The sequence below is a fragment of the Gossypium hirsutum genome, chromosome D13 (genome assembly GCF_007990345.1).
Source record: "Gossypium hirsutum isolate 1008001.06 chromosome D13, Gossypium_hirsutum_v2.1, whole genome shotgun sequence".
NCBI lineage: Eukaryota > Viridiplantae > Streptophyta > Magnoliopsida > Malvales > Malvaceae > Gossypium > Gossypium hirsutum.
The window spans coordinates 46507843-46575156 of NC_053449.1; the positions used below are offsets into that span (position 1 = coordinate 46507843).

Consider the following 67314-nt stretch of genomic DNA (forward strand, 5'->3'; position numbering starts at 1 on the left):
AAATACCAATTTGATATTATGATTTAATCACTTAAATATGCTTGATTAATTAAATACCATTTTTCTATTACCAAATTGTTTTACAAACACCAGCATTTTGTCATGGATAATTCAATATACATTTAAGGAACTTTTCTTTTTTGTTTTAGAAAAAAATATTCAGATGCGAGGCTTAGATTAGAATAGCAAAGTAAAAAATGCATATATTTAAGTTTTGATTCGCATAGTAAAATCTTAAAATTATAAAAAAAAAATATTAATTTTTATGAAGAATTGGCAAAAATTAGGTTTAACATAACATTTGGTACTTGAATTTGACTCTCATTTTTCTCTAATTTAGTGCCTAAGCCTTTGTTTGTCCAATTCGATTTCTGAACTTAACACTTTTTTTTTAATTTGGTGCCTAAGCTTTTTTGCCCAATTGATACCTAAACTTGTCAAATGTTACATAAATTACCCCAATAAATTATTAGTTTTAGTTTTTTTATGAGGGACATAAATAGCTAATGTATGTTGTCATGTGGCAAATGACATAGAATTTAATGATAGAAATGATTACATTTATTTGGAGTTTCTTCTATTTCACTAAACAATATGTTCAAATTTTTATTTTTCATTAGGATTTTTCTTAAGGTTAATGGAAGAAATGTTTCAAGAGTGACTGCATGCTTAAAGCATGGCTTGGCTTCATAAAACCCTCAATTCCACAAAAATATCATCAATATCAGAAGAAATCCATGTTAAAAAATTGTTCTTTGAATTTATACTTAGGGTTTGTTTGATTGACGGAATTGATTTTTCGGAAAATCATTTCCAACTTTTCTAGCGTTTGATTGGCGGAAAACATTTTCCATTTCGAAAATGAACTCCAAAACAAGGGAAAATGGGTTACATTTTAGGGAAAATGTCTTACCCTTTCAATTTCCGTAAGACATTTTCCGTGCTCTCCTCTCTATCGCCTCCTTCATTCCTTCCTTCATTTCCAGTAGAAAACTTGTTTTTCTAACACAATTACAAATAATTTATTTGATATTAGTTTTTTTCAATTTATAACGATTAATATTGTAGCTTAATAATTGAGTATTATTATAAATAAATCATTGCCATATATGTAAAAATAATTTAAAATATAAAAATTTATTAATATATATTAATATATGTAAAAACAACTTTTCCGAAAAATATTTTCAGGAAATCTGCCAGCAGAAAATATTTTACACAGATTCAATCAAACACCAGAAAATATTTTCCAGTAAATCATTTTACAGAAAAGTAAAACATTTTCCAGAAATCATTTTACGGAAAACATTTTACTGGCAATCAAACAGACCCTTAATGAATAAATATTGAAGAAGAATACCAAAGTTTTAAAGCCCAAAATAAAAGAAATTCATTAAGTTAAATTAAACTAAAAGTAACTGAACACTTAAAATGCAAAAAAAAAACCATGTCATTTGTCACATGTCGATCATACATGGATTATTTTTGTTTCCCCATAAAAAGTAACTATTAGTATATTGGAGTAATATGAATAACGTTGACAAGTTTAGGTACTAAATTTGGCCAAAGAAAACTTAGATACCAAATTAAGAAAAATATGTCAAGTTTAGGTATCAAATTAAATAAATAAAAAAAGTTGAGATACTAAATATTATATTAAGCCTAAAAATTAACATATTAAAAGAAGGCTTAACCATTAACTCGTTTAGGCTAACATTAAAACAAGGAAAAGAAAAGAAATTAACATCTTTTCTCTTATTGGGATAACTTCTTTTATTTAAACAATGCAAAGAAATGAAAATTGAATATCCTTACCTTCCCTTGAATTACTTAATTTTTATTTAAGGTTAATTCAACTTTTAGTTATTGAACTTGACAATTAGATGTATTTTGGTACTTATATTTTTTTGTCCACTTTTGGTACTTGAATTTGATAATTAGATCCATTTCAGTATCTGAATTTAGCAAATATTAAAGTTTGATGACGTGATATTCTAAGATCGCACCACATCTTCACCTAAAAATTAAAAATATTCTCAAAGTATCACATCATCAAATGTCGATAAATTCCAAGTTTAAATATTAAAATAGACCTAGTTGTCAAGTTCAAATACTAAAGTGAACAAAAAAATTTATAAATACCAAAGTGGACCTAATTATCAAATACAGGGACCAAAAGTTATATTAACCCTTTTATTTACCCAATTCGAAGGAAAAGTTAGGGAAAAGAAAGTGAGTTTTTTTATTAATACACGAAATACCGCTTCATCCTCATAATTTTTTACATAAATTATTAGATATAATGAAAAACAAAATCATTTTAATCAATTCCTTTACTTTCTATTGCTTAACCCATATTAATTTTAACTATTTAAATAAAAAGGAAATTATACAATTAGTCACTCAGCTATTAGTGTGTTTTTAATTTGATCACATAATTACAAAAACTTTCAATTTCATCACTAATATTATTGTTCATTTCTGTTTTGGTCACCCTATTAAATTGTTAATAGAAATGGTGAGGTGACTTTTTTTTACTTGGTATAATAATATATTTAGTCCCCAACACTTACACATTTTATCAGATTAACCTTAATTACAAATAATTAAAAAATTTATCGCTCCACATTTACAAATTCTATCAATTTAGTTCTCAAACACGTATTAAAGAAAAAGGCATCTGATAAACCTAACTCTAGTGTCATGGGCCAAGGTGCAAAGCCCATGACCATCGATCAAGATGCATCCCATGGAGGTCTACCGGTTATATGGGGATCATTTGACCCAAGAGAACCGACTCGATTCAAAGAATTGATGGAGAAGCCTGGGTGGCCCAATGATGCAGATATAAGAAGTTAGGCTACCTTGATAAATAGGGAAATTAATCTTAGAAGATTGTGGGGAATCATATCTGATAATATTAGATTTAATTTGATTATGTAATCTTGTAAATCCCTTAATTTTAGGGATAGGCTTAATCTCATCCGTTGATGTAATTCGATCTATACCATCAGTTTGAAGGGAGCTCAAGAGAACCGACTCGATTCAAAGAATTGATGGAGAAGCCTGGGTGGCCCAATGATGCAGATATAGGAAGTTAGGCTACCTTGGTAAATAGGGAAACTAATCTTAGAAGATTGTGGGGAATCATATCTGATAATATTAGATTTAATTTGATTATGTAATCTTGTAAATCCCTTGATTTTAGGGATAGGCTTAATCTCATCCGTTGATGTAGTTCGAGCTATACCGTCAGTTTGAAGGGAGCTCAACTATAAATAGAAAGCATCTCCCTCACTTGTAAATTATTCATTCATCCATTATATCTTGAATTCTTAAAAATAATAGAATTATTTGAGAGCATTTACTCAAACACCTCTCATGAATTGTTTTTTTGTGGCTATTCTGTCTTTTGAGCCTTCTTTTAATTTGTGATGCTTCTACGATATAAATTGGTGACTTAGAGGAATTCTTTGCGAATCCTTAATTGTTTGCTGGTTAGGCTGACTTAGGGATGTTTGAAATGAAAGGATCCCTTAAGGCTGCAGTGATTGTGAGACTAAAGTTCTAGCCTCGTGAGTTGGCATCCGAGCTTGGGTTGCGAAGGCACCGTTTTTTATGTCAAAAGAAGTTGTCGATCAGAGTGAGCCAATGGAGACTCGTGGAAGGGCCAGAAAAGTAAGTCGGTCGCGGGACATGCTATCAGCTTTAGAAGAAAGAGTGGTTAATCTTGAAGAGTCCGTGGGGGACATGAGGGAGACACTCGAGTTAGTCGAAGGATGTACAAATGGGTTGGACTCAATGGAAGAGCAGGTCAAAATTTTTTTGTTAGAGCCTTTCGATTCCAATGTAAAAAAAATGAAAGGGATACTCAAGTCCACTGCGATTAAACTAGTAGAGAGGGATGATGCTCTCGAGGCTATGGTGTCGACCTTCAAGGAAGAGATTGCGGAGCTTAAGAGGGAGCTCACAATTTACAAGGCTGCTTTGAGTAATGGGATGTTGAATTTGAGGCTGAAGCAATAAGCAATGGATGTTCCTAAACCAAAGAAGTTCAAGGGTGCAGGGTCAACAAAGGAAGTGGACAACTTCTTGTGGGAAATGGAGTAATACTTTCAAATGATAAGCATCGAGGATAATATTGTTAGGGTAAATACTGTTTTAGTTTATTTTACTGATGTTGCTCTCTTGTGGTAATGTCATAGGTCCATAGATGAGAAATATGGTGGGAATGCTATTGGGACTTGAGAAGAGTTCCAAAGAAATTTGAAGAAGCAGTTTTACCCACAATATGTCAAGAATGAGGCTCGGGCTAAGTTGTGCCGACTTATGCAACAAGGTACTATTCAAAAGTATGTTCGAGTGTTCAGTGAGCTGATGTTCTAAATCTCTTACTTGAATGGAAAATAAGCATTCTATTGGTTCGAAGATGGGTTGAAGCATTGGGCAAAACATGAGTTGCGTCAGTAAGATATCATCAAACTTACTATAGTCATGGCCAAGGCAAATTCCTTTGTTGAGCTTGGTCCAAGGAAAGACAAGTTCAAGTCTTCCAATCCCAATAAGAAGGGTAATGATAGGGGATACCATGAGGAAAATGAATGACATATCAATGGTGGCAACAATAGTAGTAGCGGCAGTGGCAATGGGGAACCACAAAATGGGAAGCGGTGACCCAAATACCTAAAGGACAATGGGAGAAGGATAAAATGCTTTCTTCGTCGAGGATCACACATGGTGCGAAAGTGCTCAAAGAAATTGGTGTTTTCGGCTATCAAGGAGAATGATAAGTCAGAGGAAGTGCCCATGAAGCTTGGTGCAATCGTGACTAGAGATAATGCCAAGATGGCTAATGAGAGCGAGAAGAAGCCAGTGAAGTGCTTCTCTTGTAGTGGTCTGCCTAGGAGGCTAGTGGAGCACTAAATTGATATGAGGCTGGTAGAGTCATCAGTGAAGCTACCACATTTGAGTAAGGTGGGTTGTGCATCGAACTTCGAGGAAAAAGTAGCGATGCAAACTAGACAGTTGGGACGAGTAAATGTGGCAAGTAAGGTACATTTCTAACACTTTGGTAGTGTTTTGAATTCTGACTTGTTGGCTTGGCAAGATCGTAGGGGCCCTTTCAAAGTTTTTAAGCAAGGAGGCCGAGGGACTGTAGGCATGTCAAATCCTAGTTGTAAAAATTAAGAGGATTCCAATCGAAACAAGTCAAAGTGTGGGCAAGTGAGAGTCATGGCTTCTTGCCAACAAGATGCACCAAGGAATGCAACGGGTCGAGTTAGGAGGTGAAAGAAGTCGAGGTGAAAGTTTCAAGGGACGGGATAATTTGATAGTGAGCCTAGTCAGGAAAGAGCCAAGACGTTGAGATATTTTCAAGGCAATCAAGTCAGTGTCATTCCGAAGGCACAACGGAAGCGTTGTAAGAATGAGTGGGGGATAATGTCATGGGTCAAGGTGCAAAGCCCGTGACCGACACACAAGATGCATCCTATGGAGGTCTATCGATTAGATGGGGATCATTTAACCCACGAAAACTGGACCGATTCAAAAAATTGATGGAGAAGCCTAGGTGGCCCAATGATGCAAATATGGGAAGTTAGGTTACCTTGGTAAACAGGGAAACTAATCTTAGAAGATTGTGGGGAATCATATTTTATAATATTAGATTTAATTTAATTATGTAATATTGTAAATCCCTTGATTTTAGGGATAGGCTTAATCTTATCCGTTGATGTAATTCGATCTATACGTCAGTTTGAATGGAGCTAAACTATAAATAAAGAGTTTCTCCCTCACTTGTAAATTATCCATTCATCCATTGTATCTTGAATTCTTAAGAGTAATAGAATTGTTTGAGAGCATTTACTCAAACACCTCTTATGCATTGTTTTCTATGGCTATTCTGTCTTTTGAGCCTTCTTTTGATTTGTGTTGCTTCCGCTATATAAATTGGTGCCTTAGAGGAATTCTTTATGAATCCTTAATTGTTTGGTGGTTAGGCTGACTTAGGCATATTTGAAATGAAAGGATCGCCTAAGGCCGCACAGATTTCGAGACTAAAGTTCTAGCCCCGTGACACTAGCATGGGTTTGACAGCTTGGGTTACTTGGTGCTTGTTAAAAACATTTTCTTTACCATTCCTCTAAAGGTAAAGACTAATGCAACAAATCTCACAATTCCACTATGAAGAACATAAAAAGCTTCTCTCCTAAGCATTGGGTTGTAAATGAACAGATCAATTTTTGTTCATTTATGTTCGAGTATTAAACTAAATAAATGAACATGAACAAGAATTTGAGGCTCGTTTATTAAGCAACCGAACACAAACAAATCTTGTTCAATTCATTTATATTCATGAACAAACTCGTTTAAGTTCATTTAATAAATCTTTTCAAGCTTGTTTATTATTCCATTAGCATATATTAATAAAATTATCATTGTTTGTATGCTTATTTTTTATTTATAATATAATTATTAATATTTATATTTGACTATTTTATATCTAAAAAATAATATATATTCATGTTTTTATTCTTTGTTAGTTATTCATGAACATTATTCTCAAACATGTTCATCTAATTTTTACGAACATGTTTATTTAACTTAAACGAACAAGCATGAACACAAATGATTTTAAATAAACGAACACGAAAAAACATTTTAAAATTCTTAACGAACACAAACCATACATGAACAAGCTTAAAAATAAACAAACGAACATGAACAAATGTTTGTTCGTTCAAGCTTGATTGATTTACAGCCCTACGACTAAACACAATACACTAAGATTCGAAAGTAAAAAGCATACATCCTCCTTATAAATTACACCTAAAAAGCATACATCCTCCTTATAAATTACACCTAAAAGGATTGTTATCTCAATTCTCAACAAATCTGATACATGCACGGATGGGGTGAAATTTATTAAATTCAATTCACCAAAGCTGCCAATTTCAAGTTTGAGAAATCAGCAGACTTGTGATGACTTTTTGGATGGGATCCAAGCATTTCTAGGTTGAGATGTCTTCATGGCATTTGAATATCTATCCCTTAGCTTCGAAACGCACTTTGAATCTTTTGATTTTGAGTTCGTGAGCTAAAGTTATGGCCGTTTTAGTGAAGATTGTGCGAGCAAAATTCCTGGACGGGATTATGATGGGAATTACGAGTTTTGGGCTTTTAATTCGAGTTTAAATCATATTGGGTTCAGATTTTAGGCTTAATTCTTATTATATATGAGCTTAATATTGTATTTATCAGCTCTTATTATTTTATTATTTTATTATTGCGAATTTTTTATAATTATTAAGTATTTTAAGTTATTTAGGAGTTTTATGTCAATAAGAAAGTTTAGTTTTAAACTACTTCTTGTTTAGGTTAATTAGAGTTCTAGTATACTTAAGAGTTTTTTTTTAAAATTTATTTAGCTAGCCTATAGAAAGGCCTTTGCATTGTACACAATTCAATCAATTTATTATTATTCAACTTCTCTTTTGAGTTTTTATTTTCAAAAATTTCTCTTGAGTTTTTTTAGAAGAGTTTTAACAATCTTTTCAGATTGTGGGGATCATCTTCAAACTTTTTCTTGCCAAAGTTTCTATCTTGGAGGGGAAATTAGAGCCACTTGAAGGGGGTTGTGAATTCTTTGTGTTTTCAAGGCTTCTTAAAACTTCTACATATCACGTTCTATCTTTTCCATCTATCTTTTTTATTTTCTTCTTTATTGTTCCAATATTTAATTTATTGTTCTATTTATCATCTTATTTATTTATTTTATTTGACTTGGATTTGATTGTGTTTTAGGTTATGTCAAAATCCAAGTTTCTTTCTGAACGTTTAGAGCTCTAAGTCAAATCTGTGACTTGAACAAACTTTACAATCTGCTTCCGCATTCATCTGCACTCTTCCGTATCAATCTGACAAAATTCTCAAAATTTATTTTGCAAATATATATAAAGAAAACATATAATAACACTAAAATTAAGAACCTAGAGATGCAACAATAGTGTTGGAGGTGGGTCCAAAAATACCCAATTTGAGAGTGTTGATAGAAAGGTCAGAGTAGGGCTTCTTCTTAGAGTTGTAGAGTTGAGAAGTTAACAGGTTGAAGAAGAAGAACAAGAACAAAAAGCAACAATCATGTTTCCTTTAAGATGAAATTGAAAATGATTTGGGTTTTTGAAAACTACTTTGAAAAACCTAGAGCAGATTCATTTAAGTTTTTTTCCCCTAGTTTAGAGAAGAGAGAAAAAAAATGAATGCAGAATGGAGGTGGGGGTTAGATGCATGATGAACATGTGTTTGAGAATTAAATTGATTGAATTTGTAAATGTGAAAGTTAAATTTGTTAAATTATTTAGAAGATAACATCTAGGGGTGTTCAAACTTCAGTTAAAACTGAATTAACCGACCGAACCAATTTAATTCAGTTAAGCGGTTGACTAACAGATCTAGTTCAATCGGAGGCCGGTTAAATGTTTTTTGAAATTTCGATAAATGGTTAATTCAGTTAATTACCCGATTTCGAACCGAATTAACCGAACTTAATAAATAATAATATATATTATATGTATTAGGCTATTACTAGTTCGGTTAATTCAGTCAAATGAACATTATAAATTTATTTAGCTTATATGTTTTATACTTGTTTAAACAAAATATATATATATAAATTTCGGTTCAGTTAATTTTTTTTGAAAAAATGTTGGTTCGATTAACGATTAAAGGATTAAAAAGTTCGATTAATACTAATTCAATTCGATTAACCGTTTAAATACCTCTAATCACTTTACCACTTTTGTTAACAATTTACAGGTGATCAAAACAAAAATAAAAATAAATCAGTAACAAAATTAAAAGTTTTTATAGTTGAAAACGAATAATTATAATTTACCCTTAAATAAAATAAACAAACATCATTTTCTCTCTTTTAACCATGCTTTCTTTTGCTTTACTTTGATTTCTTTTATTTTCCTAGGAAAAATTTAAAAGTAAATTTTACAAATTTCTATTTCGTTTCTGATAAATAATTTTCAGAGCGTATTGAGCTACGCTGACCTACCGCGCGGCATTACTCTGTTACCGAGGTGCCTTCGAAAATAATAAAAAGGAAAAAAAAAAGAATCTAAAAATGAAGAAAATATAATTTCAGACATCTAATTCAGCAGTGAGTGTACGGCATAGTTAAAATTTTGTGAATTAGGGTTAGTAGCAGTGGCCAAATGGCCAACCAGTTTTACGGTTACTCATCCCCATCACCTTCCGCCTCCACTCTCCACCGTTATCTGGACTCCGACGCCGCGTCTCAGTCTCAGTCTCATTTGCTTCAACAACTCCACCCCTCCGCTGCTGCCGCTGCCGCTGCTGCCGCCTCACTCATCAAACGCCCCTCTCAAGGTAACCAAACTACTGCTGCTTTTATTTCCGGATTGCTTACACAAATCTGATTCTCAGTTTAATTTCTTTCTTTCTTATTAATTGTGTTTGAATGTTTTTCTTGTTATGAAGCTACAATCTTAGATGCCGTAGTTCGTTAAGAATATTGATGGGAAGGGTGATCTTTAGCGGTAACCTTTACTTGTATTTTGAACTTTAGATTAGCTCTTCTTCTGTCTACTAAATGATTTTGATGCCGTTATAATCATACCAACTACTCAACTATGATCCCTGCATGTTTTTGTCGTTCCTTGCTGAAGGAAGCAATTATGACATGATTATTGAGCTTATTCTTATACTAACATTTGTACTTTTCACTCTAATATGGTGTGTAATCTAATGCAATCTGGGAAGGGAACCCACGGGCTTTTGGCCTGAATCAGCTTGTTCAAAAAATTGACTCTATATATGTATTTTTTGTACAATTATTTTAAGTCATCTTGATCCTTATTTAACTGTTAACAACGTTAGGTATCTCCCAGTACCTCTAATTAATTCTAGAGTTTAGTAATATTTTCAAATTAAAGTTTAAAGTATTTGCAATTAACACTGGTATTTGGTATATAATTGCCAAACTATTATATCTTCTTTATATAAAAGCATTTTTTTATGTTAAACTTATATTATTAACGTATATATTTCCTCTTTTTGTTGTATATAACTACTATGTATTATAGTTCTCTACCATCAGAATGTTTTGGATGCCCAAAACACACTTGGGCAGATTGAAGCTTGGTATTCTGCTAGCTCTTTAGTCAAGCGACCTAGATTGGAGAGTGCAAGCAATTTACCTATATATCCTCAAAGGCCAGGAGAAAAGGATTGTGCTCATTATATGCTCACAAGAACCTGTAAGTTTGGAGATAGCTGCAAGTTTGACCATCCTATTTGGGTTCCTGAGGGTGGAATCCCATATTGGAAAGAGGTGACCTTTATTGCCATCTTTTACGCCAATGATAATGAATCTTACTGGAGTTTGCCTATAGAAATTACTTTTCTTTGGGTACAATATAAACATTAATATTTGAATGAAATTTTATTTTCAACTTTTATATAGTACACATTTTTTTATATTAATAAGAAAAGTATTATCATATAAATGTTACTTATCGCCTTTAAAGGATATGATTGCTGCTATTATGCATGGATAAGCATATTTATGAGGCTTGTCTAATTATGTATTTAGTTTTACCAGTATTTAAAAGATTTTGTACTACTATAGCATTATGCTTGCATGTTTTATAAAATTCAATCAGTATACTAAACTATATCTAGTGACCAAGTAATGGAGAAATGGTCCCTTTTTCAAGACTGGTTCCAAAAATTCATCCTCACTTTGAATTTTGCATTCTTGTTATTATTGTAATTGAATAATTATTAATATTATTTATATATAGACTTAATATCATAATTATCTGATTTCTTGTTCTTTCTTTGGAACTCCCAAATCGTTAAACAATCTTCAGGCCTAGATGTATGTTTTTGTTAGATAATGGCCTGGTTTTGTAAGATGCAAATTCAATGCTTATGTATGTATCTTCAAAATGGTTGTTTAGAAACTTTATCTAATAAAATATTTTGAATAGAAAAGAAATTGGGAGTTCCATTGTTTATTTAAAGTTTACAAAATTAAAAGTAAATCTAAATTTTCATCCTTCTATTGCTATGAGACTAATGGGATTCACCCTCTTCTGGAGTCAAAAGATAGACACAACTATCCAAGAGTATTTTCTTTTTCTCTCTCTCAAACTTTGCAAGAATGAGAGTGGAAGAAAACAAGTTACCTTTGGCAGTTCTTCTTGGGCATAAATATAGGAGTTGGAGATTTTGGGGGGGAACTACTAATATGACCAACCTGGAATGATGGTATGTAGAAAGTGGGCTTCTCCTTAAGGTCCTGCCTCAAGATTTTCTGGCAGCTACTTTAAGGAAGCTGAGACATTGTCTGACCTCAGCCCTAGAAAAAACTGTGATAAAAAGGGGCAACCTCCCATCTCACTGATTGGTGCATGTCAATGCATTTCTAGGAATGCCTCTATGGTTGTCAGTCTCTCCTGCTAGGCAGGTTCAATGTAGTGGAGGAACTAGGGAGAGGTTGATACACCCTAGGATTACTAACATGCTTTCTCTGCTGTTTGTCTAAGTTTGATTGGCTCTTTTGGAGTAGCTTGTGGTTCTAAATTCCTGAGCAGATCCCATTAATATATACTTTTGTACTTATTCATTTGTTTTTTTAACTATGTGCATATCTAATAATATGGATCATCGAGTTGTTATTTTAGTTCAACTTGCATGCCTGTCTGGACAAGCAGTATGTGGTTGTTCCAATTAAAGATGCACTGTTATTTGTTGGTCTAACCTTTTTTTTCTCTCATGTGGACACATCAATGAGCTTATTACTCATGTTTGTTTTCTATGTTAGAAATTCTATCCTGGTATTGCCAAAAAGGCAAGTTAGTGTACATTATTGTGATACAGTTTGATTTCCTTCTTTTTTCTCTTTAGGTTCCACCTGTTCCAGCTGGTGAATCCCTCCCTGAGAGACCAGGAGAGCCAGATTGTCCTGTAAGAAGTGATTTTTATAATTTTATGCTTTTGAGTATTTAATGGGTTGAACTTTAGTTCTTAAAATATTCCATCTATTGCCTGTTTGGTTTTGCAGTATTTTTTGAAAACTCAAAGATGCAAGTTTGGTTCGAAGTGCAAGTTCAATCATCCAAAAGATAAATTGGATGCTCCTGTATGTTCCATTCATCCTGGATTCCTTACTTTGCAGTTATTTTCATCTGTCCCTTTATGATAATGTCATGATTCTTTTCTCAGGGTGATTCTGAGAATTTAACGGCATCTGGGTTACCAGAAAGGCCCTCTGAACCCCCTTGTGCTGTAAGATATTTACCTCCTATGGTTTTTTGCTTCTTGTCCCTTGTACCAATTATGATTTTAAATTTTCCATCCTTGATTTTATAACTTTTGCAGTTCTACATGAAGACCGGAACATGTAAATTTGGTTCAACCTGCAAATTTAACCACCCAAAAGATATCCAAATACAGTTATCCCTACAAAACAATGTCAACTGTGAGCAGAGTGATATAGCCATGAAGATTGGGGGAATATCTGGAGATATTAAGCCGGCACTATATCATAATTCCAAAGGACTTCCAGTAAGACCGGTAATGTGTAGATCTGGCATGCATTCATTTTTCCCTTTTGGTAAATAGTAGGTGCATCAGTGATGTAGAATAGGTAGGGAAAAGGAATTAAATATAGGACTTCCAGTAAGACCGGTAATGTGTAGATCTGGCATGCATTCATTTTTCCCTTTTAGTAAATATTTGGTGCATCAGTGATGTAGAATAAGTAGGGAAAAGAAGTTAAATATAGAACAGAAATTTCAGAAATAGACTGAAACAAATCTAGAGTAATAGAGGAAATTTTGGCAGAAACAGAAATATGGAGAAAACAGAATACAATCAACAAGGGAAGAAAATCACAATGACTCAAATATTCTTCATCTGGAACCTAATTGAAACAAAAATAACATATGTATTATAAGCAAACTAAAAACCATAATAAAATGCTAAGTACCATGTATATCCCAAATTAGAAATAACACTAATAAAATATGTCTTAAATAGTGAATGTCATTCTCTCCCGAATTAAAAAACTTGACTGTGGAAAGTTAGAATGCAAATACTGTCTGCTTTAGAAAATCCATAAAAAGAGCAAAACAAATGGAATGTTGATAGTTGTCAAGGCAAGAAGCAGCAAGCACATCAAGAATCCCTGCCACTGGACAATTTTGTTTAGGAATACTAGCAAATAAAACAATTGGTTAGAAGCATTCTAATAATTGGAACTGTCTTGCGGAAGATTAAAATCAAGAGGTTTGTGGTATTGATTTCAAGGAGGCAGGGAAATGAACTCTATCAGGAAATTTATGTTCAAACATAGGATCAGCCCTACCACAACAAACTTCAAATCACAATTTACCAATATATTTTTGATAAATAACACTCTAAAGGGACTTCACTTGTACACTCAGTGGGTAGACCATCTTTGTTGATGATCTCATTCCTGTTACAACCCTCTAAGCTGCCTCTAACATCCAAATCACCTCTTATCATATTAATTTGGTGGGCTATACTATCCTTTCCAAGATCAAGTTTATTCTTAGGTATTCAATAGGATCCAGTAGTTGTACATTTCTATCTAAAGGTTCCTCAAAGTCTTGGTCTGCAATGTTCGTTGTGGTCTTCCTGACATTCAAAGCTCTATGGTCTTGACAATGAACTTTAGAACACTAAATTGAAGAACCACTGTAATCCCTTTTAACCAGCAGTTGGATTAAATGAAGAAAATTCCATATTCATTGTACTGCTATTATTTTTGACTTTTGAGAATAAAGACTCGTCTAGATTGGCCACACCTGTCAAACTGAAATGAAGTCCAATGTTGGGAAACAGTCCTAGTAATTTCTCTGCAACTAAAGCCCTATGGTAAGCTTCATTACTAAATTTAGAGTAGGTAACTGTACAGCCCTAATCTTCTCTTTAAAGCTTCATTTACATAACTGGTTGAAGCTGTGGTGGTTTTTTTGGATGATGGGAAAACTGTAGATCTAGCTTCAAAGTTATGCTTTTTTATATGATTTAGTAACCTGCTAGGTAACCTGAAGTTTTTGGCTGGTGGTAGATTAAACTTTAATTTATGAATTATGCGTGCAGAAATTTAAGATTTTGGCTAGAAAGTCTTTAAGTTGTTAAAGCTCAATCTCAAAATCCATTTGGCTTAATTCTGGTTCAATGGCTTACAATTTCATTGGCTCATCTATTTTTTGATCCATTTTGATGGTTCCATATATGTTGTCAAATCAATAAGCCAGATGGTTCAAGGAGAGTGTGGCTGGTCTGGTCCATATTGATATGAGACTGGTTTATAAAAGAATAGTTTGTGTTGATTTTTCTGTTATAAATTTCAATTTATTCTCAATTTTGATGTTTGCTTAGATTCATTTTATGTCAAATTTCTTTTGATGAGATATGAAATTGAAGAAACACAAAATAGATGTTGGAGGATGTTGTTTCAAGCTTTAGAATGTTTATTCATACATATATTTAGGAAAAAAGGACTTAATCAACATTACAGTTGTTTGCTTTGTCCATTTATTCACTTTTCGTGGTAGTTAGGTACTGTATTTCCTATGAACTTAAGTACATGGTTATGAAGAGCTCATAGATAACGTATGCTTGCTTTTGACAGGATGAAGTAGATTGCCCATTCTACCTTAAAACTGGCAGGTATTTATTAGCCCTATGGCAAATTGTTTTAAAATCTAATAACAATAGAGTATTATCCGAACTTCTAACTTTTCTAACTTACCTTTTCAATTTTAGTTGCAAGTATGGTTCTACTTGCCGGTACAATCATCCTGATAGGAATGGTATGTTAACTTCAATGTTTGTGATGTTGAAGATATAATTAATTTAAGTTTCCAAATGTCATGTTCAGTATTTGTGCCTCACATTATTTGAGCTTTTGTGCAGCATTCGTTCCTCCTGTAGCACTAGGCCATTCCCTTATAGCATCTGCCAGTAATCTGAACATTGGAGTTGTTAATCCAGCTTCTTCTCTATATCAAACAATTGACCCCAGATTAAGTCAGACAACTCTACTTGCTCAGCAAACAATGCCAACGGTAATGAGAGATTTTATGTTTCATGATAGCCATCTCCCCCCCCCCGGGGGCTCTTCCTTTCTCCCTCTTATTATTGGTGTCAAGGGCACCCAACCACTTATTGCCCATTTTTTTGTGAGAGGCCCATCCTGCTCCAGAAACTTTTTCCTTGTAAAATTATGTTAATATGAAGATGATTCCTTGAAAAATTTGTTTAATTTTTATCTTTGAAATCTATTTTCATTTAAAACAGTAAAAGGAATTATCGTTTCTTTCTTTTTGCTTCTCTATTATTCCTGCATTTAGTTCTCTGAGTCCAAAATCAGCCTTATTAGATTGCAGTTTGGCTTGCCATGATGAGATTAAGTCATGGCTAGCTAGATTGGCATTAGTATGATCCAGATATGGTTCTACATTCTAAGGCTATACAATTTAAACAAGGTTGAGTGGCTAGAAAAAAGGTGAAGTGTTTCTTGTTTTAATCTTAATTTGAAATTAAGCATAGTTATTCGATTTGAATTAGAGAGTTTAGTTCTATTACCTTTTATCGATGGGAGGGGTGGGTCTGTATATATAGCAAGGAGTTGTTTGAAGCTGTCTTTCAGCAGAGGATACTTGCATTTACCATTGGGTCAAATGCTGAGGTTAATTATTGTTAAATAACAAAGATGCCAAGTTTAACAGATTTTTTTCCAAATATTTCAAATATAAAAAAAAATGAAAAATAAACTAGTAAAAATTTTATTAATAATAATTTTTGGTAATATTTTCTTGAGGGTCAGGTAATTTTCCCACTACATTGTCACTGGTTTGCAGGTGTTTCCATGGAATAATGGGGCTATTGCTAATTCCAATCTTACTGCAATTCTGCCTGATTTTGCAATCTCACTGTAATACCAATTGGAACTGGGTCACGGTCTCATCCAAGGGCTACTATTTGTTAATGTCACTCATATGCTACATTCTTTTGTTCGAGTTCATAGAGTTGCATTTTCTCTCTCTAGTTTCACTCAGTCTTCTGTGGTTTCAAGTTCCTAACCTTTTTGTGTTGGGCTGCTTTTAGATGCAATTTTCCAAAATCTAGAGTAATCTTTAGCTTCAACCTTTCCTTCTTGGTTTGCCAAAATGTCTTCTGTAGAATAACAATAACTTTTTCTCTTTGGAGATATTTTGCTTGATGATTCTGAATTTTTGTTGTTTGCTTAAGTGCTGATGCATTTTGTTTGTTTACATATTGCAGTTGGTAGGGACTCAACCTGTGTATCCTCAGAGACCTGGACAGACTGAATGTGATGTGCGCATTAATCCATTATGTTTTTTAAATTTCTAGCTGTAATATGTCTGTCTTTTAATTATTATTTTGAATTCCTTGCTGTCACCCAGTATTCTAATGACCAACAAGATAGTTCTCATACAATTGATCTTGGATTAGAGCTGCAGAATTCTTTCATGCTATAAAGCATCCAAATTACCTTCGAAAAACTTTTGACTTACTTTGTAATGTTACCTGCATCATAGGAATCAATATGCTTATTGATGACTTTTTCCCCAATTTATTCTTTACATTGCAGTACTATATGAAGACAGGGGAATGTAAGTTTGGAGATAGATGCAAGTTCCATCACCCCATTGATCGGTTAACAACCAACGAAGCTTCTCAGCAAGCTATTAAGCTCACTCTTGCAGGATTACCTAGGAGAGAGGTGATTTTTCTTTTTCCCTAATGGCTTTGGTACTTGGTTATGATACTTGTGCTTTTCTTTCTCTGTTTGTTGGATTTCCATCCGTCTAGGATTTGTCTTCAAGCATAAAGAGTATAGTTTTAGATAGTAATTTTCTTTTCGTCAATGCTATTGAGATAATCATGGGATACATTGACAGGGATCTGTTCATTGTCCATACTACATGAAAACTGGAACATGCAAGTATGGTGCAACATGCAAATTTGATCACCCGCCCCCTGGGGAGGTCATGTCTGTGACTGGAGTACAAGGAACATCCACAACAATGTCGGGATGAGGAACATGATATGGAAACTCAGCTACGGGAAGCTACTTTGTGATGACGATTTAGCTGGGTTTATAGGGCTTTCTGTATCAAGGTCTGTTAGCATGATGCCTAGAGTGGATGGGCAATATGAATGTACCTAGAGTGGACCATGTGAATTTAATGTATTTGTCAATTAATTTTTGAGAACACAATGCCATGGTAGTAGTTGAATTGTTGCTTGCAGTTGTATTGGTGTTTGGACTAGTAGATATTTGGCAATTTTATGTTCCCGTTTGAAATTGAAGTATTGGATTGGAAGATTGAGTTATTCATCATCCACATGATGTTGGCTCATTTTCGTCGGGTAGAAATCTTTTATGGTTTTCTGGCATCTGAATAATTTTGAATTTCCATTTAGATGTATTTCAGGACCAGTTCTCGAATTTTCAGATTTTCTTATGATCGGATATGGTTTGGTCCTTTAATCAACCTTAGAAGACTAGATTAGGTTGCTGCTAAACAGTTTGATAGTATTGGATTGGTAATGTGGCAGCATTATGTGAAGATTGATACTGCAGTGCACTTGATCCTTAATCCAACTTAAACTTTGGTTAGGTGATATCCCGATTTTGGGGTTTCGAATTTGATGTTAACTTTGCTTGCATATGTTTTCTTATACTAGGGTTCTGGTCGATTTCATCAAATGAAAGTAAAATCTCTTATCTTAGGGTTGCTTTGCTGAAAGAAAAGTTTGATTTCTATGTAATGTTTGGGAACTTGAATTTGAAATTTTGGATTTCCTTCGCTATATACGGTAAGAAAAAAACATGAATTTGTTGAAATTAACTACTATATGGACATGCAACAAGCCTATGAATTTGTTGGTTACTTAAGTTTCGAATTTTATATTTTAGTCACTAGCGTTATTGAACTTTAATACTTTAGTTACTCTTCCATTAAATCACTAACAAAATATTGGCTTGTTCTTTTTTTCTATGGGCATAATAACAAATTTTAGCTCTCCAATGTTTATAAATTTTATCAATTAGGTCCTAATTCTAAACAATTCAACAAATCTAACCCTCAACTTTACACATTCTATTAATTTAGTCTTGATTCTTAAAAATTAAAATTTAAAAAAAAAACTTTAAAATAAAAGATTTTTTAAAAGTTCTTTTTTTGATAAAAATACATACAAAATTATAAAAAAAATATAAATGAATATATATTTTTCTCATTTTCAAATGACATTTATTTATTAAAATAATAATTTTATAATAGAACAATTAAGGGAAAAAATCATTAAGAAGACTCGAGCAAATTTAACTTTTCTCTTTTTTTTTTACAACATTGATGACCACCGTGTTTAGTTTGAAATAAACAATACAATTTGAAGTCAAAAAAGATAAAGAATCAATGTCTTTAGATTATTACATAGAACGAGTTTTATCAAAAAAACATTATAAACACGTGTTTTAAAATCCTTTTTAAAATTTAAGCTTGAATTTATAAAAAGAAAAATACATTATAAACACATGTTTTAAAATCCAAACTCAAATCTAAATTCTCAAGCGCTACCTTAATGAATTTGATACACCAAAAGATTTTAAAAGTCGTCATAATTGCAAGAAGTCAAGCGTACAAAGAATGTTGTTGATGACGACCCGCCGTGTGGCAATTGATATTGTCACCATAAAAATTCGGTGGTCTTTTTTGGAGCCATTAACATCTTCAAGATTTTGTTACTTTGAAGAATGCTAAGGTTGATAAAATAGAGCACATAAATTTGGCATCCATGTATAATCTTTCTCATTATGCACGTTAAATTGCCAGCATTTGCATTACACAGGTGCTTTATGCTAAATCTTAAATAAATAAGAGGTTGATCTTAAACCATTGGCTGAATATAATAAGTTTAAATCATGCATTGGCTGAAAAGAGTAAATACAATATAACTTGCACGTCAATTCCCCTCGGAAATCAGAGTTTGTACAAAAAAACTGAGCTTCTTATCAGAAACAATGGACACACCCTTGAGAACTCCAACGAAAAGAAGAGACTTCTAACAAATTAGGTGCAAAATCTGTTTGCAAAAATTATGACACCTACCACTGTTGCTGCCTGGCAATATTTAGAATAAATATATTTCAAAGGATGGGGATTAAGAGACTCATGCAGTGAACTTCTCCAATTCCTCCACGGCATATTTCAAAGCATGAAGCATCATTTTCTTCACCTGTTTCATATAAAGGGTGTAATATCAAAACACCGTTCACCTGTTTGTAGATGGATAACATGCACATACTAAGCTTCATTTTCGGTATATATATATATGAGAACTATTGTTCTTGGTTTTGAGCATTACTTTGTCATGCGTCTTTTTTTACATTCATTAAGCATTGATGCTGTGACACAGTGAAGGAAAAGTAATATTTCATAATACTTGTTTAGAGCATGAATATGAAGGGAATAACATGCATGCATTAGAAAAGTTAAAACCAGGAGGCTAATGATCTTCAAAGTTGAAACATGATGTATAAGAAAGTTGCATGAAGTGAACGATATAATTCAACAAAATAATGTTATGAAATAATTTACCTCTAGTTTGTCCTCCTTAGACCTATGCTCATGTGGAAGAACTCGAAACTCCTCGGTCAAACGGATGCATTCATGAATATTTTCAGGAGACACAAAGTCAAGAGCAACTTTTGTACATGACTGCAAAGGGGCAAAATATACATAATCAGAATAATAATAACAATATTATGCAGGGATGCAATCAAACTGAAACTCCTATGAAGCGTATAATACATTAGCACACAAAACAATACACTAGAAATCTGAAAGTAAATACAAAACTTATTGGTCGCATGGAAGGATATCAGTTCTAACTCGAAACCATATTGTATACACCCAACATTATATACACTCATCTGAGGCCAAGTAACATAGAAAATTGCATTCATCTCTATCAACAAAAAGTCACTACTCTGAAATGCAATTTCAGATCAAAGTTAGGTTATTGTCAACACTGTATTAAAACGTATCTCCAAGAATTTACATGCCTTGAGATTTCTCACTTGATGAGGACAACCAGCAGGTATAAAGATCGCTTCTCCAAGTTTTTGTATAATGGTCCAAGGCTCGACTCCTGCAAAGAAGCATATAAATTTTCTATGAAAGAAAGGGAAATAATCAAGGCAACCAAGCAACACCAATAAAGTGCTAACCAAACTCCTCCTTGAGCTTTCTCTTATGGTGCATGTTCAGGTAGAAAGTTTGATCATGAATCGGGTGCACAACCTGTCACATAAATTCATTTTCATTCTAGTTCGTACTATCATAAATTACAAACAAAATTCTTAAAGATAAGATCACATAGTAGGTCTATCAGGCTAAAAAGGGAATGATCATTCGCTTACCAATCTTAAAATGCAAGGAAAAACTATTTATGATTCAACTTTAGGATTTAATTAAATTTATAATCAATCATTCCAAAAAAACAATTGTAATACATTTAATAGAAATGACCGGTACATGGCAATCCAAGTGTTTACTATGGGACACTACAAACACGCCAATATGCAGAAGCATATAATTGTGAAAGGGTAGCTACCTGATCCACTGGAGAGCAATAAACATGCCTGAATTCTCTATGATGCTTCCTAAGGTATTCCTCAAGTTTGGGAACATCTTGCCTACGAAAAATATCCCAAAGAGCCCCACCTCCAGATGCTTCATTTGTTAAACACGCATCTATAGCTTTATCTGTTGAACCAGAAGAGAAACAAAATAAGCAAATGTTAGTTTTCATAGGCATTATTGAGAAAGGAGAAATGAAAGAGATAGATCACTGTATCCAGATTTATAGAGCAGTTCAACTCAATGAAAATGATGAAAAGAGAAATCAAAATTCAAGCAGGTATAATTGTATCGAAATGCATATTTCAGAAAGAAGAATCACCAGAATGAGTCTTATATATTTTCCTATTACTTTCACCCACTTCTAATTCCTCTTTATTTTGAACCAACAATGATGTTTGACAAGATTTCACTTTCTTCTTTCTAGTTCTACTTTTTCTCTTTGGCGACTTCACAACTTTAACCATGACATCAGCATCAACTTGCCCTTTCATCAGCAAACAAGAATCTTCGTCCCAGCCATTAGGAAAATGCATATTTGAAAATGAGGTATCACTGGTATGAGCCTCTTTAATTCTCCCGTTGCTTTCTTTATCCAATTTAGAGTTCTCTTCATTTTGAAATCCTAAAGTTCTCATCAGCAATTTAGTTGTTGAATCTGAACATTGACATGGATTCACTTCCTTCTTGCTAGTTATACTTTCCATCTTCAAATGCTTCGGCCAAACGTCCATACCTACTTGCTCTTCCAAAGGCAAATTGGAGTCCTTGTAATTGCCATATAACTCCATTTGATCTTGTCTTACATGCCTCATTTTCAAAATTTCTATATCAGCAAGCTGGTCAGAGGTATGAATCACTTCAGCTGAGTGCACCAAAACATTCACCTGAGTTGTACAAAAGCAACCACATTGTTATGTATTCATATAAGAAGAATGATTTAATTTTCAACAGAGACGATAGGAGCAAGTATTATAGAAAATTCAATCTAAGTAATTGCCTCTCTCTGCAAGATTCATACCTAAGCCTTCAAAGTTGAGAGTTTCAAGTTCTAGCCCATGGGCTGTCCCCTATAGGATTCATTGTTGCATTAGTTTAATTTAAAATGAAGCTGCTAGCTAAAGGCTCATATTCTTTCACATATGAGCAATTCAAACTCAGATATTGCAACATATACCGAAAACTGTGAACAAAATCTTAAATGTAGTTAAAGACTAGGATAGAAAGCTTGATGATTCCAAAAATATGACATAAGCCACCAAATCTCCAATAAAAGCATTTCTCTAACGAACCACTTAGCAAGATATTGCAATATATACTAAATTTTTATACCGCGTCCGACATGTCAAAATGAAGCTTGGTCACTGAGTCTCCACGCCCAAGCTCTTCAACAAATCCATAAGCTATATATGTTTTTGGACCAAGGTCAGGCTTCAAAATGTTTGCAGGCAATTTTGCTGCCATGTTGAGGATGCCTGAGAAAGGATTCGTGTATTCCAAAAACGGCAAGGAACTGACAAATTCTGCACAATGGCGTGGTAGGAGCTCCTCAAAATGATTTGATGGGGGCCAATCTTTTAGTTTCAGAATCTGAGGCCAAGAGTTACTATGTACACAACCCTCTAAATATCCCATGAAAAATTTATGAATGTTTAGTTCAACCTGCATTTTAAAATGTAATTAATATCAATTGACAGAAACATAATGATACTCATTTAGAACACGTATATTTGATAATGATCATTAAAGCAAATAGCAAATCGAACAAAATTACCTCGCACAAGTCAAGACAATCAATTGCTCTCACATTAACGTTTGAAGAACCTTTCTTATTTGATACATCACGGAATGCACGCCACAGTACCATTGGCTCCCAACTTAAGCCAGAGGTTAATTCATGAACATTCCTAACAATCACTGGCTCTCCCTTAATCCAATGCCACTGAAAATGCTCTAGATCCCCCTGTTGTAAATCTTTGGCCAAAGGAGAATACAAGCGTTCCTTACTACCGTGTTCCTGTATTGCGTCATTCACAACACCAATCTCATTATCAAATAGACAAGAACAATGTCCTGTTAAGGTTCCAAGCCCATTGTCAAGTTTATGCAACTTAACCAATCTTTCAGCTTTGATTTTCAACATAGAAACCCAATTGGCTGGCAACATGCATTTCAACTCCAAGCACTTGTGTCCACAACCACCCAGTTTTTCCACTGGGCAGGGGATGTCACCATTTCCCTTTACTTGCCACTCAGATGGTAGCTTGACATATTTCCTGGAGCTTGTCTTGTTCTTTTCCTTATCTAATGATAAAGGTTCCCCTCCATGTAAGTAAGCTTTCCCTCTGTCAAAATATCTTTGGACCATTTTATCTCCACCCCGCAAGCATTTACCCCGAATTTCCCAACAACAAGTGAGGCAAAGCTCATATGAACATTTTGGGCAGACTCTGTGGAGATCAACTATTGATGTTTTGCAATTATTGCTGCCATAAAATGAAACAGATAATACAAAGCTAATTTCAACAGAGACCAAAAATAATTCCAACATTCTTCTTATTATATTAAGAATGAAACCCACCAATACAAACGTTCGTAATCACTAGAAACAGCCCGAAGTAGTTCCATCTCTGATGACCTTAATCCTGCCGCAACATTAATCATTTGATATTAACAATATTTTTGAATTATTGGTGTCTTTGATTCAACTCAAATAATCAGTTAACCCCAACATTTCATACCTTGGATCTTGGCTTGTAGCTCTATTTCCTTCATTTGCTCCTCATTAAATTGTTTCAGGAAAGGATACAACAAGGAGATTAGATACTTGAAGTGTTTAATTCTTTCTTCTTTATTCAATGGCAGTCCAGAGTTTTTGACATCCTATTAGAATGTGTAAGAACCCACTGGTAGTCATTAAAATAAAAATCACAAAATAGAAGCAAGAGTGCATTTGACATATTAGACTTGTGTGACTCAATCCTGTTAGATTCAGCCTGAAAAGTTTGATGTGCACAAGTTGTACTCGTATAGGACTATGCAAGAGTTCATTTGACATGTTAAACTTGTGTGACTCAATCCTATTTGATCCAGCCTGAAAAGTTCAATGTGCACAAGTATTCGTATAGGACTATACTTCTTCTATTAGACGGGTTGTTTAACCCTTTAAAACTGAACATAGCCACAAATCTATTGTATTGTTACTTTTCAATATTAGTGAATTTCTCCCATTTTCCATGTAAAATCTGCATATTTTTTATTTTTCTTCTTTATTAGTTTGAGATCGTTTCTACTGTTATTATAGACTTTTTCCATGCATTTATTTAATAATAAAATATTAAAATTTTCCACTTAATCATTTCAGGTTGATTCTATAGCTTGAAAGAACATAATTAAATAGCAAACTACGAATATTAACCTTCATGAGTTGGTCCGAACGCAAACATGATTTACAGTTGCAAATTTTACGGCAAAATGGGCAGGACCCAGCTATGGCTTTCTCTGGAAACCGCGGGTACCTATATTCGAATCTCTTCATTAGTGACAATAAACACTGAATTAAGACTTTTTTTTTTGTTTGCCATTAAAACGTTGCTTTAAAAAAAAAAGATGGAAGATTTGAGTACCATTTTTTTATGCATGAATCACAGTAGCGTTTACGTTGACACTTGCGGCAGAACTGCACTCGGCTTTTGAGCTGATGGCACTGATGGCAATAACCACCGCCCTACTTTCCAAATGAAAACAATGCCTTTAATCGGAAGGAAAAAAAGAAGAGAGAAACCTTTAATTTCAAAGCCAAACGGGCAAGCTCACCGCAACTTCCATTTTTTCAGCTGAGGAGACATTGCCAGTCCTTGAAAATGACTCCCTTTTGTCACCGTTTCCATCTTTCTTCCCCTGCGTTGTTCACATTAAAAAAGTCATCATTTCAAAACAAAGCTCTTTAAAAACAAAACAGAACAAGTAAAACCCACCTTGGATTTGGGGCCATTCTCTTGTTTCTCCGCTGCAAACTTGGCATTCCTAGTCCTCCGTGACCAAGGCTCAACTTCTCCACCATTCCCATAGTCCTTGTCCAAAACAGAAATACCCTTTTCTTCTTCCACTCGTTCATTTTGATTAGTCCTCTTCCTCTTCTTCTTATGTGGCCTGGTTTTCGCAGGGTTTTGCTTGCAACGGTTCTTTTGGTGGAGAAAATGAAATTCGCAGTATGATTCACCGTGGATCCTCCAGCGGCTACAACGCCATTTACGTCCGTTTCTTGCACACTGAAGCTCTTCCGGAGGTGCTATAAATGGTACCATTTCGCCGTTCCAGAACGACTCTTCTCCCACAACCTCCCCTTCTTTCATGCCTTTGATCAGTGTTCGTCAAATGAAAGGAACAGAGAAAAACTGTCTCTTCAGTTTCCTCCTCAGTCCGCACCTTAGTTGATATAAATGTACGAGCGGGGTTTTGTTGTTTTTAAAGGATGTGCGATATGACGTATGCTGGTTTAGCTTGGGAGCTAAGAAACAAAATTTAGCTTTTGGGTTTTTTTCAATAAAGGTGAATTTGTTTGAGGAAAACAACTTACCTGAATGGATGTTTTGAAAATTTAACGTTTTCTAATGTTGGAATGATCTGCAATAAGTTGTATTTTTAATTGTTTTACATCATTTTTAAATAAATAAATAAATTTATAATGGTAAGCATTATAATATTACTCAAAATTCTAATTCTATTACACCTAAAATTTATTTATTTACAAAAAAAATTATTTTAGGTTAATAGTTTATGTCTTTATAATTTTTAAAGTATTGAATCAAAATTTTATCATACTTAGGGGGTTAAAGTGCAATTTTACTTTTATTAATTTATTTTTCTTTTTTATTAATTCCATTTTAGGGGAGGTCGGAATCCCTGCCAACCCTCCTAGCAATGCCCTTGCATGCAATATGTATAATACTAAAAATAAATTTTAGTATATGTAAATACATCAGATTAAGAATATTAACTACCCTACAATTGTTTACCACGACGCTGCCATCAATCTTAAGTTGATGTTTGTGATGCCAATTCAATCAATAATAATATCAATATATACAATTGCTAAAGGTAACAAATTGTGCATGATAAAATTAAAATGTACAAAATATTTTAAAATAAATTTTTGGTTGAGTGATAAAATTAAAATTTTATATACTCAAATGTCATGGATCCAAATCTCACCATAATATAACTTATTTTAAGTATAAGAAGATATTTTCGTAATTTCTCTAACTGAGTTGATATTAAGTTAACTCGAGATATGAAGAGTATAGATATTTTTAAACAACCTTTTAGCTAAATAATAGTTACTGATAATTAAATACAGTATAAATTGATTTTAAAAAGTTGAAAAAGAAGTAGGTTTACATCAAGTTGGAATTCTTTTGATATTTAATGCTGTAAAAGTATTTGTATTAAGTGTAGGAAGCCTATAAGGAAGGGTCATTCTAATGCCTTAACAAAATTTTGCTTCACAACAGCTGGTTTCCGATAGTCTGATGCATTGGACTAATAAAACAAATACATGAAAAGCAATCGTTAACTTAATAATATAACTCATGTAATCACAAATGAGATGGATTATTTCCATTTAATCAGGGGAGAATCTAGGGCAGCTAGGGCTTCGGGCTCCTTGTTATTTAGATTTTTTTTAAAATTAAAAATTTTAAATTAGTAAAGGTAAAATTTTACTTTGGCCCCTCTAAAATCATAAAAATTTAATTTAATCCTTTAAAAATTATAAATATATAGACTACAAAAAATTAAAATTTCATTCGACCCCCTAAAAAATTGTTTTGATTCTACCCCTACATTTAATCACTAATAAGCAATACTATACAAAATGGAGACTAAATAATTTGTTATGCCACATTTAAGGTGTGAGTACTTATGAATACTGATATTTCAATAGTAGAGAGGTGTACCCTCTATATTAGAAAATAATCATAGATGTTTGTATACGAAAGAAATTTTGAAAATTTATTTTACCTATAGAATACAAAAAGTCATAAAACAATAAAAGCATAATCATAAAAATGATATAATTTGAAGTATATATAGGCAATGAATGGTTGAGCAACAAATTATGTTTCTCTTTATACATGGCAGAATGTATGTTTTTTCCATTATATAATTATATTTCTTCATTTGAAACTTTTGGAGAAAGTTACATTAATTTAAATATGTTGATTCAAATACAACTTTTAATAATAAAATAATTATTTCTAAAAATTAAAAATCTCAAGTGCTCATGTATAAATCAATAGGTTAGGCACCTACTTTAATTACACAAATTATAAAGAATTTTTTATGTAAAATTTTTATATTATATATGTGTTTGCAATTTGTAAACTGCTTACAATATGTATTAAGCATGATATACATTATATTTGAATTATTCTTATTTATTTCAAAAAAGAAATTAAAATTAGTGATTAAAAATTATAACTTTTAAGAAAAAATTAAAACACCCCAATATAATTATTATTTATTAAAAGAGAATGTAAGTTGGAGTTGGTCGAAAGTATGGTTTATTTTATTTTAGAAAACCCTTGTCTAATACTTTAATTCTTAAAAAGATAAATATTAAATTTATATATTAACATTGGTCTAATATATAACTTGATACATGAAGTTTGATTTGGTGCAATTACATATATGAAATTTAAATTGTGGTTTATATGTATACATAAAACTTTAGCTTTGATTCAATTGTATACATTTGAAGAAATAAATACATATATTTATTTTCGTATTGGATTAATATAATTATTTATGTATGTAATATATCAGCATAAAATTATACTAACGTGATAATATTATTAGTGATTTATGAAAATTGAAACACATCAAAAATTCGTGTATAAAATCACACAAAATTAAATTTTATATATAATATTACACATTAGATGAAAATTTATGTATAAATTTTATATTTACCCCTTAATTTAATAAGTTGTAGTGTTTTTTTAATCAAATGAATAAAAAATGTGATTAATGTCAATAATCTAAGTCAAATCCTTTGGTTTTTATGGGTAAATTGAGAAACCTATCCTTAGTTGTTGTTTTTCATAGAAGGAGAGAACAGTCGAACAGGCTCAAAGAAACCCCAGAAAAACAAAGGAATAGGGCCCAAATTCTGGCCTGAAATCCATTCGAAAAACAAAGGTTATATCCTACTATTACTCTCTATACTTTGCAAAAGTTATAGATTTTATCGATTTTAATCTTTATATTTTTTAAAAGTTGTAAATTTAATTTCTATATTTTAATTTTATCAATTTTAATTCATATGAACGTTGTTGGGCAAAATTAAAAAATCGTATTTTAAATCAGACCAAGTTAGGATAATTATATATAATGTTGATATCACACGTAGACTAACGTGACCCATAAACACTTGGACATACATGGGTATTGAAAATTTACATAATAATTTATTTTGGTTAAATTTTGCAAATGCGCTTTTAAAAGATAGACAAATACAAATTTATCATTTACTTTCATGTAATTAAATTTTACAACAAAATTTTAATTTTTATTGAATTTTTCCACTCAAGTTATTTATGTGAGAAAATTCAATCAAAACTTAAAAGTTTAGTGGGAAAATCTTATCAAACAAGAATTAAGTGGAAAAATTCAATATAAAGTTATGATAAATTTGTTTTTAATAAAAAATACAAATATCAAATATCAATTAAAATAAAATGTAGCGATAAATTTCAATTTCAATTGCAGTTGCAATTTTGTTTAGTAACCTTATAAATATTTATAGTTAATGATTAAATTATTATTTTATTTTGACCAAATATTTGTATATATTTTTTTAAAATTGTAACATTGATATTATAATATTATAATATTTAAAATAAAAATTAAGTAATATATCAATTAAACAATTAAAGAAATATTAATCGATTCAAAAAATTCTTCAAATTCGTTTATAATATATATTTGTTTTACATTTAATAATGAGCTTTTTTCCTTTGATTGTACCTAATTAGGTATTTATTTAAATTAATTTATGTTATGAGTTTATTATAATATAATTTTAGACTTTAAATTTTAATGCGATTTATATTGTAAATAGTTTACATAAAACAAAATGAAATTTTGGTTGAAATAAAAAAAATTGAAGATTTGAGAAGTTTGATATCTTAGGTTCATGCTCTATCACATGTGGGGTTTTTTAACATATATTTTAGGTTTAAATTGTTTTTATAGATTTTTCTAGATTATGCCACAATAACAAAATGTCCAAAAGAAAAAAAAAATTATATAAATATATATTTATTAATTAAATTATTGGTGTGGTAGTAAAAGATTCGTGTTCATGAAACTCAAGTTGTGATCAGCTGGTCGAGTGTTCACTTTCCTCAAAAATAATTTGAGTTTGAATCTTGTAAAAAAAATTATTTATGTCTAAATTTTTAATTTTTTTAATTGTTTTATTTGAAGATTTTATATAAAAATATTTAAAAATTAGCATTATAATAAGATTTATTGCATTTTAAAAAAATAATTTTTAGATTCCACAAACGTATGTGTAGTATAAAATATTCAAAATAAATTAAGAAATGAATCACTTTTTCAACCCTGCCCCATAAAATCTAAAAACTCTAGAAATTATATATGTATAAGAAGAGGAAGAAGATGAGAAGTTTTGTTTACTATATCGTTATTTTTAGATGCAAAATCAGTTGAAAGAGACCTTACTTGGAGTGGGCCATTGGAGTTTACCATAAGATCTACAAAGTAAACAGACGAAGAATTTGGGCACCCACATAATTCAAACAAATTTGGTTTACAAAAGCCTCCTAATTTAATGTCGACAAAATTTTAAAAATGAAAAATCTCTATATACATCAAAATAATAGCCGACAAGTCCATGTTAGGCTAACATACAGTTTGAGCTTGGGGTGCAAACCATGTGCCTTAAAATGCAGGAAATGCAACGACAAGCGAAGTCACATGCTTACTGAAAATTATCTTCTTTTGGTCATAAACTTACCCACTGCCACAACTCCAACCGTCCTCACTTAAATAACCATTATTTTGCAGGAACGTGAACCAACAGTTTTTCTCTCATTAACCGCAACAGAACTTGCTCTAGGAAAAAGACAGTTTCCATCATTTAGCGGATCATTTATAGATTTTTCATTAAAAAACTATGCTACTTTATTATATAATTTTCTCACATGTAGTTGTTTCCTTCTTCACCAAATATAAATTATGCGCCGGTTTTTTTTAAGCTAAATTGTATCATTACAAGTATTAAATTAAATTGAATAATTAATTATAATTAAAAAGACTCGCACATTTTATATAAGATGGAATTCGAGCCTAAGATTTCAAAGATCCCAAAGCTCAACATTGTCATCTTTATTGAGCTAAGACCTCATTGATAATTATGTGTAAGTTTTTAATCTAGATTTTATTTTAGTCATGTTGATGATGGGTATGAAGGAGATAAGGGAGAATGTAAGAAGGAGAAAGTGGTGGTATAAAGGAGGCTATAGTTCACCCTTGAGAGGCTGAGAAGTTGAAGAATGAAAAGAGGGATGAAGACTAACATGTTAGGATTTTTGAGAAGGAAGAAGAGGACCCCCTCTACGTTAGCAAGTGGCTTAATGGAGGGTCCAACTAGGTGATTAAGAATGGATGATCCTTCCTGTAAGTGATACAAAGTATGCAAGTGGCTAGTCATTGAATAATCATCCGGACAACATAAGGCGGAGGACTTTTTGTGGGTGTCTCTTCGATCACTTCTCATATTGTCACATATGCAAATCGAGATAGGAGTATAACAACTTATATCGTATGAATTTTGTAAAATAATTTATTGAAGTATTAACTTTTTAAATAATAAAAAAACTCAGGGGCCCCCAATCTCGCAACGGAATGAATGCAACACACAAAAATTGCGGTAGCATACGTGGGAAAAGGCACCTAAGAGCATGAGTTCGGTGGGCAGACAAGATCATGCAATTTGGAAGAAGAAAAAAGGAAGGGGTCCAAAATAAAAATTTAATAATGTTCCCGTGGTTGTAGCATGCTTGCAAAAGGAAGGAGGTGTAGTAGTAGGTAACTGTTGTGTTAGACTACCTGTCCAAGTCTATCCCTCTTACCTCCACAATTATTTTGAAAGACTTGGTGCTCCTTTTTGTTATCTTTTGTAATTAATGTTATCCAAATTATTAAATTATTTTCCTTTTTTTCCTTTATGGTTTCGAGGCCCCCCCCTCTAATTTTGAATTGACTCTTTTGGACTTGTCCAACTACTCCAAGTTAGTGAGTACCTGTTAATGAGTCGGATCAGATAAGATGTCAAAATTTTTTATTTTTCTTTTGTTCAAAATCATTTTTGACTTAACTTCCTCTGATGTCTCCCTTCAAATTTAGTATTCATTTAATATAAAGAAAATTGGAATTAATAAATAATAATAATTAAAGTTAGACCAAATCAGTCTTAAGCACATTTTTTTCATATAAATTGGAAAAAAAATGAATGAAGTAGTCAACTTTTGGATAAGTGTAATTATGCAATGGAAGTTGGGATTAACTACCCTCTTCAACTACTAAAGGGATAAAAATGGGACCACACTTTGGTGCGGTTAGGGCTCCTTGATGCCCCAACTGACACCCATGTTTGGGTAACATGGATGGCAATGAACCAGATAACTATCAACGCATTAATGCTTCACCCAGTAAAAATATCTTCCTCTGAGAGGGCATTTCCCTATTTTACCCTTCTTTTTCATAACATCCACTACCTTCAAATTAACTTTTTCTTAATGATGTTGAGTTAAAATCAACGCATTTAAAAGCTGTGTCATCTTTATCTCTTAGTATAAAAAACAAAAATAAAGATTATTTTGTAATACATTATTAAACATATAATTGTGGTATAAATAGAGATGCTATTTTTTTAAAAATCTTATTCATTTTTGAAAAATATTATTTCCATTTTTACATAAACTTAATTTTAATTTGTTTAAATAAACATTTTAATACATATTTTATTATGTAGCATAAATAGAGTATTAATACTTAGTAATTATTCATCATAAGTTGATAAGAGATACAAGATGATGTGACATCTTTCAAACATGATAGTTTTGATAAATTTTTGCTTTTTTTTTTCTTGAATGCTTAAATTTTTATTCTTTCAAGATTTTATGGCTTTATATTAATATTTATCTCCCTAATTGAGTTGGCATCATGAATCATTCCAACATCAATTCACTTTAAAAAATTATAAAAATATTTTTCTATAATTAAAATAAGTTATATTATTAGATGATACTTTAATCTTTTTATTTTTTTAAAGCCAATAAATTATTTGCACGTGGTTAAATTTGAAACAATATCAATTGTATTGGTAAAATCTTAACTTTACCAACCAATCAAACCTTTATTTTATTTTTTCATACATTTTATCTTAGTACACATACTTTATTAACTTAACATCAACTCAGGATTGATGGTAGCATCACAATAAATAATTGTAGTACATTTAGTATTCTTAATACAATGTATTTATATGTTTCATTTTCATTTTACTCGAAATTTTAATCTATTTTTTCATCTTAATATTGTATGTATTCCACGTGTTATCATTAAATAGTTTCAAACTATACCTCATATGTTATTTTGAAATGCAAATCTATATTTCAAACATGTAGATTTTATATGCATACTCATGTGATAGGAATTATAGTATCTACTTAGTTGTAATATAAAATTGTATAATATTGAAACTATTTAAGTATATACGTTTAGTAGATTAAATTATAAAACATTAATGAAGTAAAGTGGATAGAGTGGGGTGACGTAGATGTAACCAATGTTAGCATATAAGATCCACGTAATAAACAAAGTAATTTCCGCCCCCACTTAGTTTCACTTCACTCCTATCCAATTTCATTAATAATGTAGATAGACCCTGAAAGAGAGGCGCAAATGTGGGAAAGACGTCAAGGATGTAAAGTTAAAGAAGAAGGCAAGAGCGTAACCTAAGTAAGGGATAATGTTATAAAACTCATATATTTAAGACTGGTTAATTAAAAAAACATAAAGATGAAGAAAGTAAAGCAACGACAATGGTTTTGGCATTACCGTTCGGTCATAGTTATTGCCCGCTTTGGTCTGTTTTTTCTTGTTCTTGTTTTGTTTGTATACAATACAATGCTTGAAAAATGGGGTTTGTCGGATGTGTGAGTGGATGAGTCGGTATTTGGTTTTTATGTTTGAATTTGATTCTTCAAATAACTCCAAAATGTAGTTTTATAGAAACTACCAAATGCAGGCTTTAAAGATTCCCTCAGATCACCCCCCGCCATTTTTAACCACACATTCCCATGCACACAGCAGGCAGCGCCGCGTCAGACTATTAAAAAAATAATATCAAGAATCCACTGTGTTAGACTGAATTTAAATTTAAGTCGCATCAATCGTATTATTATTAGATTTTTTTTTATAATTTATTAAAAAATCAGCATATTCTTTTTTTAGTAATTATTCTATTTATCCAGAAGTACAAAAAAATCACAAAAGTGTCGAAATTGAAGTTGTTTGTTTTTTAATTATTTTATTATATATTGAAAACATATGACATCAATCCATATTTGTTCCACTAATAATTATAGGATAATAATTAATATTTTTATATTTATAAAATAATACAGATCTAATCATATTCGAGTGTTTTTTTTTATAAACCATGAATCTTTAATTCAAATATATTAGGTTACGAAAATGTAAATTACAAATGAAATATAGAATTGTTTTATTTAGTTTATTTAGTTAAAATATAAAATTTATGTGTTTGTTGATAAAATATAAGATTATATAAAAATAAATTTTACTAAATTATCATTATTATAGAATTTTTGTTTTTATAAGTATAACATTTTTTAGTATTAAATTTTGCATAAAATTTTAATAACTTAAAGAAATTTATTTTTATTACACACCCATTTTATCATATGAATTCAATCAACAACTATTGAACCACATTATGATAGTTTATTTACATAGTTTTAAGAGTTAATTGCACTAAACATCTCTAAATTATGATCCTCATTCTAAATTGATCTCAAATTGTAAAACATTCTAATTACATCTCTAAATTATCAATGTTATATCAATAAGGCCTTTCCGTAATTAAAATTGTTAATTTAACGATTAAATAAGAGATAAAATCTTATGTGACTTGATTTAAAATGGAAATTTTAAAGAAGAATAGTTATTGTAAAAATCTTGATTTTGAAGTTTTCAAAGTTCTTACAGAAACTATCGTATGCTCTCTCTCTCTTCCTTCTTTTTTTACTTTATTTTTAGTTTTAAATTTTAAAAGTTATTATTTTTTTAAAATTTTTAATTTAAAATTATGCCACATAATATTTTACATATCATTTAATGATTAAATTAACAATTTCAATAATGGAAGAACTTGATTGATATAACATCAATAGTTTGAGGATGTAATTAGAACATTTTTAAAGTTTAGAAAATTGAAACTAAAATTCTTAATATAAATCTCAAAGTTTTTTGTTCTATTTAATTCGATTTGAGATTCTCAACAAGTTTGAGAAAATTGAGTGTGTGTTTTTTTTTAAATAGTCTAAATTCCTTTTTTATAAAAAAATTAATGTTTATGGTAATCTAAATTTTATTTGGTAATTTAAGTTATTATAACTTTATTTGTAACTTTTTAATGTAAAATAAGAAAAGGTGGAGACTTTTGTTTAAAAAAAACATATAAAGCTTTTATTGTGGATGTTTCAATCTAATCTCTATATAATAATGATCCTATATGCCAAGTAAGGATTGATCAAGAAACTAATAAGTAAGATCAATCTAACAATTTCAAGTTCATAGTTGAGCTGATCAAAATTCAAAATTTATTAAAAAAAAAACTCATTCTCTTAGAACAATCAACAAACAATTTTAAAAAAAATAATAATAGATCACCATAAAGTAATATTCTACCTAGAATATTAGATAAATTAATAAATAGGTCATAATGAGATTACACTTTATACATTATTTAGGAATGTGAGATTATGAAATGATCAAAATATTTAGAATTCAAATGCCGTAATGTCATTCCAAAATGTAACATTACAGTTTGTAATGTATGATTCGGGCAATCATTTACTAGAAGTCTATATTGCATTTTGCTTCCTCTACTCAAAATATGGATATATTAGCCATTGTATGTTAGATCAAAAAACAAATCGGTCATTCTATTAAAAATTCCATCCATTTCAAGTGTTAAGTGATGACATGGCTCACGAAACAAGTAAACAATGACACATAATGTGCCAAATGTACCTAATACTAACATGACAAATAGTTAAAAAATAAAAATAAATAATAATTATTTTAAAAAACATGTCCAAACTTAACATTGTGAAATAGTTCTCCAGGTTCAAATAAACTTAGACAATCGTTTGTCCAACTTGAACAAATAGTTGTATAGATTTAAATGAACTTGGACAACTTTTAGACATTTTTTCAAATAACTATAAAATTAATTAAAAATTTATATAAATTATTTAAAATTACGATAAATATTCAAATCGCAAATTAAGTATCATTATCAAGTTACAATTTGTTTAAATGTTTAATAATTATTATGATGAATTATTATCAATAGAGAAAGCTTTTGATTTAAGTTGTTGTTTACATTGCTTCTTGTCCATTGCTAACTAGATTAATATGAGAAAATATGTTACAAATTTGGACAAAAAACAACAAACATTTAAGGAAATATGGTCAAAGTAAATGGTGTGAAATATAAATACTGCTTACTAAAAAACAAAAGGTTATAGATTCTTTTATTTTTATATTTTGTTGTTTTGGTGAGATTATTTTAATGTTGGTTCTTTATGTAACACTCTAAATCTGGACTAGACGTTATGGTCAAATTTAGAGTTGTTACAATAATTGATAGAAAATTTAGTTTTCGTGTATCTTGAAAATCGTCGCAAACTCTTAAAATCTCGGATTATTCGAAAACATATTTTATCTAACTATTTCATTGAAAATGATGTTTGAATATATTTCTAAAGCTTATGATTTTGTAGTGGAAATTCTTAAAAAGACTTATTTTTGAAAACACAGTTGTTAATTGAAACCCGTTGTTTTTGCAAAAAGTAATCGTTATCGATAAAACGTTTAAATAATATTATACGGAAACGAAAATTATAGTCCAAACCCAAATCAGTCCAAAATTTACAAATTTCTTAAATCTCAAATTAAAAAAATATCTAAAATGAACACAAAACTTTAATAACCGAGCTCACGTCGCACCGACCTGCTTAAGTCTAAAGATTACCTGAAATATCAGTCAAACAAAATATGAGTTTTCGAACTCAATGTGTAACACATAACTTAACAGATAATATATATAAGACAGATTTTACAAAAACAAAATTATATCAGAGCAAAACAGATATAGACATGCTTTCCTACCCCCATCCGCTACACACCATTTCCGACCAACCCTACACACCATATAGGGGATGAAACACCCATCCAACCCTACACACGACTTAGTGCCATTATGACACGTTTTAGAATATTTGCAACTGTGCTGCCAGTATAATGGGCAAGATATCGTCTCTCATAGAAACACTTCCTCCACATAATATAATCCATTTACCATGCATATATAATCAGAACATAAATTATACATGCTACTTTTATACATGCATGTCATAATAGATAGCCTATTACAAGGTTAACATATCATACGTTATCAAAAATACACATACATAAAATCAGAAGTATACTAATAAATAACTAGATCCCATGTTTTATAGATTATTTAATCACATACAGACTCCACGGAAGGCCCACAATTGATTGGAACGATGTGTACAAAACTAGGGAAATTTTTTGAATTTTAGGCCTGCACGTGTGGCGCACACGGCCCAAATAGACCAGTCCGTGTGTCACACATGGTCCAACACATAGCTTGTCACACGGCCGTGTGGTGTCGACAGTGTTGTTTTTTGACTTTTGTCGTACACTGATTTTCGGGTTTCTCATTATACACCTGATTCGATTTTGATACAAATGCAACCACGAGATTCCCAATACCTAAAAACAATAGTCCAATGACCAATTTCAATAAAGAATTATGAAACTCAAACAAGAATTGTCCATTAACATAGCCTCTTAATAGCAAACAACGCATTCGTACACTTACCTTCAACACGCAACACTTAAATCGCTGGAGGAACACCACCCAACTCACGGTTCTCCCCTAATCGAGCATTAAAACGAATAACACAATTAATAAACCTTTCCATTCTAAAGCATAACTAAAACTCCCAACTTACTAAAATCCCAAAAAGAAAATACCTGACGAAAAGTGATAAATACTCCCAACACCGAACACAAAATGAATATTAAAGAACCGAAGAAACAAAGTCATAAATGGGTGGAAAAATTATAACAAAAATGGATAGAACGGCGGCCAGGATACAAAGGAGAAAAAATAAAGAATAGAAACAATAGGAAGAATGAAAGAACCAAGAAAATCATATCACCAAGCAAGGAAAAATTGATGGTGGCGTGACTTGGGGAAAAAACAAAGAAAAGAAACACGTGGAAATGACTTGCTGAATTTATTTTTAAAAATAACTACCTACAACTCACTTGAAAAAGGGAACCAACCCACAACTAATCACATAATTATTAAAGAGTTCAAATTACGTTTAAACTCCTCCGCAACTCTAATAAAAACAAAATAAAATATCCCTTACGCATAAAAAGACTTGAACCCCTCACCTTAAACAAATACATCAAGCGCTTAATCACCCAAACTAAATACATTCCATGATAAAGCTCAACATATCTAGAATTTAAAATTTTGAAGCGTTACACTTTATTTTAAATTATGATTATTTTTAAAATATTTTTTTATAATTATTAATATTTTTAAGCAAATTTATCTTTTTATATTTTTATATAATTATTTGAAAAAATGCGTCCACGTGCCTAGGTTCATTTTGGACATGGTTTTTCAAATAATTATTAAAAATATTTATTTTTAAGATTTTTAAAATATTTTCTATCGTGGCAAAATGCCAATTAGCATGAGGTACAAGTGGCATACCATATGTTGTTCTCTACTTAATCCATCAGCCATATCATCACTTAACAGTAGAAATGGATAGAATTTTTAATGAAAGGACCAATGTGTTATTTATTCTAATGTACAGAGGCTAATTTGCCCATTTTTTGAGTAAAAGAGGCAAAATACAATCCGACGCCTAGTATAGGGGCCTACATAGTACTTTTACCGATTTAAGTCTATCATTGTAAGTGTTATATAGGTTTGTTGTAGTTTAAGTTTAGTTATACTTTGATTATCTACCTAATCAGGCCTTGCGTTAATATTCAATATCTTATAAGCTTAAACCCAAGTAAATATGCATGGGCTCAAATCTGGACAAACATAAATAACTCAAACTAAAAAGTAGGCTAGCCAAAATAGCAAAAGTCCTCAAGGAGCTCTTGGCCCATACACATAACGAGATCGACCACAAAGGCCTTATGAGGGACCCTCCCTTACAAAGCACAAATGTAACACCCCTCACCCAACCCAATCATCAGATTCAAGCTACGGGATGCTACATTTGTTGTCGGAGTAACTGCAATCAGATTTACAATAAAATAATCATTTTCGCATGCACTCACACATCAATCATGATTTAAATACAATAATATCTCATTTCCAAGTCTTAATCGAGCTTACGAAAGCTCTTTTGACAACTCGAGCACTAAATAAGGCCAAATTACAAAGTTTTAAAAGTTAAGAACTAATGTCATGACGTCACCAAAACAATATGTCACGTTGTGACCTCAGGCCACTCGATGTCACGACGTGACTCACTATCATTCGATGTTGTGATGAGGTAGGTTGCTCATCGAGACATGGACATTGTCTTTGGTAAAAAAATGAACCATTTGGCACTTCTTTCAATGCTTTCCACTAAACCTATCAATTTGTGCACAAAACATTAACTTCACCTAGTTCAGGACATGCCAAAATCATTCCAAACAAGCTCAATGCTCATATTCAACTTTTCAGCAAAGCATTTACCACTTAAGCATCATTTAAACTTAAATATTTTCATATCATTAAGGCATACCAACCTCAAATTATTCAAACATCTAACTTTACGTATACCATACCATTTTGAAACAAGACATTTCATTTCATTTACCTGCATTTATGAATCTTATACATAAATATGACATAAAAGCCTCAAACGTATCTATCAACCATCTAAACTAGGTCATATTTTATAAGAATGTTTTAAGTTGCTAAAGTTCAAATACATTACTATTCCATTCACTAACCAATTAAGCTACAATTTCTAACTCATTTCATCCCATTCCACATTCCAATCATATACTTATTGAATATCAAATCTTTAGCATATAAGCATATATATGTCCAACACCATAAGTAATACCAAAACACCAATTCAACATGGTTAAAACAACTCGCCAAAAATAAGCACATTCACAAGTTAATAAATATGTCATGTCACCTATATACATGCCACAATCCTTTACTCAAAATAACTAAATAACTATCAAATTAAGGATAGTGTGAGCTTTAAAATGACCTGGCTTGATGTGTTCCGTAAGATAACAATCTACAAGGAAAAGAGAAAATAATTTGGTAAGCATATAAAATGCTTAGTAAGTTCATAGGCATTAAACAACAACTTACCTTATCTTTCAATTAAATACATTAAGCTACCACAATTTGACATAGTTAGCTAGATATGACAAAGTACAAAATCAACAAGGTGAGTTTAACATATAATCAAACATATAATTTCTCAATCATATATCAAACCAATTCATTTCCAAAGCAATATTCCAATACCTTGCTCATTCTCAATTTAACATTTATCCATTTAAACATCAAGCTCATATCATTCAAGTTCAACTTTTTATTTAACTATAATCACATAGCCCGATGAACTCTAGTAAACGAACTCGGATACATAGGTATCTACGCTAAACCTTTAAACTAACATAAGGTTATTGGTCCAAAATAAACCTATGTCACATGTATCTTCGAATCCGCAACAAATGTTGGATCTTAGTAACATATGTAACCAATCTTGTACAAGCGCGAACAAAATCCTATTGGCATGCCAATCGTATCTTAACCTTTACTAAGTTTAAATAGACATCTATTACACAAATTAACATTCTTTACAATTTTGTCTAAATCTCACATTTCATACCAATTTACCAACAATTAATTCACAATCAATTATACATATACAAATCAAACACATAATTATTTAAAAAAATATATCCCATATGAACTTACCTGACCAAAAAAAACAAACAAGTTGAATCTCTAGGGACTAATTGATAATTTTGGTTTTTTCCCGATTATATCCAGTTTGATCCAATTCTCGATCTAATCAATAATTTTAAGCAATTCATCAATACCAAACATTTTCTTGTTATGCCACGATATGCATGAACATATTTAATTCCATTTTTTGACTTCCCCTTAATTTTTGCATCTTATTCAATTTAGTCCTTAAAATCGAAATAGCCATAACTTTCAATTTTGAGCCTCGGTTTGAAAATCGATCTTAATTACATCCTTAGAGACTTTCTAATTTCTATTATTGTTGAAATTTCACAATTATTCACTTTAATCCTTTGTACAAAACTAACAATTAAACACTACAATCTAGTCCTTTTTCACATCTAAGCTTAAACTTTATCAATTTAACACTAATTTCTTCAAGAATTCATCAATGGAAATTTTCAAAAACTTTACAATTTTGCAAATTGGTTCATGCACTAGCTAAATCAAGTTCTCATGACCTTAAAAACATAAAAGTTACAAGAAAAGGCCTTTGAAATTTTTCTTAATCAAGGGTTGAATGTACAAAGCTTTCAAAGGTTTTTCTTCTTTATGTTTTCTTTTTGTTTTTGTGGTGGATAGAAGGAGAATATGAACATTCTCTCTTTCTTTCCACTTATCTTAGTATATATATCTTAATTAAGTTTGGTAAATTAACTTAATTAAATTACTAACCACTTTATTAGTGATTAAACATAACCATCCAGTATCACATATTAGAAATTGATTTAATTTTTCATTTTGTACCTTTGGTTAATTGTAATTTAGGTCCCTTAATATTTGGCCAATTAAAAACTTATAGCGAGAATAATTTTACAATTTAGTCATTGAATCTAAATTAAGCAATTAATAGCCAAAATTGAACGACTAAACTTCAATATTCTTTTATACCGACTCCATAAACATTTTAATTTAATATTTACGGACCCAATTTATGAAAATAAGGTTCCAAAATTACTTTTTTTAATGCCATTGGAAATCATACTATTACAATAAAGACTCTTCTATGAAAGCATCATATTCGATAGTCTTGAAAAAATAAGAAGCTTTAAATGCTTTAGTTGCTAGCACGAAATGAATAAGAGATTTAACAACCCTAAATTTTTTAATGAAGATAGGCTTGCAAATAGTCGGGATAAGACACTTGCTCAAACAATCTTTGGCAAGGAACATAATGCTTATAAATCCCCATCGTACATCATAAGTAAAGGTACACTCATCCAATAACTTTGAAACCTTATTTCACCTTGATTTTTAAAACTATGTTTTCGGCTTAAGCATTGTAAGGTGCTCCAAACATCAAAATCTAGCGCCTTCTAATGGATTTCTTGCAAATTATTTCCATCTCAACAATAATCCACTCAACCTAGTTTTATAAAATTGACCTAAAAATTGGCGCCGTTTGTGGGAACCATTTTGAACAAAAGTCAAACTCTTCTACTAAACAACGTAGACTAACCATTAATGTCAAACAAAACCTTGAACCTTAATAATTGCTTCAAACAAATGCCTTTTAATTACCCATAGTTACCCTGACAACAAATCACTTAAAAAATTGGTGATCACTAAGAATACCTGGACAACCTCAGTTAGTGACCCTTCCTCATGGTATGTTCATTCAAAAATTCCAATAGTCTCTTTGACTAGTTAGGTACAACTTAGCCAAAGTTATAATATTGTAACCATTGACCTACATCCTCACACTAATTTATCCTTTGCCACTAACTTGCAAACTAATATTAAACTACCATATGTAATTATAACCAATCCAACAATTCTCAGAATAAGTACTCTATTAGTCACATCTAGACCACTAAATGTTAACAACTTGCCATGAATATTTCTGTAGCTACCGATAACTAATGCCACACCATAAGTTTTACAATAGCCAAACCTCACTCCAAATGCATACCTCAATTCTAAATCTTATCTAACAGTTTTGAAGCATGACAGGGAGCACTAGATAAAATACAAAAACAATTAGAGCAACTTCTTTAGATCTATAAGGAATAAAAAAAAAACTATGGCCTTTCCTTCAAAACTTGTAATGCCAAACGAAAGTTTGACATTTGCTACAAAACCTCCATATAAACAGCAAACTTAGAGCGTCTTCCAACCTCAATCAAAGCGCAGAATGGAGTGTTACCAACCTAAAGCAAACTTTGTTTATTGATGCTGAAATTCCCAAGGCTAGCCAAAAATCTAAAATACTAGTGCCCTGAGCTATCCCGTATTACACCACCTACATTTGCAAAATTTCACTCTGGTCTCCAACCACCATCCACTTTGAGTTTGTACCAGCCAGCCTTGGATTCTCCCAATGTAGTAACACATTATGCTTTAACTTCATTGGATCCTGAACTCTCCACAAACAAGAAAATTCCTTAAGAGAGCTACTAATCAACTTGATCTTACAACTAAGTGGTGGGGTTGTATTTGGAAAACAAGTCACATTTTTCTATTTCCAAAGTATCCAACAAATGTAAGCAAAAACATAAAGCCATTTCCAATCCCCAACGTCATGTCCCTGGTTTCAATTATGTTCCAATGCCACTAATGATCAACCATAAAAAAAGAGAAGTTGCTAACAACTGAACTTCCTAGGAACAGTAGCCAGACTTCCTTAGAAGTAATATAATCTCGCAAAATATGGAGAACATCCTCCTGGCCAAAACCATAAACATCACATGCTTTTAAACTAGTTATATTCCTAGTTTTTCGATTAACATTACACATAATTTTGTTTCTCTAGCCAACCAGATTAAAAGTTGCACTTCCGATGGACAAGGGAGCCTCCATATGACAGTGGCAATTGGACACGACTCCCTCTTATATATGTTCATTTGTTATAGGCATTAAAGCTTGGGATTATACCTTACGCACTGTCAGTGTATGAGTCCAATGCACCATAATTCGCCATATTATTAATAAGCAAAATAATAAAAAAATGAAAAGGTTTTTTAGTAAATACCTAAAAAATATTTAAAATTAATTATATTTTCTCCCTTTGTGATTTTCTTATCTCTCCGACACAAAATTTTATTAGTATAGATATTCGAAACTAAAAAGAAAAAGGGAAAGGATGTTAAAATATTATTTTACTTATACCAAATAATGTTTTATGAAGATAAACATGAAATTAGACTTAAAATATAATTTTACTTGTACAAAATCATATTTAACTTTAATAAAAGAACAAGATGTTAGCAAAAAGGAAGAAAGTTTCAATCTTGATTTCATTTCCATATTGTAAACACCCTCCCTCTTTAATGGAAAATTGTTACATTCCACAAAAAGAAAGCATGAATCAAGATTATGGTGAAGTAAACTCATACCTTAAATTGATTATTTCAACAAAATTGAAAAAAAAAGATTGTCTTTGTTTGGTATAATTTTTATTCTCAAAAATTTTGAGAACCGTAAATAAAAAGGTTTTAGCGTTGTTATAAGAGATGAAGATAAAAAATTTAATTAATTTAAATTATGTTTAAACAATTTTTAATTTTTATTAAAAAATCCTTCAATATTTTCTTATTTTGCTTGTTAATGACATGACAATTGTGGTACATTGATAGTGCATAGGACTCATTTATTGACAATGTATCAATTATAATCCTTTAAACTATTTGGATATTTTTAATCAAATCATTGAATGATGATTGTAATTTTTAGATAAAGTAATGAAGACTTTTATTATTATTTTATAAATAAGCTTAGATTAAAAAAGTTTTTATTATTAGATTAAAGGAAAAGTTTTTTCATTAAGAAACATATGATTCATTACCAATGAAAAGCATCATTGCTAAGAACTTTAGTAAGAGAATAAATGGGAACATAACACAATCCACTAAGCATAACATTTTTGTAGTTAGTTTCGCAATACAATCAACAACTTTGTTACAAGACTTGGGAATACATCTGAAACAAGTATTAAAAGGACTGGTTAAATAAAAATCTCAGCTTCAACTTCACGAGATTTCCAATACAATGAAAGGTCATCTTTAAAAGAAGTGATCAGATCGTTGCTGTCAATTTCAAACACCACATCACTCCACTTTCTTCTTGCAATCAATGAAGCTGCAAGACGAACCGCTAAATCTTCTGCAACCTGAACAGAAGGGGTAATAAGAATAGCATTTGCATATTCGATATGTTGGAAAATGTCCCCAAATTGTAGTAAACATGTAACTGCTTTCTATGTATTTGAACAATGAATAAATAAATAAAGTTAATTTCACATTTCATTACTATATCTTTTTTGTTTTTGTCTTTCATGTTTCACATACATAGCAAAATTGTGACAAGAAAATTTTAGCTCATTGATTTTTTAAGCTCAAACTGATGATAAGTGGCACTGCAAGAACGTTTACATTACGAGAAAGACAACTTACTTCAGTAGATAATCTAAACGAGTCTATAGTCTCGTAAAAGAATCAAAGTAAGCATTTGATACAAATACTTAGAAGGATTATTATGTCGCCTACAATTTCAATTGGGGAGATAGCTAGTCTTGGCTATCGGAGTAGTTGACTCCACGGATAGAGACATAGATGTAATTATTGGAGGAATAATACATTGGACTAGGCCCAAGATGAATTAATTCTGAATCCGTTTGTGAATTAATTCACTTGTGACGTTCATGGTGTGATTTACCTAAATCCTGAGTTAGTCACTGACCATGCGTATGCAACTCATGTGTTTTGATATTAGTGGAGGCTTATGCTCTAAAGATGATTGAGCCCATAGCCGGTATGTTAGGTACATGACTTGTGTATGACATGACTTTACTAGAAACAGTGGAATTCATAGCTCGATTAAAAAGTTAATGATATCTTCTCATTGACATTGTGTGGATTGATAAATATGGAACGTGGCCACGAGTTGTCACAATCATTTGTTGACAATGATCATATTAATTATTAAGAAGACACAATGATGAAAATCAGATAAAATAGGATTATATTGAGTGAATGAATTTAACTCAAAAGAATCAAAGATATTGTATGAGGGTAACATACACATGACAAGGTAATTGGACAAAGTAGTTGGATGAATTACTTTCGTAAAGAGTATACAATAAGGAGTTTTCAATCATGGTACTTCTTGTGGACTGGCTCTATGGTTAAGTAAATTACAAATTCTTGGAACGATGCTTCTGGACATAATTGTAATTACTAGAGCCTAAATGTATATGTGCGATTGGTAACACCGCTATCTCCATGAAAGCTTGATCGGACTGCATTTGAATCAGGAGAAAATTCTACGACTTTAGAAATAATTTAATTGAGTTGATTTATTCGATATGGAATTAAATTAGGCAATCGTGAGAATTTTTCAAGTAGAGAATTTGATTAAAGAATTTTATTAAAAAATTAATTTTGGAAAATTTTAGTGATTTTTGAGAAAATTAATTTTGATCAAATAAAATTAAATTAATCGAATTAAATAAAATTAATATGATATTTTTAAAAATTAATTTTCAAGTCAGGCAATTGGCCCAATGGGTAATTGAACTTGAAAATTGGACCTAAGATCGAAAATTAGTCCCGAGAACCCAAAATTGAGACTGAGACCCAAAAACTAGTCAAGCTAGACCTCGTATGTGAAACCAGGCCAACAGTCCAACCGGTGGCAAGATCAGACCAGTTAGGCCATCACTAGGCTCGGACTGAACCGAGAACAATTGAACCAGCTCGAGGTGTCGCACCTATGATGGCACCACCGGGCACAACAGTACCGACGACGGCGACGATGACATTCCAGTGGCCAATGATTTGTCCTTTGACGGATGAGCAGTGGAAGAATCACACTCCTATTAGGATTCTACCGGATTATTTGATTTCTAATTAACTATTTCAAAAATAATATTATTTTAATAATTTTAATAATAATTTTAATTTAATACGTATCTTGATAGTATTTTGTTAATTTAATATTGAAGTGATTATCTTAATATTAAATTAAATTTAATATTTATTTTGTAGATAAATATTATTTTAATTAAATAGATTTAATATTAAATTTAATCTAATATTTATCTGGATAACTATTATATTAATTTAATATTAAAGTGATTAAGTTTAATAATAGTTGAACTCTCTAAGCTCTCTCTATATAAAAAGAGCCACAAGTAATTATTTTTCACACATTTGAATTTAAGAGAAAGTTGTAGAGAGAAAATTCTCTTAAGAAATTATTTCAGAAGATTTCTAAATATATATTTCTTATTTACAACTTGGCATAGAAGTTGAGAGAAACTGCAAAATTACCTTACTAGTAATTTTGTGAAAACTTTTCTGATTCATAGCGAGCCCATAATCAGAAGACGTGAGCTTGAGGATAACGGAGAAGACTACTCAGTTGAAGCGTTCATCCTAAATGAATCAAAAGGTTTAATTTTAATTAAGTATTTATTAATTTAGATATCACAACAAAGTTCTTATTTTTGGAAAATTTTTAAAACTCTAGTTTTTCCCTTAAACTTATTTTTCGCTATGTTTTCCAAACCCGATTTTCCTACACAATAATCATCGCATTTTAATCCCTGGATATGGTAGTTGTCCTTGCTATCTTTATTTAGGAGCACCGAGATGCGTCAAAATTAATTTTAATACCACCTTAGCCAGGGGATATCTATTGAGAGGTAGAAATGGCTGACAACAGTCTACGAACTTCCAAAGTCAAGTTTAATTCTTCAGCTTCTTTTATAGCTTTGTGCCAAATGTTTAAAGGATTTTCTTTGGTACCTTCAAAGATCAACTGATTTCTAGTATTCCATAAGTTTCAACAAATATAGGCCAACAACCCCACATGTTTGGTCCACCAAAGGTATACTTCAAGAAGAGATGTGCTGGAGAGTTGGCACTAGTACAAACAATCCAGTTAGACTCTGCATGGCTACCTAGTTCGGTTGATTTCAGAGTTGCAAGAAATGACAATTTGATGGTGGCAGATCTTATCTATGAAGATCCAAGGCAGTGGAAAAGGGACATAATAGAAAATGCATTTGACGAGGTAGATGCCAATAGGATCATGGCTATCCCTCTGGCGAAGACCCCAATACTGATTTTTTAATTTGGCGAGGTGAACCCACTGGTGTTTTTTCTGATCGTAGTGCCTACAAATAGATTTTATAGAAATTTGCTAGTTCGAAACAATTACAAGACCAGGCAAATTACAGTCAATTTTACAAGCAACTATGAGATTTAAATTTGCCTTCCAAATTAAAAATTACAATATGGAGGAGCTCAAAATTTTTTATCCCTAGTATTAGTAATCTTCACTATAAAAGATTGACGAGTAGTACTGCATGCCCAAAATGTAGAGAGATGGTTGAGTCCAGAAAGTATATATTCAAAGACTGTGCTACGACAAAAGACATATGGCAGTGGATAAAATGTGCATGACCAATTGAACTAGAAAGAACGGGATTCATGGAGTGGATTACCTGGCTCTTTGCTAATAATCCTACTCGGCAGTGTCGTTTTATTGCATGTGTGATTTGGGCGCTGTGGACTGATAGAAATAAATGGGTTCATAAACGAAAAAGAAGATCAAGGGTTGAACTAGATAGATTAGTAAAAGATTACATTACAGAGTTGGCTGGGCTAGAGAATGCCCTACCTAGGCCAACTTTGAGGCAAAATGGCAAGAAACTGCCAGTAGATCCATTAGTTAGAATCAATGTGGATGTTGCATATAAAACTGGAAAACAAGTCCTGTTCAGGCATAGTGATAAGGATTTTCGGGGAAGTATAGTGGGTTCAAAAGCAGTGCTAAATAAAAATGTACCTTCTCTATTTGCAGTTGAAGCGCTGGCGTGCGCACAAGCGATGCAGTTGGGTCTAGATATGGGGCTATAGATTGTCGAGATAGAAGGAGATGCATTAACAATTATTAGAAAATTTTAGAGGAAAATAGAAGATAAATCATAAATTCATGCTAACATCAAATATTGTTTTTGTTTACAAAGAGGTTTTTGGATCTGTCATTTCAAGCATGGATATAGGGCTGTAACAAAGTAGTACATCTGTTGGCTACAGAAGGAATTAAGAGAGGAGAACAGTGGGATATGGAATATACAACACCTGAAGAAGTAGCAATGTAGCAATGGATGTGGCGAAGGATTGTCAAAGGTTCTTAGCTTCCAGGATTGGAGAAGATTGGATCTGAAAGATCGAAATCAGATAAGATGGAGAGATGAGGGAGAGGTAGATGAAAGGGTGAAAGCATTTCAGATGGGTGTTTTTATTATTGTTATTTCCAAACAAAAAATTCAAGAGTCGAGGTAGTTTATTAATTGTTGTTGCAATTGGGTAGAAGATTCTAGAGCACACTCCTTTGGTTGGTTGCTGGATCGAGCCTAGTCTATTGGATTTATTTTATTGTTTTGTTTGTTGGACTGTATTCTATTTTATTTTGGTTTGGTTATCTAATAATAATATCCAACAGCTTTTATTAAAAAAAATTAATCACTTTAATATTAAATTAATATAATATTTATTAAGATAAATATTATATGAATTTAATACTAAGATAATCACATTAATATTAAATTAATAAAATAATATTAAGATAAGTATTAAATTAAATTTAATATTAAACTATTAAAATAATATTGTTTTTGGAATAATTAATCTCAAATCAAATTCTCTGGAAGAGTTCTGATTGGAGTGTAACTCTTCCACTGCTCAACCATCGACGACCAACCGTCGTTGTCTCAACCGTCGACATTGCCGTGTCCGATGATGCATGTGTTACACCCATACAGTAGCCCGTGTCGGTGCGGTCTGGGTCAATGACGACCCGACCAGTCCGGTCTAGCCACCGATTGGACCATCGACCTAGTTTCACATATCGGGCCCGATTCGACCAGTTTTTTGGTCTTGGTCTCGATTTTGGGCTCTCGGGCCCAATTTACAATCTCAGGTCTAATTTTCAAGTCTAATTACCCATTGGGTCAATTGTCTGAGTTGAAAATTAATTTTCAAAAAGTATTATATTAATTTTAATTAATTTTATTAATTTAAATTTACTTAATCAAAATTAATTTTTTCAAAAATCACTTAGATTTTTTAAGAAAATTCTTTAATCAAATTCTTTAGTTGAACAATTCTCAACACCATCTAATTTAATTTCACATCGAATAAATCGACTCAATTAAATTATTCCAAAAGTCGTATAATTTACTTCTGATTCAAATGAAGTCCGATTGAGGTTTTGTTGAGGTAGCAGAAGGACCAACTAGATATATACAATTAGGCTCTAGTGATTGCAATTACGTGGAGAAGCATCGTTCAGATAATTTGCAAGTACTTAATCATAGAGTCAGTCTACATGAAGTACCATGATGGAAAAATCCTTATTGTATACTTTTTACGAAAGGAATTTATCCAATTGCTTTGTTCAATGACCTTGTCATGTGTGTGTCACCCTTATATGATATCATTAATTCTCTTGAGTTAAATCTGTTCACTCAATACAATCCTATTTTATCTCATTGTCACCATTGTGTCTTCTTAATGATTAATATGATCACTGCCAACAAATGATTGTGATAAGTTGCTCGTTCGAGAACAAGCAACCTGTGGCCACGTTCAATATTTATCAATCCATACAATGCTAATGAGAGGATATCATTAACTCTTTAATTGAGCTTTGAATTCCACTATTGCTAGTAAAACTATGTCATACACAAGTCATGTACCCAACATATAGGCGATGGGCTCGATCATCTTTAGAGTATAAGCATCTACTTATATCAAAGCACATGAGTTGCATACGCATGGTTAGTGATTAACTCAGGATTTAGGTAAATCACACCATGAACGTCACAAGTGAATCAATTCACAAACGGATTCAGAATTAATTCATCTTGGGTCCAGTCTAATGATTCATTTTACCAATGAATACATCTATGTCTCTACTCATGGAGTCAACTGCTCCGATAGACAAGACTAGCCATCTCCCCAATTGGAATTGTAGACGACATAATAATCCTTCTCAGTATTTGAATCAAATGCTTACTTTGATTCTCTTACGGGATTACAGACTCATTTAGGTTATCTACTGAAGAAAATTGTCTTTCTCGCAATGTAAACGTTTGTTTACAATTTCAATTATCTTTAGTTTGAACTTTAGACAATCAATGAGCTAATATTTGCATGTCACAATTTCACTATGCATGAAAAGTGTAAAATACATAAAGTACAAAAGACATAATAATGAAATGTGAAATTAAATTAATTTATTTATTAATCGTTCAAATAAATAGAAAATAGTTACATTTTTACTATAATATGGGCACATTTCCGAAGAACCTCCCACTTGCCTTAGTGAAGTAAATGTGTCATGTTTTGCATTCCCATATCCTCGACGTGTTTCTTAAAACTCCTAGTGACAGGAGTCTTAGTAAATAGATCTGCAAGTTTATCTTCAGAAGCTACTTTCATGACATCTACAATTCTTTTGGCTACTGCCTCTCGTATCAAGTGATACTTCTGATCAATGTGTTTCATCCTCTTGTGACTTCTCATTTCCTTGGTATTTGCTATTGCAGCACTGTTATCACAATACAGTGTTATAGTTTTTTTCATACTAGGAATAACTTCAGGTTTGATTAACAACTTTCAAAGCCATATTGCTTCTTTCATTGCCTCAGAAATAGCCACATACTCAGCCTCCATGATAGAGTCAGCAATGGAAGTTTGTTTTACACTTCTCCATACTATGGCTCCACGGTCTAGAACAAATACATTTCTCGACGTTGATTTCCTTGAATCTTTACAAGTGCAGAAGTTTGAGTCTGTGTATCCAACAGGAGTAAGGCCCTCTCTAGAAAACACAAGCATCTAATCCCTGGTTCTTTTAAGATACCTAAATTTATGCTTTACAGTTTGCTAATGTTTAAGACTTGGATTCGCCTGATATCAACTAACCATTCCTACTGCGAAACAGATATCTGGACGTGTGTAAAGCATCGTATAAACAAGGCTTCCAACTGTCGAAGCATATAGAACCTTACTCATATGCTCTCTTTTTTTCGCTATCTGAGGACAATCATCTAAAGAAAAATGAAAACTTGATAAAATTGGCTGAACGTTTGGCTTTACATTGGTCATTGCAAAATGTTCCAGTACCTTATCGATGTATGAAGCTCGAGATAGAGCTATCATTTTATTCTTCCGATCCTTATGGATTTGAATTCTAAGAATATAATTAGCTTCACCCAAGAATATAATTAGATATATTATTCATTGCTAAATTGTTGAGTTAACCACAGTTTAATCAATGACAATTCTCCTATATCATTTTTGATAAGTAGAATATCATCGACATAAAAAACGAGGAATACCGTATTTTTTGTTATTTATACGCTTATAAACATAAGGTTTATCGACATTTGTCTCAAATCCAAAAGTCTTCATTGTTTGATCAAATCTTTTATTCCATGAGCGAGACGCCTGCTTAAGTTCATAAATGGATCTTTGTAGTTTGCAAATTTTTTGCTCCTTTCTTGTGACAACATAGCCAGTGGGTTGAGCCATGTAAATGGTCTTATTAAGATAGCCATTCAAGAATGCTATCTTAACATCCATTTTTCAGATCTCATAACCGAGACCAGCGGCAATGGATAATAGTACGTGGATAGACTTGAGCATGGCTACAAGAGAGAAGGTCTCATCGTAATTAATGCATTCTTTTTATGTGTAGCGTTTCCCTACAAGTTTAGCTCTGTGTGTTTTCACTTTCCCTTCTACGTTTCTCTTCTTCTTGTACATCCACTTACACCTTATGAGTTTAATTCTAATTGGTAAGTCTAAAAGTTCCTACACCATATTGGATTTCATAAAATCCATCTTGGCATCCATGACCTGTTTCCAGAGCTTGGAATTAATGTCCTGCATAGCCTCTTCGTATGTGAGTGGATCATCTTACTCATGATTGACTTCTGTATTATAAATACTACCATTATAGATGAAGAGGTCTGGTTTTTTAGAAACTCTCTCACTATGACAGATCCCCCTATGTTGTTGAATGTTTGCAGGTTTTTCTACAACTTTCTCGAGAATTGAACTTAGTGATTGTTCTACCACTTTCGAAAGTTCTTTGAGTACCACTTTACTTCGAGGCCTAAAGTTATCCATGTAGCATTCATTGAGAAAAGTAGCATGAGTAGAAACTTTAATCATATTATCTTTCAGATTGTAGAATAATCCTCTCTTTGTTCCTTTTGGATATCATACAAACATGCACAATTCTGTTTATGCATCCAACTTCTTTGCATCTTTATCTAGAACGTGTGCTGGACAACCCATAATCTAAAGTGATTTAGAGCGGGTTTTTTTTCATGCCACAATTTATAAGGTGTCTTACAAGAAGACTTAGTTGGCACATCAGTCGGAATATATCAAGCCATTAGTATTGCATATCCCTAGAAGGAAGTAGGAAGTTGTGAATAGCTTAACATTGAGCAAACCATGTCAAGTAAGATTTTATTCCTTCTCTCAATTATGCCATTCTACTGTGGAGTGCCTGACGCGGTCAATTATGAGAAAATCTAATTCTTTATGTGGTATCCTAAGAACTTATCGGATAGATATTCCCCACTTCGGTCAAACTGAAGATTATTTATGGATAAACCTAATTGCTTTTCCACTTATGCACGAAAATCTCAAAATTTATCAAATGTTTCACTTTTTCGGTGCATTAGATACACATATCCATATCAAGGATAGTCTTCGGTAAAAGTCACATAATAATCTAAACCTCATCGGGCACTGATGATCATGGGACCACTTACATCAATGGGCACAAGTTCTAAAGATTGGTTGGCACTTATACTTTTCGTATTAAAATACCTCTTAGTCATTTAACCTTCCAAGCAAGATTCACTTTGTGGAAGACTATCTTCCTTAAACATACTTAAGGGACCATCTTTCATTAGTCTAGTGATTCTTTCTTGGTTAATATGACCAAGTCTTAAATGCCATAGGTTACTTTCATTAGAATGAGAAGTTTTAAGCTTTTTATTCACCATTTCAATTTGAAACATTGAGTATTTATTTGGTTTAATAATGTAGAGATTGTTTTCCATCTATCCATTACAGATTAGCGAATGATTTCTGTAAATAGCAATCCCTTTATTAAATGTCATGGTATAACTGTCATAAAATAAACATGCTACAAAAATTAAATTCCTCTCAAAATGAGGTACATAAAACACGTTCTTTAAAATAATCTTTCTAAAATTATCAAAGTGTAAAATAACTTCTCCCACTATTTCGGCTGAAACATAACTCCTATCTCCAGTCTACAGCAAGAGGCTCTTGCGACGCAGACTTCTCATTTCACTGAATACCTGTAAAGAAACACACACATAGTTAGTGGCTCCAAAATCAATAACCTAGTTTTCAATTGATTCTTACACTAAGCAAGCTTCAACTACAAAGAGTTTCATACCTTTGCCCTTTCGGCTAGGTAATCCAAATAATCATTGCAATTTGATTTGAAATGCCCTTTTCTGTTGCAGAAGAAACATTTGATCTTAATAGGATCTTTTAACCTTTTAGCTTTCTTTCTATATACACGAAGTGGAACCGAAGACTTATTCGACTTCTTCTTTCCTTTAGCTTTCTCTTTCCACTTAGAGAACGAGAGGCCCACAACTAAGTTTATCTCAGGTTTCTCTTAAACCGACTTACCACCATTCAACATCAACTTATAGGATTGTAATTCCTTCATGAGGTGAGTCAAGGTAAGTCTCTTACTCCCTAAGTTGTAAGCAGCCCTAAAACCATCAAACTCTTTGGTTAATGATTTGAACACTATTTTAATTTAAGTGTTCACGTCTAGTTCAACCCTATTGTCATGTACTTCCGTGAAGAATCCCATAAGCTTAAGCATATGTTCTTTAACCGGAGTGTCAGTTTCCTATTACGAATTCATCAAATTTATAATAGTGAATTATCGAGCCAATATGTCTTGGCCTCTGAGCAAATCCTCCAAATTTGTCATGATCTCTTTGACAATACATAAATTCTTGTGTTGCTTTTGCAACACACTACTCTTGTTCGGTAACATATAACGTCGAACAATCAAGTTAGAATCTCTGCAGTGATTTCTCACTTTGGGTTGAGCTTCAGGAGGGCACGTTTCGTCAAGAATGAATTTGTGTTTTTCACAGCTGAGAACTATCAGAAAGTTCTGTTTCCATTCTCGAAAGTTACCCCCATGTAATTTATTATCAGTAAGAATTGTAATAAGAGGAGTATAAGACATATTTGAACTGAAAAATATAAAGATTTCACTAATTATTATTTTTTTATTAAGTAAATATTTTTCATTTTAGTAACATATCGAGAATGCAGTATGATGCATGCATCTTGTATTAAAACCTTAAAATTTTTTTCGTTGCTACGATCATTCTCACACCTATCAACCATGTCGCCTTAGGGTCTCATGAATAACTAGCAAGAACATGGATAACATCCAATCAGTTCGCGAATCTTAATTCCTAAGACTTCACCCGAACTAATGACCGTTTAACATTTGACCATCATATCTAGCTTAAATATAGTTTCTTGGGAAACTATTTAATAAGAGATGATCTTGAGTGTGTAACCATTGACTCAACAACTATCATGAACATGCTTTCATTTATGAGTCATCTTAGGACAATCTCTCTGAAAGTCATGCATGACTAGTTGTCCTTAAAAGGAAATCCCATCTAGTGAACCCACATGATAAAGTTTGCCTCGGGATGCATCTAGGGTAGGAATCGGCTCGAAACTTTATCATTCTATCACTTAGGGACCATCAATGGAGGTCGTAGGTCTTGTTCAAGGACCTTCTCCCACTCAATATTTTACAAACATGCAAGGTTTTTTATCTCAAATTTCAAAAATGATTATACAATAGTCCTAGTGGCATTCTTTTCTAATCTAAATAACATGCTTCCAATATATGCATGGTATAATATGAAAATAATATCCAATCACAAGAATTCATAAATATTAAAATAAATAATTTTGATTCTCCACAATTTTTCTTTTAAGGGAAAAATCGAAGAAGTGAATGTGAATCGTGCACCAAGTTGGTTCTAAGAAAGGGAGGTGAGTCAAATTTGACCGCTTAAAAACCATGTCTTTCCTAGCCAGTGCTAATTTGAGACATGCACATTTTCATTACCACACTTCTCACAGTTATCAAATACCCTAAAGTAAATAAAATAATACAACACATGCATTTTCTCATTACCACTCTTTTTATTTTTAATCGATCAACTATGGATTATCTCATATATATATCACATTTATAACATTACATAATATAAATATTATAAACAATTATAAAACATACATATAATTAGATAGGTAATTAAAATAAAATTGACTACCAATGTTTCCATGGTTCTATTTCTAGAAAATAAATGAAAAAAGTAAAATTACATAAATTTTCAGCACAAGACATTCCTTGGGCCTTCAACCACCATCGTATCTTTTCCTCGTCATGGACTCATTTTAAAAAATTACATTTAAGTCCTATGTCAATTTCCAGCTCACAAGAATTCTATGAATTTAAAAAAATAGCCCTATATGGAGGTGATAGTCCGAAGTCTATTTTTTAAGAACTACAAGCTTGAAAAAAAACAATTATATAACAAATATATAATATCGCATCCATTTCAATATATAACTCAAAACATGCATAAGATCTAAATAATGTCACTTTTTATGTAATCAAATCATTCAAGAAGAAGAGAAATTTACTTTAATTATCTATTTATACTTATAGATAGAACACAACCTGACTCTGATATGTTAGAAAAAGCAACGAAAAATAAATTTTGGGAAAAACCAGAGTTTCAATTTTTTTCCAAAAACAAGATCTAGGTTGTGATATCTAAAGTAATAAAAACTTAATCAAAATTATACCTTTTCGATTCATCTAGGATGGGTGCTTCGACCGAGTAGTCTTCTTCGCTATCCTCAAGCTCACGTCTGCCGAGTGTGAGCTCGTTTCAAATAAAAAAATTTTCAAAAAAATTACTAGTGGGTTAATTTACCATTTCTCTAAACTTTTTGGTCAAGTTGTAAATCAGAAAAATATCTCTAGATAGTTTTTGGAATAACATTTTCAAAGAATTTCCTCTCTACAACTTTCTCTTGAATTCAAGTGTTTGCAAATAATGACTCAAGACTCTCTTTATATAGGAAGAGTTTAGAGATTTCAACTATGATTAAAATTAATCACTTTAACTATTAATAATCACCGAAAGTAGGATGTAACATTTATGAGAAAAGTCAAGAGTGCTCTCTCTCAATTTTTCTGGAGAAACAATATCTTCTATGGTTGGGTTGGAGGTGAGTGGTGACTTTGAGAATGGGGAGGATAAGATATCCCTTCTTGAAGAGGAACTTATTCAATTTTCGATGAAAACTTCGTTGGTTGTTCTGAGTGAAAATCCATCGTTGATATGCTCCATTTGGACTAGGAAATCCTATAATCCAAATAGCTGTTGGGCACAAATGAAGAGTATATGAAAAATGAAAAATAAGTTTGAGATCCAAGTGGTGGGTCAAAACTTATTTTTGATTTCTTTTGAAGATGAGAAGGATTTCGAGTTAATATTGGAAGGATGTCCATCGATTTTTCGAAGACAATTGATTATTTTTTATAGATTAACTCATCCCATTGAAAAAGTAAAATTCGACTTGTATGGTCGCCTTTCTGGCTTAAGATTGGTCGTGTTCTCTGGAGTGTGACAAGAAATATTTGATGCATGCGATTGACACCATTTTTGGAGGACTTATTCAATCGGACGAAAAATGCAAGTTTTGCCATTTAAAAATTTAGTTAGATGTGAAAAGGCCTTTAAGGAGAGGGATTTTTATCTCTACTCGTATTCAAGAAAAAGTTTGGTTTTCTTTCAAATATGAGAATCTGCCATTTTTGTTTTATGTGTGGACGTTTGGGTTATAGGCTTAAGGAATGCACTAAAATTTCATCTGAGGCATGAGAAAAAGGGGAGGATGAACAACCATACTCAATTGCGCTAAAAGCAAAGTCCAACTTGTTAGGGAAAGAAAGCAAAAAATTTGGTTTTTCACAAATAAATCAATAAATAGTATTATTACTTAGGTAAAGACGCTGTGGCTAGTGTTGGTGAGTCGCCGGTTAAAGAGGTGCCATAATTTGCTCAACACATGGAAAAGAAACTGGAATCAGTGATGACTTCTGATTTTTTGGAATCTAATAATGTGCATCACAATTTTGAGGATTTTGTTGGTAATTTTCATCCTCAATTTAATGCCACTGATTTAGATGTGATGGGGGAAAAAGTCAACGCCAAATTGATGTAGTAAATAATGTGAAAAAAAGAGAGATTTTAAGTGGGCCCGCTGGTTTTTAGGAAATGAAGGTTAATTTTAAAAAAATAGTTGGAAAAAGATGGCTAAAACATGGATTTTTATACGAATATGGAAGGAATGGTGATGGGTAAAAGAAAGTGTGACACGTAGTTGGTGGATAAGTCAGATAATCTCATGGGTCATGAGGGGGTATTAAAACGTTCAGGTTGGACTTTGGGAATTGTGATGTTTCTATTTTATCAGATTCATCAAATTTTATTTTGGAGAACACTGATGCTCTACTTCAACAAGGATCGGCGGTTGCTAATAGCAAGTCGACCGAGAGCCATGAAAATGATAAGCTAGAATGTCTACGGATTGGGGAGTTTACGGGCTATTACAAAACTTCAACATATGTTGAAGATTTACAATCCCCAAATTGTCTTCTTAATGGAGACAAAATTGACGGGAAATCAAATAGAGAAGGTTCGCATGAAATGCGATTTTAATAATGGCAGAGATGTGGATGTTGATGGTACAAAAGGTAGATTAAGTCTAGCATTGACCGGTAATGATTTGGTGCAGTTAAGAAGCTTCTCAAAGAATCACATAGATGTTAGTATAATGATGGATGGTGGGGATAGGAGTTGGTGTTTTACAGGTTTTTGTGGGCATCCGGATGTGCGACATAGAGAGGAAGCATGAGAGTTGCTTAGAAATTTGTGGAGAAACCAACATTCTCCATCGATGGTTTATGGGGATTTCAACGAAATTCTTTACTCGTTTGAAAAAAAAGGTTGGGGTGCAAAGAGATGAGAGAAGAATGGAAAATTTTTTAAGGGTATAAAAAGACTGTCAATTAATGGACGTTGGTTTCTCTAGAGCTCGTTTCGCTTGAAAGAGGGGGAATTTACCTGAAATGAATATTCGTGAAAGATTGGATTGTGGAGTGGCCAGAACGGAGTGGTTAGATTATTTTCCTAATTTTTCAATTCAACATTTATCACATTTCATATCTAATCATTGTCTTTTGTTGATTAAAACTGATAAAGAGAATCTATGTGATAATCAGAAAATTTTCAGATTTGAGTCTTGGTGGATGCTAGAGGAGTCTTGTGAAGAGGAAAAAAAGCAAATTTGGAAGGGTAACTCAGATACAATACTAGAAAAGTTGGTAGAGGTAGCAATGAGTCTAACTATTTGGGGAAGAAAAATTAAACGGGAAACAGCTAAAGTTTCAAAAAGTCTAATTAATAAACTCGAACACCTTATGAAAAGCGATATAGATGATGTAACATTAGCAGAAATAATAGATTAAAAAATTTATTTAAATGTAGAAATAGATAAAAACGAGGCATACTAGGAGCAAAGAGCTCGAGAAAATTTGATGCAGTTGAGGGATAGAAACACCACAATTTTCCATAGCTTTGCCTCTCAAAGGAGGCACAGAAATCGCATCCACAAACTACAAAATGAGGATGGGGAGGTGGCTTCAACAGAAAGAAATGTGGAAAGTTTTGCAAAGGCCTATTTTAATGACATGTTTGCTTCAAGAGGGGAAGGAAATTTTGATCACATTTTGTCTAGAGTAAAGATGAGCATTACAACTATTATGAGTCAAGTGCTTATGTGTAGTTACATGTATGATGAGGTGGTAGGTGCACTGAAAGGCATGGGTCTGACAAAGGCAGCGAGTGATGATGGTTTTTCAATAGGTTTTTTTCAAAAATTTTAGAATATTGTTGGCGAGGAGGTGAACTCCTTTTGTTTGAGTGCGGTAAACGGAGGTAAGTCTTTGGATTCCATTAATATCAAAATTATAGTGCTCATACCAAAAATTGCTTAACCGACGACTTTGAATAATTTTAGGCCAATAAGTCTTTGCACAAATTTATATAAAATTATTTCAAAAGCAGTGGTGAATCGGTTCCAACAAGTCTTGGATTTTTGTATTAATGAGTCCCAAAGTGCTTTTGTTCCGGGGCGTATGATTATCGATAATGTTCTTTTAAGTTTTAAAGTTCTTCATACTTTAAAGTAAAAAAGAGTAGGTGGAATAGTTTCGTTGGCACTTAAATTAGACATGAGCAAGGTGTATGATAGGGTTAAATGGGGCTTTTTACAATAGATGATGCTAAAGATGGGCTTTGATAGTGGCAGGGTGAATTTTATCATGAAATGCATCAATTCTGTTTCGTATTCAATTATGCTAAATGGGAAAGAAGGTAAGAGATTTACACCATCTAGAGGATTGAGACAGGAAGATCCTCTAAGTCCATATGTGTTTTTGATTTGTAGTGAAGGATTGTCTTCTTTAATGAGATTAGCGATACAAGATGGTTCTTTAAAATGAGCTAAGGTTTGTCGACGAGTACCAGTGATATCTCATCTTTTGTTTGCCAATAATTGTATTCTCTTTGGGGAGGTGTCAGAGAGAGGGGCAAATATGCTTAAAAACATTTTGAAACTGTATGAGGAAGCTTTAGGCCAATGTGTAAATTTTGATAAGTCAACGACTTTTTACAGTACGAACACTCTACCTAGAAACAAGGATTTGGTGACTCAGATTCTTAACATTCGTAGTTCGGCTACTCTGGAAAAATACTTGTGCTTTCCTAATATGGTAGGCAATAGGAAAAAAGCTATGTTCCAATTGTTCAAAGACCGGTTAAGAAACAAAATTGAATGTTGGAGCATAAGACAATTATCTCAAGGCGGAAAAGAGATCTTTATTAAATCTATTTTACAGGTTGCTCCTAGTTATGCAATGTCTTATTGTTTGCTCCCAAAATCTTTCTGTCAAGAAATAGAGAGCATTATTGGCAAATTCTGGTGGCAAAAAGGGCATGGGAGGCATGGTATACATTGGAGTGAATGGCGGAATTTATGGGAATTAAAAATAAACAGAGGTATGGGTTTTAGATCTTTATCACATTTTAATTTGTCATTACTTACTAAGCAAGGCTGGAGGCTTTTGAATTTTCCAGATTCATTATTATCCAGTACTTTGAAAGCAAAATATTATCCCAATTTGGATTTTCTATAGTCAGAGTTAGGGAATATACCTTCATATACCTGGAAGAGTGTTTGGTCCACCAAGGGTATACTTCAAGAAGGGATGTGCCGGAGAGTTAGCACTGGTACAAACATTCCAGTTAGAGACTCTTCTTGTTTACCTAGTTCGATTGATTTCAGAGTTGCAAGAAATGATAGTATTTCAGATACATTGATAGTGGCAGATCTAATTTATGAAGATTCAAGGCAGTAGAAAAGGGACATAATAGAAAATACATTTGACGAGGTAGATGCCAATAGGATCATGTCTATCCCTTTAGTGAAGACCCCACATGCTGATTTTTCAGTCTTGCGAGGTGAACCTACTGGTGTTTTTTCTGTTCGTAGTACCTACAAACAAATTTTACAGAAATCTGCTAGTTCGAAACAATTACAAGCCCACGCAAATTACAATCAATTTTACAAAAGCTATGGGATTTAAATTTGCCTTCCAAATTAAAATTTACAAAATAGAGGTGCTAAAAAAATTATCCCTAGTTTTAGTAATCTTCACTACAAAAGATTGGCGAGTAGTGCTACATGCCCAAAACGTAGAGAGATGGTTGAGTCTAGAGAGCATATATTCAAAGACTGCGATGCGAAAAAAGACATATGGCAGTAGAGAAACTGTGCATGGTCAATTGATCTAGAAAGAACGAGATTCATGGAGTATATTACCTGGTTCTTTGCTAATAATCCTACTAGATAGTGTCGTCTTATTGCATGTGCGATTTGGGCGTTATGGATTGATAAAAATAAATGGGTTCATGAATGAAAAAGAAGATCAGGGGTTAAACTTGCTAGATTCGTGAAGGATTACATTACAGAGTTGGATGGGCTAGAGAATGCCTTACCTAGGCCAACTTTGAGGCAAAATAGCTGGAAATCGCTAGTAGATCCATTGGTCAGAATCAATATGGATGTTATATATAGAAAACTAAAAAACAAGTCTTTTTCAGGCATAGTGATAAGGGATTTTCGGGGAAGTGTAGTGGGTTCAAGAACAGTGCGAAATAAAAATGTACCTTCTTTGTTTGCAGTTGAAGCACTGGCGTTCGCATAAGGGATGCAGTTGGGTCTAGATAGGGGGCTACAGACCGTCGAGACAAAATGAGATACATTAACAATTATTAGAAAATTGTAGAGGGAAATAGAAGATAAATCATAAATTCATGCTATCATCAAAGATTGTCTTTATTTACAAAGAGGTTTCGGATCTGTCATTTCAAGCATGGGTATAGGGCTGTGAACAAAGTAGCACATCTATTGGCTACAGAAGGAATTAAGAGAAGAGAACAGTGGGATATGAGATATACAATACTTGAAGAAGTAGCAATGTAGCAATGAAGGTGGCGAAGGATTGTTAAAGGTTCTTAGCTTCCAGGACTAGAGAAGATTGGATCTGAAAGATAGGAATCAGAGAAGATGGGGAGACAAGGGAGAGGTAGATGAAAGGGTGAAAGCATTTCAGATGGGTGTTTTTATTACTGTTCCTTCCAAAAAAAATTCTAGAGTTGAGGCATTTTATTAATTGTTGTTGCAGTTGGGAGAAGATTCTAGAGCACACTCCTTTGGTTGGTTGTTGGATCAGGCCTAGTCTATTGGATTTATTTTATTGTTTTGTTTGCTGGATTGTATACTGTTTTAGTTTGGTTTGATTTTCTAATAATAATATCCAACAACTTTTATTCAAAAAAATTAATCACTTTAATATTAAATTAATATAATATTTATTAAGATAAATATTAGATTTAATTTAATATTAAGATAATCACTTTAATATTAAATTAATAAAATAATATTAAGATAAGTATTAAATTTAATTTAATATTAAACTATTAAAATAATATTGTTTTTGGAATAATTAATCTGAAGTCAAATTCTTTGGTAGAGTTCTAGTAGGAGTGTAACTCATCCACTACTCAACCACTGATAACCAACCACCGCTGGCCACCGGGATGCCACTGTCACAATTGCCGGAACCATCGTGTCCGATGATGCAGATGTGACACCTTTACGACACCCAGAGTTGGTTCGGTCTGGGTTAGTGACGACCCGACCGGTCCGGTCTAGCCACCGGTTAGACCATTGGCCCAACTTCATATAACGGGCCCGGTTCTACTAGTTTTTAAGTTTTAGTCTCAATTTTGGGTTCTCGGGCCCAATTTACGATCTCAGGTTTTATTGACTCGTTCAAAGAATTCTTTACTTAATCAAATTCTTATACTTTATACTTGCTGAAAACTTACTCTTTACGCCTTACTTCGTTAGACATTATTTGAACAATAGGGTTTCACTGGGCGGGATGTTACAAATTAACTCTCAAGTCATTTCCATACTTAACAAGAAACAATATTCTTTTTCAAATGTAACCCATTTCTCTAACTATATCATTTCCAACCATTTTTGTTCATTTGATTTAACAAACAATTCATTTCTAGTTTCAACAAGCTAGTAGAGGGACCATCAGACTTATATATTTAAACTCAAATGATTTATAATTAAGTTTCAGCTTTTCGCCTATTAATTATATAAAATCATTTAGTCATAAAGTCATTCCACTACAGTATCATGATTGAGCTCTTCCTAATAACATATCACTGCCAAAGCTACTCAATCAATGCTCGTCCAATAGTCTTTTCATAAATGTGTTACCCTCATAGGATATCATTAATTTCTTTAGGATAAATCTGCTCTCCCAATATGATCATATTTTATCTCATGGCAATCATTACATTTTCCTTCTTGAAAAGTCAATTACTATTAAATAGTAATTAAATTATTCATCACAAAGACGAATGACATGTGACCATGTTTACTTTTCATCTATCATGTAATACCAATGAAAGGATATCATTTACCCATGTCTTGGGCTATGAACTCCTCTATTGTGAATGATGTTATATACTACAGAAGTCGTATATTCAATGCACCAGCTTTCAATTCCTTACTTATTCAATGTTCAAGACAAAGCATCTCTCCAATTTGACCTAATAGACAAATATTAGTGTTTCAATCGATTTGCTCATTTTCGATTAGACTAAGGACATGTTTAGGTTCATTTATTAATATAAGTTGTCTATCCGTATTACGATCTAACCATGTAATACCACTTAGTATTAGTTAACCATTAGACAACTAGTGAGCTAATATTTGTTTTCATTTCGCTTTGCATGCAAAAACCATTGAGGCCAATGTACAAAGAGTATTAATGTAATTCATGAATAATTTTAGTAAACCAATCTGTTCGAAAAAATTACAAGTATACAAATGAATATACTACACTTAGGGCACCAGATCTAACATATGCCATTTCATAATCAAAATAAGTCTTTTCTTCTTAAACTTGATGTTGATTTGATTATTGAGTCAAGCTCTTTTTGGATTCGAGTTCTACAAAAGAGGTATAAAGTTTATGATGCTCTTCCTAACCAGCTTCATCGTGCTAGGTGTTCGTATGTTTGAAAATCATTGGCAAAGATCCAGAACTCTTTAAAAGATAATATTTGTTGGGATGTGGAAGATGGTAAAAACGTGAAGTTTTGGGTTGATTCATGGGTTCGTGAGTTGGACTCGCTTGTGAATTTTAGTTTACCACCAATTCTGAACATTAAAGCAACTGTTAGTGAGATGGTGACTCTAAATGGAAACTAGTAATGGCATAAATTCTTGAGGTACTTAAGCAACAATAATTTATTGAGAATGGTAGTTGTACTTGTTCCAAATTCGAGTGCCAAGTGAGACATACTTGCTTGGATATGGTCCTGACATGGTATATTTTTAGTTGTGGAAATCTATGCTACGTTTTCAAAGTCTAGTTGGGGGCTGAAAGAGATTAAATTGAAAAATACATGGAGGTTGAAGGTTTCTTATCGTTAATTTTTTTCTCTAATTAGTTCTCAAGGACTGATTATGGACAAATCAGGAAAGAACAAAAAGGGGGTTACCTATCGATGCTAGTTGTGGTATTTGTTGGCTGCATAATGAGTCATTGATGCATGTTTGAAAGGATGGCGTGACTGCTAAAGCTATTTGGAATCGGGTGATACCTTCAGAACTATAGGATGTGTTCTTTTCAGTACCAACTGAGCAATAGATTTTGTTCAATGCTCTAAATAAGTTTTGTTTGATTTCTAATGTGATCAATTGAGAAATTATGTTTAGTATAATTTGTTAAAAGATTTGGAAGAACCGTTGTAATACTCTTTTAAAGGGTGTTAGACATTGTGCGGACGAGATCATGATGCAATGTTGGGCATAGGCAAGGCATCTAAACCAAGCCTAGTCTGTAATAGACATTAGACAACAACGAGAATCGGGGGTTGAAAGATAGACAGTGCCTCCCACGAGCTAGGTGAAGATTAACTCAGATGGTGCCGTCTGATGATATTCTAGCCGAGCTACAGAGAGAGGCGTTTTTCGATACCATGATAGGAATTGGCTCATGAGATGTACGAGGGATTTGGGGGTCTGGTTGGTTAGGCATGTAGAGCTATGGGGAGTATTGGATAGTTTGAACCTTGGTTGGGACCTGGGGTATAGGAAGGTTTACCTAGAGTGTGATAATGAGGAAGTTACTAAGGCCCTTAATGGTGTTACCTTAAATGCTAGTGGTTCGACATTGATTTGTGCCATTCGCATTTTACTAGAACAAGCTTGAGAGGTTCACGTAGCTCACATTCGCAAAGAGTTAAATGAGGTGACAAATCACATGGCCAAGTTACAGACACTAGATGAGCTCTAGTTCTGTACATTTTTATGCCCACCTATTACTATTGAGACTAGCTAATTGCATAAGATGTTGGAAGCATTATCCATATCTTATCAAGCTTTCGTGGTAATTATGTTTGACTTGTTATTTTATGATTTTGTTTCGTAAAATTCATTTTATTGATTTTCTTATTAATTTTGATTGAAATATGCACATTTATATACCTTAAAATTAATAAATAGGAATCTACTGTTTTGAATTGCATAAAATATCATTGAGTATTCATACAATGACCAAATGATAAATGTATTTATGTGAATATATCATGCATTTTCATTTCGTGCTAATATATTTTGGTATGTTGAGAATATTTGGTTATATTTACTCTTTCCATGTAGTGTCCAACAGTTACAAAATCTGTTTGAGAAGGTGCATATTTATGTAATGTTTAGGATGCTCATAAATTGTGACACAAGTTATTTCATTTTGATCTTGATTGAAGTATATTTGTGATATTATGGCATAGATACGTTACAGGGATAAAATTCCCCAATATTTTTCTATTGTATAAAGGTATGGTGTTATTGCTAAGGATCTAAATCAATAGTTTAATTTTAGTTGCAAATGTTTTACATATAAATTTATTAAATCATGTTTGCATCCACCTATTTTGTATTTGTTAAAATTTTAAATCATTACTTTAACAAGTAGTTTATTGATTTCGATCAAATTTGCAATTATTTTTAAAAAAAAAAAAACTTATTTAAATAATTATATATGGCAAATGAAGTTAATGTGCAATTATTTGTAATATGGTTATTTTATATTAAATTTTATACATAGATGTCATTACTAACGGTCTAAATCACTGCTTGTCAATAGCCATAAGCTTGATTTAGATAATATTAAAATGATATTATACGAAATTATTTAAGATATATAAATGTAACGAGGTTTTAAGTTTAAATCCTATCATGCATACTTACTTTTTGTATAGAAATACGAAAAAATAATATTACTTTTAAAATAATATTTGTTACTTTCTAAAAATAAGTGTTTTTGGTAATTAGTGATTGATGACATTTCAGTAAAACGTTTAAACTTAAATCAAATTTATGACACACCTATGATGTGGGTGAATTTTATTTTATAATAAATGAGCTTTAGTTATAATGACAAAGTTAAAAGTTTATCATGCAGGTCTCTCAAATGCAAACCTTACCATAGTATCATTTTATTTTAAAAATATGTAAACACAAAAATATCCTTGTATTGCTATTTACTACTTTTGTTTTAAAAGGAATTTTAGTAATTTCTCAATTGAATTAGTGCCTGATTGTTTCGTGACTCCAACTCAATAAAGGGTTTAATATAAGTACTAGAAATTCTACCACATAAGTATGTGTGTGGAAAACACATTTAAAATGATCAAACAATAAATAATTAAGCGTAAGGTTTGAAACTGATAATAGCAGATATACAATATATATGAAATTAAAATAAAAAAAGATTACATTGTGAGTAAAAAGAAAATTGAATAAGTAAATACATCATATTAAAAATATTAAATGTTTATGATGTGATTTCAAACTATACAAGTGAAATAACATTGAAATTAATAAAAAAAATATTAAATGTTAATAATATAAATTTAACACTCTTTTTTTGAATATAATTTATTTTAAATATAAAAAATATAATTTAATAAAATTTTGAATTGAAGTAATATTATTGATATGTGGACAGATAAATTAATGACCACAACTCCAAAAGTATAGATTAAAAGTAGGAGTTGCTTAGGGCTCATGCGAATCTCACAGCACCGAATCAAAGTGATTTATTCATCCACATGTAACCTTAATATTGTGATTATTCTTAATATCTAAAACTGTGACTTGGTCGCTCGTGTGCACACATAGACATAAAAAATGAAAACCCTTTTCTTCCCATCCCATCCCATCCCATCCCATCCCTTTTCCTCACCCGCCGCCTTGA

At 32.0% G+C, this 67314-nt stretch overlaps 3 protein-coding genes and 1 long non-coding RNA gene across 6 annotated transcripts in view; 2 read left to right on the forward strand and 2 right to left on the reverse strand.

The window, feature by feature from the left end:
* The first annotated feature begins 9019 nt into the window (after positions 1-9019).
* On the forward strand, positions 9020-17406 carry LOC107920143 (zinc finger CCCH domain-containing protein 37). 2 transcript variants are annotated; one of them, XM_016849679.2, is made up of 12 exons: positions 9020-9396; positions 10113-10360; positions 11941-12000; positions 12098-12175; positions 12259-12321; positions 12415-12609; positions 14699-14736; positions 14833-14879; positions 14983-15134; positions 16354-16407; positions 16685-16816; positions 16995-17406. In XM_016849679.2, the coding sequence occupies exons 1-12, from the start codon at positions 9222-9224 to the stop codon at positions 17130-17132; spliced, it is 1380 nt and encodes a 459-aa protein (XP_016705168.1). In that variant the 5' UTR covers positions 9020-9221; the 3' UTR covers positions 17133-17406. The 2 variants fall into 2 exon arrangements, with proteins under 2 accessions (XP_016705168.1, XP_040964892.1); XM_041108958.1 differs by having other exon boundaries at positions 9036-9396; positions 12415-12600.
* Positions 17407-19004: 1598 nt separating this feature from the next.
* Positions 19005-25469, reverse strand: LOC107920142 (lysine-specific demethylase JMJ25). The gene is made up of 14 exons (XM_016849678.2): positions 24722-25469; positions 24561-24644; positions 24371-24471; positions 24163-24262; positions 23486-23627; positions 23326-23389; positions 22519-23230; positions 22077-22406; positions 21067-21631; positions 20719-20870; positions 20333-20405; positions 20168-20253; positions 19701-19820; positions 19005-19338 (listed from the first exon to the last, which is right to left on the reverse strand). Exons 1-14 carry the CDS (start codon positions 25097-25099, stop codon positions 19273-19275), a joined length of 2973 nt encoding a protein of 990 aa, XP_016705167.1. The 5' UTR covers positions 25100-25469; the 3' UTR covers positions 19005-19272.
* A 10481-nt stretch (positions 25470-35950) lies between these two features.
* LOC107919708 (uncharacterized) lies at positions 35951-37383 on the reverse strand. Of its 2 annotated transcripts, XR_005922909.1 has the most exons (4): positions 37152-37383; positions 36997-37053; positions 36625-36887; positions 35951-36120 (listed from the first exon to the last, which is right to left on the reverse strand). It is a non-coding gene; the product is annotated as an uncharacterized lncRNA (long non-coding RNA). The 2 variants fall into 2 exon arrangements; XR_001690429.2 differs by lacking the exon at positions 35951-36120 and having other exon boundaries at positions 36575-36887.
* Positions 37384-67191: 29808 nt separating this feature from the next.
* LOC107920278 (CTP synthase) overlaps positions 67192-67314 on the forward strand; it is a 5656-nt gene continuing 5533 nt past the window's right edge. Inside the window, exon 1 of the mRNA XM_016849898.2 lies at positions 67192-67314. This exon is cut by the window's right edge and continues 487 nt beyond it. The gene's annotated coding sequence lies outside the window, so the exon portion shown is untranslated.

Excerpts from the sequence above, each read along its gene's own strand:
- LOC107920143 (XM_016849679.2), top strand. The coding sequence starts at position 9,222 with ATGGCCAACCAGTTTTACGGTTACTCATCCCCATCACCTTCCGCCTCC. Across the intron at positions 15,135-16,353 it reads CTCAGCAAACAATGCCAACG|TTGGTAGGGACTCAACCTGT; the intron begins GTAATGAGAGAT and ends TACATATTGCAG. Across the intron at positions 16,408-16,684 it reads CTGGACAGACTGAATGTGAT|TACTATATGAAGACAGGGGA; the intron begins GTGCGCATTAAT and ends TTTACATTGCAG.
- LOC107920142 (XM_016849678.2), bottom strand. The coding sequence starts at position 25,099 with ATGAAAGAAGGGGAGGTTGTGGGAGAAGAGTCGTTCTGGAACGGCGAA. Across the intron at positions 22,407-22,518 it reads ATTGTCTTGACTTGTGCGAG|GTTGAACTAAACATTCATAA; the intron begins GTAATTTTGTTC and ends TTTAAAATGCAG. Across the intron at positions 20,254-20,332 it reads AAAGCTCAAGGAGGAGTTTG|GAGTCGAGCCTTGGACCATT; the intron begins GTTAGCACTTTA and ends GCTTCTTTGCAG.